This window comes from Gymnoscopelus braueri (assembly GCF_963280865.1).
Source record: "Gymnoscopelus braueri genome assembly, chromosome: 19".
Taxonomy (NCBI): Eukaryota; Metazoa; Chordata; class Actinopteri; order Myctophiformes; family Myctophidae; genus Gymnoscopelus; species Gymnoscopelus braueri.
In genome coordinates this window covers 36,604,554-36,676,642 of record NC_137621.1, presented here as the reverse complement: position 1 = coordinate 36,676,642, position 72,089 = coordinate 36,604,554, and the positions used below count along the sequence as shown (strand labels likewise).

Below are 72,089 nucleotides of genomic sequence, written 5' to 3'. Positions count from 1 at the left end.
CCGAATATGCCTCTCAGAAGCTCAAAACCCAACTTTTACTGCAATACTTGTGGGGCAATTGGTATAATTAACTTGAAATAGCATATCTTTACAGCCAGAGCACTGTAAAAAAAAAGACTGTCTTACCAATTTCAATACATTCCCCCCAACACGGAGCATAAAAATCAGTTTCCAAATCAGTTGCGAATGTGACGGTGAATACTGGTCCAGTGTGGATTCGTTTTCTATTCATGTCTTACTGTTGGAGTGTACACTGGCACACAGTATGGTAGTTCAGTGATATGTTATTATGGCTGTTGCGAAGCGTTTAGGGAGCCCAGGACGCGAACAAATAACATAGGAGAGGAGCAGGCCTGTTTTTCCTGACTTTGGCTGAGGTTGAGCGCCCCCAAATCCCCCCTCCACCAACACACACACACACACACACACACACACACACACACACACACACACACACACACACACACACACACACACACACACACACACACACACACACACACGTACATACAGTATACATATACACAGCCCCTTTATTCTACCAAAATACAGACACACGCGCACACACACACACGCACACACACATACTTGATCCCTTACCTGCCACTACAATGCACATACACACACCCCCATCAACACATACAGTACATGCATGGTAAAATCCTGGGTGTTAATTTACACTCTCAGAATGAGAATCACACAGGATTGAAGTGGTCTGTGAGAGGCAGGGGTGGTAGAGTTACTAAGATGTTTTTACTTAAATAAAAGTAGCAATAATATAAATATTTTACAATTGAAAGCCTGTATTCACAATTTTTGTTGATTAAAAGTACAAAGGTATTGGCATCAAAATATACTTAAGCAAGCTACGAGCTTGTAGATCAGCTGTTTTTGAATAGCCGAAGTATAAGTTGGTTAATAAATGCTTTGTAATAATAATCCTCAATCTGCAAAGTAACTAGTAGCTAAAGCCGTCAAATAATTGTAGTGGAGTAAAAAGTACAAGATTTGTCTCTGAGATGTAGTGGAGAAGAAGTATAAAGTATCGAAAAATGAAAATACTCAAAAGGTAAATGCCTCACAATTGTACTTAACCACTTAAACCCTATATAGTTAGTATACTACCGGAGTCTTTCATGGCTCTATAGTGTCTTTTCTGTTATTGTGGGAAAAGCTTTCGCTGAAAATAGCCGATCGACAAGCTCACAATGGGTCGCAACACCGCACGTTGTGAGCTTGTCGACCGGCTATTTTCAGCAAAAGTACAGTACTTGAGTAAATGTACTTAGTTACTTTCCACCACTGGGGAGAGGATGTAGAGAGAGTGAAGGAGAGAGAGAGAGAGAGAGAGAGAGAGAGAGAGAGAGAGAGAAAGAAACAGGCGACCGAAGGAGAGACAGGGGGGGGGGGGGAGACGGAGACGGAGAAGAGGGATGTAAAGGGATAAGAACCATGGTGCCAGACTCCTATTGAAAATAGCAGCTATGGAGGCTGGCCCTAGACTCACTGACACCACACACAGCCAAATGGAAGATATATTTATATGAATTGAGCCATACAATATATTCCAAAATAAAAGCACTGTTGGTACATTTCCCCGGTTAAACAAATCACACACGTATTTCTATGCCTCCACCTCCACCCCCTGCCACTGCAACAAAACCCAGATTTGTGAAAAACAATATAGTGTACTGTATGTGTGAGCGGTTGTGCTGTGCCCACCACCGTCCTACAGGGCAATTAGCCGCTTGAGCCACAGAGGGCGCCACTCATTTGATTTGAGAGGTTGGGAGGTACGGCAAAGCTTCTGCTGATTTAACTAGTGGAGTACAGTCAAAAGAGTGTTAACTTAAGTGAGTGTTGAAATGCACTCGTAAAGGGTCCATTCATTGTCACACTGTCCTTAATTTAACGCTTTTTTACACAGCGTATGTTAATTTATCATTTTGTAACTCTGAGTTAAATGGACACTCTGGTTTTAGGGAGTAGGTCCAGGCTATTGTGTGTGTGTGTGTGAGTGTGTATAATGGAGTGGACCTTCCTGGTAAAGGCAATTACTTTAATGGTGCTCTCAACCACAGTGAGCGTCCAGGCATGACTGCGTGTTACTGCTGTGGATGAGTGTCCAGACTGTGTATACCCACTTAAACCCTGTTGCAACTGTACTTGGTACGCTCTTTTATCACTCTACACCAAATCCCTTCGCCAAAAATAGCCGACCTAACAAGCATCGTGAGCTTGTACATCGGCCATTTTCCTGTTCTTTATTTCCTGCTTTTCTGTTACTCTTTTTCAGTTTCTGCTCCTTCATGTCTCCACAGACTTAGTTAGATTATGAATATATGCATACCCTCACAAACCCTGTGCACACGCACACATGCACACATGCGCGCACAAAAACCTGTGTAAGCATGGCAGCACCCACACATCTCTGTAAGTGCCCATGCACACATCCACCCACACGTGCATTCACACATGATACACTCTTGCACGCACAAACACATACAAACACACACATACGCGCACACACGCACTCATAGTATTTAAAACAGGCCAGGCTGACACAGGATCCCCTCTGATGCGCTTGCGTAAGGATCCTCAGAGATCTCAATCTAACCCAATTTCCTCTCCTCTCCTCCAGTAGGAGAAGAGGAGAGAGAGGAGGAGCAGATGGAAGAGGAGAAGGTACAGAAAGAGGAGGAGTAGCGGGAGGACAGAGGAAATGTCACGCTCATTCGTTGATAGAAATGATGGATCGCACGATGCCAGAGATAAGCGATATTGTGAAAGTGTCAATGTGTCCTGTCAGCATGTTGTGTACTAGTACATGACACCTCCCTTTCACACACTTCACCTTAAAAAGCACCGTGTGTTATTTTGTAATTGGAAGCCTACTGAGTAAGCCTACTTTTGTTCAGGTGTCCCTCATGCAGCCTGTACTGTGTTTATTATGTGCGCACCAATCTCCTCCTGTGAACGTCCCATTGTGAAGCGCTTTGGAACCACAGTCTGAAAAGGTGCTATACTAAGTAATGTGTGTTTGTATATACACTATATACTGGAGTTTGTACAGTACTATATGTGTGTGTGGCTGTGCAGGTGTGCACTATTTAATTCCGAAAGTATACAAATGGAACCAAAATGGACCCTTACAGGTCCATTTGCTTAACACTGTGTATTTTACCGTTTAATGGGGTGTAAATTAAGTTATGAAGGTGGCAATTCAACTGCATCGATTTTGAAGGATAGAATCGATTATAATAACAAAATTACTTCTTGAAATATTTTTTGCTGAGAACTCAACTATTTTCCAATACTGAGTAAATCAGTTCTCCTGCCTTATTTGCCTTATTCAGTGTATTACTAAACAAAACAATAATTTAAATGGAATAATTGTATCAAGAATAATTTAATTTAATTTAATCATTGTGATATTAGAGATTTCATGATGCATTGAATCGTTTCCCAAGGAATCATAATGGAATTGAATCATTCTGCGGTCAGAGATTTGCCAATTCAAGTTGGACAGATGCCCCCCCCATTATGTTGTAGTAATTGACAGAGCATGTAGTGCCAGCACATGACTGACTATTGACAAGTGGCATTACTTAAATGTCCCACTCCAGTCAATTTTTTCTACATTGACAAACAAAAAATTAGCTATTTGTGGATTATATTGTTGGAGAAGATGAAAGGACGTGTGGCCACTGGAATCTTAAATGTTAACATTTAAGTTATTTTCTTATAAAGCGTGTCATCCAGTGATAGAGCGGGTACAAACTACGCAGTAGTCTTCAGTGTTCGGCAAGCTGGGGGTTGAACCAGCTACTTTCCAATTCCCAGGCAGCCTCACTATTAAGCTATGGCTTAATAGTGACGCCAAGAGTCGGATTCGAACCCAGGGCCTCGCAACTGACGAGGAGCACCCCCTAGTTTCAGACACATTCCCTTCTAAAGGGGAGTACTGCCATTGCCATTTTAGGTCCAAAACCTTTCAAATGTTTTCCTCTTTTCGGTAAACAGGAAAGCTGAGTGGCCGTGACTGGAGGAAGGACATAGTGGGATGCGATCCCATGTCAGTGGGGATATGTGTGGTTCAGCAGGCTAGCATTGTAACCACTATGCCATCAAAGAGCTCCCGGGCTGGTTTGGAGCCTAAACCCCTGGCCGTCCAGCGCCATACGACCACAAAATGTGAGTTGAAACCAAGGGGCTATAGTATGTGGTATCAACCACAGAACAGTTAGGTTCTACTTAGCGCCATAGCGAGTGAGATCAGCAGTGATATTTCAAGGGCCTCAAGCTGGAATGGGGCCCCAAGGTCCTGTGGTCTCATCTTGTCAAGAGGCCCAGAATTCCGAGCTATGCCCCAAGTTCTGGTTTCTAAGAAAAGAACCGGGCACCAGTTTGGAGTGATTGCGCCACTGGATAAATCTAATCTGAGATGAAAAACAAAGTCACAAAATGTTAGTAAAAGAATAGTGGACCAGCAGAAAAAACGTTTCCATCAGCACAGATTTGTGATTGGTTTAAGGAACAGTGCACTTTCCAGTATTTTATTTAGTTGAATATTAGTAAAAGTCCTTAAACACTGGGAGCGTGAAAAATAAATAAATAAAATACATTAAGTAATTAAATTAAATAAATTATCCTAAAATGCGTCGCAAATATTTCACATCAAACCATTAATTTGGTGATGCCCCATTCGTACTGTGGAGATGCTTTTATTTGCTGTGAAAAATCAACCTTGTTCCGAAAACAAAGAGAGTTTTTGGGCATCTGTGTCTCTGTCTCAACGTCATGATCTGATAAGTTTGTAGGCAGTAGAATGTTTCTGTGGCCATAGGAAGGTTGACAGCTGAGTAAATGTGATCTGTATTTGAAGGAAGACACTGCCCTCTACTGTTGGACTTTAGTCAGTGCAAAAATAATGTTCAAGAGTATCTGTCTGACATGTCATAGACCCTGCAGTATTCCCTGACTCAACAAACACACTAATGTACCCTGACTCAACACACTAACTTACCCTGACTCAACACACTAACGTGCCCTGACTCGACACACTACTAACGTACCCTGACTCAACACACTAACATACCCTGACTCAACACACTACTAACGTGCCCTGACTCAACACACTAACGTACCCTGACTCAACACACTAACGTACCCTGACTCAACACACCACTAACGTGCCCTGACTCAACACACTAACGTACCCTGACTCAACACACTAATGTACCCTGACTCAACACACTACTAACGCGCCCTGACTCAACACACTAACTTACCCTGACTCAACACACTACTAACGTACCCTGACTCAACACACTAACGTACCCTGACTCAACACACTAACGTACCCTGACTCAACACACTAACGTACCCTGCCTCAACACACTAACGTACCCTGTCTCAACACACTAACGTACCCTGACTCAACACACTAACGTACCCTGTCTCAACGCACTCTGGCTCAATACACAAGCCCAGTGATTCTCTACTTGTGGGCCAGGGCCCACTGGTGGGCTGTGAGGATATTGCAAGTGGCCCCCAAATAATTGGCAAAAAAACCCCCAAGATTTTAATGATACCATGACACGTCCAACCAGGGAAACTCTCCCCTGTCAGGTGACAAGAAGGTCAGTTGGCTCTCATGCATTGAAGGAGGCATGGGCTCGGCCCTGGCCTCCCTAGGTTGGCAGAGGGAAGGTAGTGCCCAGGATTACATAGACAATTGGCACTGGGTGTAAAAAATAGGGTTACAAAATCGTGGGATAAAAATTTAAATAAAAAAAAAAAAAAAATGATACCATGACAACTTTTTGTTGTCATGGTATTTTTTCTTTAAAACATTGAACAATGAGTTTTCATTGTGATAACTATAAATAGGAACTTAGTGTTAGTTCCATTGATCTAAGCTGGAACACAAACAAACTCTGAAAATGCATGCGATGTGGCCCACCCATCTGACAACTGGTCAGATGGGTGGGCCGCGAACGCTTTCAAGATTTTCAAGTGTGCCCTGATCCAGATAAGGTTGACAATCACTGCAATAACCTACCCCTGGCTCAACACACTAACCTATTGTTTTCACAATGCGTTTACAGAACCTCGTAACTCTCTGGAGTGAACTTGCTAGAATTACTACACAAATCCTATAAAAACTCCTACTATAGGTGAAATTACCTGCCATAGTCACAGAAATTGTTCCGGCTAATTGAGAAACCTGTGAACATTCCCTCGTCAAAAGATCACACTTCTTGCGAAAGCTTGGCCTTTCTTTCTTCCTGTGATGTCTGCTCCTGTTCAGCCGTCTCTGGTGATGGCAGATCAGCTTTATTAATAATAAATCTAGTGGTGACCGGTGATCTGTCTCGTCGCCATCCTTTTGTGTGTGTGTGCGCGTGCGTGCGTGCGTGCGTGCGTGCGTGCGTGCGTGCGTGCGTGCGTGCGTGCGTGCGTGCGTGCGTGCGTGTGTGTGTGTGTGTGAGATTTTGCTGGGAGTGTTTTGAGGCCTCAAACTAATCTTGCTTAGGGCCACCAAACTCCTAGGGCTGGCCCTGGACACACTACACACACATTATAAAAGGAGGACATATGAATACAATATAGGGGGAGGGGGGGGGGCACAAGCCCCCAGAACCACGGTAGAACAGTGAAGCTGCCGTCGCCTGCTGGTCAAATCTGGGAGATTTGCAAGACATCCGCATTTAAAACCCTACTGCGCATGCTTCTATCGTCTGAAACGCTAGTGCACATGCTCTATTGGCTCCAACGTTGGAGCCGATCCAAGAAGTAGAGGTACTTCCGGGTGCTTGTGAGCAACTTTCATCGAAATGAATAGGGCCGTCCGCCCTTTAGTCTAGATATATTATAACTCTATGGGGGGCAGGAGCAGATTTATCTGGTAATATTCACCCCGACTTGTAGGTCAGCAGAAGTAAGGGAACCTTTTAACCATTTTCAACCTGCTTTTGGTCATGTAATTATACTGTAGGTGGAAATGTTAGAAAAAAAGAAACAAATAGTGATGACTCTACATCACTGGCACAGATACAAATAGACCCCTTAACAGACGACGTCACACTGATAAGAACCAGTTTGCGGGCAAACCAGTATGCGTGCAATGAAACCCATTCTGTCAGGTCTCGCTAGGACGCGCCTCACTAGCCAACACACAAGAGGGGGTTGGGGTGTGCTGAAACTAGCGCACCCCGAAACAACAGGTTGAGAATTGATTGCGTGAAACAATCACCTGTGCGTCCAGTCTCAATGTTAGTAAACAAATAATTGGTCTATATACACACACATACAAACACACAGACGAACACACATGCATAGAAGCTTATGCATGTAGGCTTGCACGCGCAATCACACACAGGCATCCGCTGACTGTATACACAGTAAAAAATGTGAAGTTTGTTTTAGTGAAGATTGCAGAACTTAACTGAGGACACATAAATGAGTTTTTCTTTCTCACAATCTGAAGGCTTAAAATAGTTTTATTTCATCTGCAACATTATTAAAAAAGGTTTGAATAAAAGAAAGAAAGAGATGAAGATAAAACTACTGAGCTAATGTTATTTGATCTGAACTGTTCTGTCATAATTATACTTTCCTTACACAATTCCAGAGGTGATATTTGCACACATTCGTGTGTGAAATGAACTGTTGCGGGCTGACATCTTCTGTTTTCCAATAAGTCACAACCTGCTGTGTTCCTACTAGACACGGTGGCAGCAGTGAGTCATTGCAATAGTCAAGAAGACTAAATCGGTTGTATTTTCATGCCAAGTTTCCAATGTATGTATTTGTTTACATAATATTTCTATAGCCCAAAACAGATTTTGCAGGCCAATCTAGCAACATGTAGGACCATTTGACTTTGGAGAAGTTAAATACATAACCTTTAAATCCACATAAGTAGACTGACATTATTAATTGTAAAATGGTTAATAATTTGGACACAAAAAAAGGAAGATGGACAGCATTAAAACGCAGGGATGCCCCCGATCCCCCCGCCCACACACACAATCACTTGACTACAGCTCACCCTGGCAGACAGACATTAACATTCCTATATCAATATGATTCTCAAGTGCGGCCCAGCTCTTGTGGATGCCAGGTGAAAATACAGTACAGTATATGAACTGTGCACTGGTTCCAGATAGCTAAGAGAGCAGGTCTTCTAGAAATTAGTCTTGACCTACAGCTGAATCCAGTCAGAGAGAGTGAGATATCATCCATATGTTTTATATAGAGGATCCCATCTTTTTAAGTGTATTCATCTATTGATGAATTAGGTCCACCAAGATGATGGAAATCTCATTTTGTTCACTGTTCACATGTTGTGCCTAGTCCTGAACTGAAAATGTAAAAAAAGGAATCTAAAACCAGTAATGCATCGTTGATGTTTTTGTTTTTATCTGAAAAAAAAAAGAGTTTTCGCCAATAACAGTGACTAACTGCCTGACAATTTTTCTCTGTCCTTAAATAAGTTATTAAACTGCATTCAACTTGTATCCTGGGTCTGAATGAGCTCCCTGTCTGATTAAACTAGAGGACTAGAATAAAAACCAGCAGTACTCCAGGTTCTACAGTACAGGACTGGTTGACAATCAGTGCTCTATGTACTTTAATTCTTCCAATAGATGGCGCCATTTAGCCTCTTCCAATTCACTGGACTCTGTAAATGTTGATTTCAGAGGATGTAGTTGTAGTGTAGTGATGCACTTAAAACAGTGAATCAAATGAAGTAGTTCTAGTAAATAAATGGTAAATGGTGCATTACAATGTGCATTACATTCACCCATTCACCCACACTACGATGGTGGAGGAAACCGTGCAAGGCACTCACCTGCTCATCAGGAGCAGTTAGGGGTTCAGTGTCTTGCTCAAGGACACTTCGACAGTAACACAGGGAGCCCGGGATTGAACCGGGAACCTTCCAATTCCCAAGTGGCCACTTTACCTCCTGAGCCACTGCCACCCCCAGTATTATTACACAGATCTATTAGTGAAAGGGCACAGAGCATAATGGTAGATTTGCTGATTGATGTGTGTTGATAAATATTCCTCCTCTAGCTCTGATGAAAAGATTTTGTAACGCCTGAAGGAAATTCATTATCAAGTATCTTTTTGTTGATCCTGAATGAAATGAATAAGTTCACACCGGAATAACTTTCAGTAAGCTAATAATACCACAATAATCAAGTCACATCTTTTGGTAATTACAAATATTCCTACCCAGTGAAGGTGGGTTTCTGCCAGAATGATATGATGATGATAATGATGATATACACCTGTACAGTATGTGAGTATCGCCGGATATTGTAATAAGAAAGGGGACAGATATCATGTGGCTCATTCCCGCTCTGAGCAGACGAGAGACAGGGACTTATTTTTTTCCTGATTGAATGCCCTCTTCCATTGTGTCATCGACAATTCCTTGATTTCATTTCAATTTCATTTCTGGTGATTTTCCCTTTTTTCAATTTTTTTTCTCTCCGGCGAGAGAGAACACAGACTAGCTGAGATAGAGATGGCCTCTCTTGGAATATACTTTTACTATCGCCTAACTCATATTAACCTCCTCCCGCTCTATTGTCAGTGGTACTGCCATCCCAACAGAGAAAAGGGTCAAAGCTGAATAGTGTCTCGAGAGAGAGAGAGAGAGAGAGAGAGAGAGAGAGAGAGAGAGAGAGAGAGAGAGAGAGAGAGAGAGAGAGAGAGAGAGAGAGAGAGAGAGAGAGAGAGAGAGAGAGAGAGAGAGAGAGAGAGAGAGAGAGAGAGAGAGAGAGAGAGAGAGAGAGAGAGAGAGACGCATTAAAGTATCTGTCAGTTCAGATTCAAGAGAGAAAGACGGGGACTGCTAATAACAAGGCTGACAGAACTCGACAGAGAGGGGAAAGTAGACAGATAGACAAATACTAGGCAGGAATAATAAAGGCAGGAAGGACAGACAAAGTAGGGAGAGCGAGGGACGGGAGGAGAAATTGCACCTAACAAGTCTGACAGGCATCCAGGGAGAGACCAGTGGGGGGAGAGAGACACAGGAGAGGATAGTGCACAGATCTTTAATGACACAGTTGGACTCTTCAAATGTACCCTGTTTATAGTCTCCGTTCAGACAGACGGATGTGTAGGCGGACAGGAAACAGAGACATGCAGGTAACCCGGCAAACATACAGCGCATATCGCAGGCCCGCAGACTGGTTAGAGGGAGAGACACTAGAGAATGAGCTGTAAAAATTAAACTCCATTTTTGCTGTTGATCCACCACTAAAGCTGGAGTCAAATGAAAGTCAGGCCTAATACATCTCCTTGGAACAAAAGTCAGTTTTGCCGGCATGAATATTCAGTCCCTTTCCTCTGCCTACCATCTCCCATAAAGCCCTCAGGATTTTAAGAGAGCATTTATTAAAAGTGAGCAAACATTCCTCTCAGGTTACAGCCCTGTGGTGTAATAAAACCTGTGTTTACTGTATCAGTCCCTGAATTAATGAGTCTAAATGGATGGTTGGGGCTCATCTCTAGAGATAGAGAGCCAATAAGCTCCCTTCAGCTTCCACTCCTCAAGCTTAAGCTCTGAGACTTGAGAGAAGTGTAGCAGGGAAAAGTTTTGGAGTGGCTTGTGCGTTCGTGCGGGCCGGGATTGCATGCGTGCGTTTCAACTTGTGTGCATTCGTGCACGTGTCCACCTGTACACATGGACTTTACCCCCAAAACGCATCTGTGATTTTGTGTATATGGACTTTGGGGTGTAGTCTGTTTACGTGTGTGTGTGCATGTCCTGTAGGCATGTACTAAGAATAAGAATGTATGTAAGAGAGAGCAATGGAGACGGAGTGCTTTACAGTTAACCTCCTTCAACCTGACGTATTTTGGGCATTGGCTAAAACTTTCTATGTATTTATGTTGAAAATAGACGATACTGTGCAAGCTCACAACACGTTGCATCACGACAGACTGTCTGTATTTGTATGTGTCAATGAAAGGGTAATACATTCTCCACGTTAACTGCTGGTGCTGTAAGTACAGTAAGTCTTTTACAAGTGGTCTGCTACTCACAGACCATTAAAAGAACAGGTTACCATGATTCAGCTGTTACAAATCTCTCGGTACAGATAGCAGACCTCTGAGGGACTATAAAGAACCACTACACTCAAAGAGAAACTTGGGCTTAATTGCCTGTACCTGTATGTGTGCAAAGCAGGGTGGTGCAAAAACCATACATGCAAATTAGTACGCCACATTACGACTAGAGCTAGACTGATATATCGACATGGCCGATATATCAGCCATTATTTGACTTGTGACGACATCAGTATTGGCAATTATGCAGCCGATGTGTCCCGATTATTACCAGCTTTCAACCTGGAGTTCCTATTTTGGGCATGTCTTTTATAGGTAAGGATTTTCAAAAGTAAAAAAAAATAACCACTCTACAAGCTCACAATGCCTCAAAACGAGCGATGTTTTGAGCTTATGTATATCGTCTATTTTAGAATTTTCTATTTATCTATTTCTGAAAAAAATTAATCAAATCTATGTTTTTCAAATTGATTAGATTAGATTTAAAAAAAAATCACACCCAGTGTGAAGTGGGCGGTGTGGTCATCACAGTGGTCATCATAGTGATGGAAGCTCACTTCCAAAAAAAAAGATATTTTTGGAAGTGCATAATCCTATTTATAGGTTATTAATGTCATCATGTGTCTCGCTAGCCAATCACAGTGCTGAATAGAGTCAGTCAATAGAGTCAGCCAATCACAGTACAGCTAGGGGTGTACTAATGAGCCAATCACAATACAGCTAATGAGGTGTCCCAACCCCACTTATAGGGGCGGCTACACCGCCCAACAACCCCACTTATAGGGGCGGCTACACCGCCCAACAAGGGAACCAGGGGACCTGGTACTGCCAGACCCCTAATGGCCGGCAGAGCACTACGTCACACTAAGCTTGGCCAATCAAAAAGAGGGACATGTAAGCACCATATATGCACCATATATGGACGAAAACGTTGAACCGTTTTCGTCCATATATGGACGAAGGAGGGACCGACAAAGCCTCATGTAGGCCTGACCCCCTGGGTCTGGCAAAAATGTCATTCAGAATATCAGTAATCGGTGGGCAAGTACTTTCTCAAATCGGGATCGGCATCGGACCCAAAAATCAGTATTAGGTATTAGGATTCCTGGGATTACACATCTATGACATGATACCAATGTTTCAGGGCGATCAAAGTTAAATATACTTCTGTGGCCGACTGGCAGTTTGCATACAAAGTGCACACACACACACACACACACACACACACACACACACACACACACACACACACACACACACACACACACACACACACACACACACACACACACTTGTTTCCATTGTGGTCCTATGTATTCAATTAATCAACATAGCATAAAAATAAGTAACACAAAAATACATATCATTAACAAATATAAAACACTATATGTACAAAGGAGAAAAAGGGAGAGATTTTCGGCAGTGAATGTCACCTCATTTATATAGGAAAAATGTGTTTACCTCCCCTTGTTGTCTCCTGATAGATGGATTTTCAGGCCTGTCAGAAGCCAGTGATCCACATTTTTTAAGGGATGGTGTCAGGGCATTCCATATTTTGGTGTCAGAGTAGTAGAATGAGAATTCAATGCCCTCAATACCTTTTTGGTGGTGTTGAGGGCATTGAGCTTAAAAAACAATCCCATTTTTAATTGCTTAACCCTGTCTCCTACCCTGAGCCTGAACTGACTAGCAAAATGTGTTGGAATTAGGTGGGTCATGGGCTTTAGGCCGAGAAGTAGTGTAATCAGTTTGTTTTGGGAGGTCTGAAGCTTATTTTGTAGTGACATTGAAATGTTGGAGAACCAAGAGGTGCAAGCATAGTCAAAGTGGCATTGAATGGGGCTCCGGCAAGAGTGTTGAGAACATTTTTGTTGACAAAAGAGGAAATTCTGCCAAAAAATCCTAGGGAAAATGCTTTAAAATGTTGTCAAAATACATATTGTACAAAGGTACAATATGTATTTTGACAACATTTTAAAGCATTTTCTAAAATAAGTTTAAATATTTCAATTTATTTTTAAATGTTTATACAAATAGACATACTGTACACGTGCGGGTCCAGCCGCCGTGTACACAAAGAAAACAATATTACGTGTGTGTGTGTGGGGGGGGGGGACACGACGACGACGTAATAACAATAATGCTAATCTATTGGCTCGCCACCATTACACATGATGTCACAGAGTAAACAAGCTAATGAAATCAGCTAACCTCGCCTTAAGGTGGACTGACTTAAGGTAGACCAGTAATTCTTTTTTTAAATTTCTATTACATTTTTATCCCACGATTTTGTAACCCTATTTTTTACACCCAGTGCCAATTGTCTATGTAATCCTGGGCACTACCTTCCCTCTGCCAACCTAGGGAGGCCAGGGCCGAGCTCATGCCTCCTTCAATGCATGAGAGACAATTGACCTTCTTGTCACCTGACAGGGGGGAGTTTCCCTGGTTGGACGTAGTGCGTGGAAGGAACACGTTATTCCAACCAGTTCCTTTCCCCTCAATCAGGCGCCCCGGCTGGCCAGGGGGAGGCAGTATAGTGACCAGGATGACTGCATATTTTTGTGAGGGTATTAACTACCCTAGGAGACACGGGGAGAACATGCAAACTCCACACAGAAAGGCCCTTTCGCCAATCCCACCTAGGGTATGGGCACTGATGACGCGGAGGAGAGAACACGCCCCCAGCGCCCACAGCGTCCCCTGCGGGAATCGAACCCAGGACCTTCTAGCTGTGAGGCGACAGCGCTACCGACTGCGCCACCGTGCCCCCGTAGACCAGTAATTCTACACAGAGCCCCATTCTACACAGAACCCCTGTCTCATGCATATAGACCCCTTAACAGACGACGTCACACTGATAAGAACCAGTATGCGCGCAACCAGTATGCGCGCAATGAAACCCATTCTGTCAGGTCTCACTAGGACGCGCCTCACTAGCCAACACACAAGAGGGGGTTGGGGTGTGCTGAAACCAGCGCACCCCAAAACAACAGGTTGGGAATTGATTGCGTGAAACAATCACCTGTGCGTCCAGTCTCAATGTTAGTAAACAAATAATTGGTCTATACACAAATCCACGGAGCGCTGCCCTGTAGGTGGCGCAACCATTGCTGCGGTGTCAGACTCGGTCAGCTGCTGCTGCGCGGTGTCAGTCAGCTGCTGTCACTGCTGTTACTAACTTTTACTAACACTAACTTTACAAAGATGTGCAGAAAATCGGGACGAACTTGTGTAGTTAATGGCTGCTCCAACAGCCAAGCAGGTCAAGAGTAACGTCAACAGACGGACAGAACCGCAGCAGCTGACTGAGTCTGACACTGCAGCAATGGTGGCGCCAGCTACAGGGTGCACTCCGTGGATTTGTGTATAGGCTACTGTCTGTATAACCCAAGTTTGCAAATACTTTTGCCTGCCCACTTCACCGGGTATGGTCTGGACTAGTATTATGAATTCCCAATAGATAAGCTTGCCAGACAAACAATTATTCAGGCCATTATACTGTGTGTGTGAGTGTGTGTGTGTGTGTGTGTGTGTGTGTGTGTGTGTGTGTGTGTGTACGCACGCGTGCGCGCGTTTTCACCTTTTCACCCAGTTTCCATTAGGACTGGCTTTTTTTTTGTTGTTGTTGAAATCAGCTGGTATGTTCCTCTTTAGACAGATAGCAACACTTTTGGCGAGGCGGTTTTGGACCGTAGTAGAGTGGGTTTTATATTGTGAGCGAGCCTCGGCAGTGATGGTAGGGAGGCAGGCCGACGAGACTTTAAAGGTTAAGAAATGGTGAGGTCCAATTTAGGGCGCTAACAAACGCCATATATCATGAACACAAATTGGAATCGTGTGTTGTGGGGCCTCAATACAACACCTTCAAAAGCGCTTTCACTTTTGCACATAGGGGGTGGTACAAATGCAAACAGTTGCACTGTCTGTTGAACAAACTCTGTTTCTCTCGCAGCTTCCTCGTGTCCTGACAGCTGCACCAAACGACTGACTGACACAGCCCTGGGTAGGCAACCAAGCCTGGTCGACTTTATTCGTTGTTTTGGAATTGCTTGCAATTATTAAAAGCGTGGCGTTATAATAGAGGATTGTGGATTCTGATTACAAATAAACTTTGAAATAGTCCTATTTTACTTTGGATAGAAAAGATGTCAGGAGATCGTAATCTTTAATGGCACACTAGCCGTTAGCGGGTGTTAGTGAGTTTTTTGTCCAGTGGGGCTTAAAGACACCACTCATGGTTAGTCAGGGCATGGTTTGGTACGCTGCCAGATGTCTGGGTACAACCTCAGAACACTGCAAATGTGCTGTTATCTGATAGTAAGAGGATAGAACAGAATGGAATAAAGTACAAGGTTTCTTTTGAATTAAAGAGGGAGGGGGGGTCAAGGGCAGTACACTGCATCTTTCCAATACTGGGAGTATCATCACATTTACAAGAGAAAGAGGAAGTGTTTGGCAGCTACAAGTCTATGAAAAAACAAACAAAAAAAACCCATCTCTAATACATGAGTTTTATTTATTTTCCTCAGGTGAAGGTATTGTAACAGACAATGATTAAACAGGAAATTAAAGATTAGGTATCAGCCAGCAAGCAGTTTCAAGTGGGCACTAAGTGGTTGGTGTGTGTGTGTGTGTGTGTGTGTGTGTGTGTGTGTGTGTGTGTGTGTGTGTGTGTGTGTGTGTGTGTGTGTGTGTGTGTGTGTGTGTGTGTGTGTGTGTGTGTGTGAGAAATAGTGCATGCCTTTGTGTGTGTGGGTGCGTACATTTTGCAGGAATAGTGTGGGTGGGAGAAAAGAGGTGAGTGCCATGGCAACCACCTTGTATTATGCAGAAGGTACAGTGTCTGAGTGTGTGTGTGCGCCTGTGCATGTCCTTATGTGTACAGATGTGTTTTGTGTGTGTGGGTGTTCATGCACTTACGCAGTATGAGTCATTGTTGAAGCACTTTCAACTAATAACTGTACTAACCCATCTGTTCGCTTTAATTAATACAACTTAATGTACAGTATTTTTGGAGATTTGCAGCAGTTACCTACTTTAGCCCTACTGTGTCCATATCAGAAGCTTCAGAAAGTAGTTTTGTAATGTCTTCTGATGGACAACTTATCAGACACTGAATCTTGAATTGTCCTCAGTCATGTTGTAAACTCCACCCGTCTGCTACCCAGCTGCAGTGTAAAACAAACAACAAATGCATATTCACAACTTCTATTCTTTTTTCTTTTTTGTTTTAACAAGGTATTTTTTGAACATTTGTATACAACACATTTAAAGCTATCACTCATTGAGATTGTAAAACACAGACGTCTTTAAAGATTTGTTCATTATGCTTTTTTTATGCCCATCTGAAAAAAGGCCAAGCAGAAACTTTTGGTTCCAACTCTAAATGGATCCACAAAATCTTCTGTATCTCCCTCCTAATCTCCCTCTAGAATTCCTCCACTCTTGGACATGAGCACACACAATGGAACAGTGTGCCTTTACTCCTCACCGCATCTGGTGCATAAGTCTGGAATATTATCATTAAATTGATTAGGTTTTTCGGGTGTAATATACAGTACACACTCATTAGCCCTCTTCTCTTCTCTTCTCTTCTCTTCTCTTCTCTTCCAAAACCAAACTTGTGTTAAACATGTTGTAACTATTCTATTATGTCCCACCCAAAACCCCAAACTTGTAATAAAACATTTTGTACGTAACTCTTTCCGCCTCAAAATCTGGATTGTTTCTAAATGTGCTATTTTACCTTCTATTACTTAAAGGGATTGTAGGCAAGTTGTGTGTGTGTGTGTGTGTGTGTGTGTGTGTGTGTGTGTGTGTGTGTGTGTGTGTGTGTGTGTGTGTGTGTGTGTGTGTGTGTGTGGGGCTTATGGTACAAACGTGGTGGAATCTTCCCCATGAGAAATGGCATTTGGTCTTCACCTCCCTCTGGTCAAGGACAGCAGAGCCATCCAAGTTCTGCCAGGGAATTTGGAAAGACTCTTAAATTACCCAGACAGGAGAAGGACTTCCAGGAGGCTGGAGTTCAAGGTCACCTCTGCAGCCTCTCCTCTCCCACGCTCCACCGCTCTCTCTTGGTTGTGGGCTCAGATCAGATCGCATGTCTGAAGCTGGTGGGGAACTTGGTTGTGAAAATTGACAAAGTAAACTGTAATTAACAAAGTTAACTATTGCCGTTATTAGTTAGCATTTATTACGTCTCTGGAAATGGGGTACGTTTGTGTGTAAGGCTGTGTTTGTGTAAAGGTGTCTGGGTGTGTATTTAATTTAGGGTGTATGTCTGTGTGTACAGTATATGTTTTCGAGCATTGTGAAGACCACAATGACCTCACAAAGACATAAAATGTAGGAAACTTGTTGGAAAGTGAGGACATTTTGACAAAAAGCATTGGACCGGTTGTCGGTAAGGTTCGGGTCTAGCTTTGGTTTAGGATTACACTCATCACTCTGTGCAGCTATCTTGGCTAAATGGCTTTGGCTTTGGCTTTCCTTGCTGGCCGGCTGGGAAGCATTGGGGTCTGGATTCTCTAATTGCCTCAAGTGTACTGTGCAACGTGTTAAGCCAGAACAACACCTCTCTCATCCGACCAGGTCATTGAATACAATTACTTGGCTAGCTGGCTATATAGAGTCTATACAATTAACTCTGTCCTTTTCACACCAAATCAGCAGCTTACCGTCTAATGTCACGTCTAAAAGTTACTTTCACTTTCACCCCCTCTACCAAAACAAATATGTTCAAATCTATCCCATGTTAGAATATGGTGACGTTATATACAGTATAGGTCGGTATGGTACATTATATGGGTATATACTGCATGTTGGGCAGTAAAGTGTTACTACTGCAGTGATGCGTTACTAGTAAACTACTACTACTAATGGTTACTGATAACCAGTAGTATAACTAATTACTATAACATTTCAGTAAAGTATTACCACTACCCTTCCCCATAAAGTAGCTCATGGTTCACTCACGTAACATGAAACAGCGCAGTCACTTTCCCTCAAAGGAATAAGGAGTTACAGTGGCTGTCACCTTGTGAAAGTCCACAAAAGGAATGGGTCTGTTTGATCTCCACGCCGCCAACATTATATGGGTAAATATGTGTCTCCCTCTGATCCCTTTGCATGCCACAGCAGCTTTCTCATGCTGCAAACTGGACTTGTTCGTCCAATGAACTGTCATCCCCAGAAAGCTTTTATGGTTAACAGTCCAGATGTAGTAGGCAGTTGCAGAGAGAGTCTTCTTTCTAAATGCTTTCTTCAGCTCAGCTCAGAATTTTCCCAATTGTGTGGGGTGCAAACCCAACGACCTGGTTTGCAGGGGTGCACTCTGGAAGCTTGATGTTCTCTATACAGTATATTTACTCTGCTATCCGGTTTGCTACAAATGCCCATTTCACACCACACTGCACTCTATATTCTGTCAACTGGCCGTCCTTATCTGTCGTAATGTTTAACGTAATGTAAAGCACTTTGAAACTCCTGTTTTACAAAGTGCTACAGTATACGAATAAAGTTAATATTATTATTGGTTCATGCTTTGCTGTAAATCCTCCTTGGTATGTCCCTGTCATTGCCATATTCTGTTGAAAGTTCCAAAACAAATACAATATTCAGTCTGTCGTTATTACAGTCAGCCAAAGATTGGCACAATCTGCACAAAACACTAAAACTGGACAATTTGAACCCCAAATCAGTTTTCATTATGAACGTTCTCACTGATAAATGCAGCTGTTTCCCGACCCAATCCCTAACCCTTGTCTGTCGGCTGATTGATGTGCCATGCATATTTTTGCTCTCTGCCAGCTGCTGCTTTGCTATGCCTGATTGTCATACTTGCTTGTGTATGCTACTCATCTGCTACTACTCCTAAGACTTAGTCCAAAACGTACACAAATTAGTACACATTATTTATGTGTTCACGTGATCAAGATGTATCCGTCCGAGTTTTCAGATTCCATTCCGATTGGCTGCGATTCCCTTTCAAAATTTGCGGGAGGGGCCTGTTTCGCACAAAATGCCACAAATCATGAATGCTATGTCTGATTGCTGTGAAACTTTGCACGCACACTCCCAGTAGGCTAAAGAAGAACACGTTTTTCACATTAGCCTCATGGTGACGCCAAAACAGCCTGCTTCATGTTTTATAACTATTTCTGAACCGTGTGACGGAATTCCAAAGTTTGCCGAGTAGACATTTCTAGTAGTTGTATGTCCTGATGCTGCTGTCTGCTAGCTACCTTCTACCTCCTCCTTCTTCTTTTGACTATTTCCCATCGGGATTCGCCACAGTGGATCATCTTCTTCCATTATGTTACTGTTTTCTGCATCTTCCTCTGTCACTCCAGCCACTCCTCTCACTGCATCCATAAACTTTCTCTTTGGCTTTCCTCTTCTCCTCTTGCCTGGCAGTTCCATCAGCATCCTTCTCCCAATGTCATCCCTCATCCCTCCTCCACACATGTACAAACCATCTCAACCTTGCCTCTCTTCCTTTATCATATCAAACCATCTAACCAGGGCTGACCCTCTAATGTACTGTAGTCATTGACATGCTAGACTGCATGTCAATTTACCTTTATTTAACCAGTAAGCATGTATTTGCATGTACTGTAAGTGGTGATAGGCAATCTTTGGATGCGTGCTGTTGTCTTTTACATTTACTTTTCTTTCTTGTTCTGAATGACTTGCCTGGATAAATAAAGATTAAAATATTTTAAAAAAAGTTAAACAAGTCACTCTCGATAATGGCATCAGCAGAAATACCCAGGATGTAACGTAAATATGACCATGTATGTCATCAGTACTGCAAACAAACACATCCCTCAGGACAAAATCATACTCCTTCCTTTTGTCGACGCCTTTGGCCTTGCTCAGATTGTCCCTGGTCCCAGAGGATAGATTCATATCAGTGCTAATAATCCATCGGAGGCCCTCATGACCTCACCCCCCATGCTGTGAGTGGAGGAGACATACAGGTGGAATATGTGGTCTATTACCAAGGTAATAGCCAGGAGGCGGATGAAAGCCTCTGGAATCTGCTCCCCTTCTCCCTGTCTGTCATTACTACAAATGCAGCTGGAGCACAGAGAAGCAATAGAAGTGGTTCACAAATGATTACGAGAAGAATTGCTGCGCTGGCTGAATTAACCTACATGGCCAGTTGGAACCGCTGAGCAAAGAATTTGGATGTTCGAGAGAGAGACGGAGAGTGAGAAAGCGGCAAAGAGGGAGAGAGAGATAGATGGGCTGAGAGACACAGATAGATGGAGAGAGAGATAGATATAAGTGAAGTGACAGACAGAGATAGGGGGAAGTGAGATAAAGAATGTCAGGTAAAGGGAGAGAGAGAGATGAAGTACATTTACTTGAGTATTTTACTTAAGTCCATTTTTTTTGTATCTGTATTTTACTTTACGTTTCTTTTTTTTACTTTACGTTTCTTTTTTTTACTTTACATTTCTAGGAATGGACGCCTGGCTGGGACCCAAACGTACTAAAATATTTTATGAATATGAAATAGACAATCTAGCTCTCAACATCGCAACGCGTTGGTAGCTTATAGATCTGCTATTATTTTTGAAAACGTTTGAATGTTTTTTGAAATGTGGGGGAAAGTTTCAAAATCTCTATACAGCAATAAAATCATATTTGTAAGTTGTACTTTTTAAATGTGTGTTCTTTTGAGTACTTTGTCCCCAATTGGAGATAAATCAGAGATGCGTTGACAGCCCAATGTACAAACGCCATGTGTTGCTGCACGCGTGAAAACTCAAGCCCATGTCAAAACACCAAGCTCCCTTGCGCACACACGCTTGTGCGCGCGCACACACACATTTCACTTATTTGCTCTGCTGTCCAAGTTTCAGAAAAGGGAGTGTGTGTTTCTTGGAGGTCTGTGCGTATTTGGAGCAAAGGCTAACGGCGTAGAGAGGACACAAGAGAGAACACGTAGTACCAATGAATTCCAATTTCCTTTTTTTGCCCCCAATCTGCACTTTTTGATATGAAAAAGCTCACTAGTGGTCCTTTACAGTGGTGAAAGGATATTTCAAGGAGGGAGGGAGGGTAGATGACATGCAATCATACGTCTTGTTGTATGACTAGGACTAATAGGTTGAATCAGAGGATGCTGGGGGGAGAAAGGGAGAGAAATGAAGTGAGAAACAGAGACAAGCAGACAGATGAGAAGACTAAATCTGTGTGAGAGAGAGAGAGAGAGAGAGAGAGAGAGAGAGAGAGAGAGAGAGAGAGAGAGAGAGAGAGAGAGAGAGGGAGAGAGAGAGAGACAGGGAGAGACAGGGAGAGATAGAGACATGCACTGAGAGAGAAGATGACATACAGGGACAGACAAATTGTTAATTTAATTTAGTGTAAAGATAGAAACTTTAAAAAAAATGTCTGAGTTAAATTAACACTTTACACTTCTACTATGAAAGAGTGAGGGACAATCAGTGAGACAGACAGGTACTGTATGTGAATGAGAGCGGAGCTCCTGTATATTGTATCATATTACCACAGACAGACAGACTGACACATACGCACGCACGCGCACACACACACACACACACACACACACACACACACACACACACACACACACACACACACACGCCTCCCTTGCTCTCTGCCTCATTTACATGTATACAGACATTGACAAACACACAGGCATGGCATGCATGGATGGACTGATGGACATAATTTATTCTAAACACGTTTTAAAGTCTTCTTTATTTTATTTATTGTGAAACCGGATGTATTTCAAGGCTTCCTTTTATTGAGCAAGTGATGACAGTTTGTGGGTGTTTTTTATTCTTTGATCTGTACTGGTACACTCCACCAAAGCACCTGACATAAAGATATTATTCAAGTGTGCAAGAGACTTTCACCTACCATGGCTAATGGTACAAAAGAAATACCAACTGAGTATGAAAGCCTTAATCTTTGAATCGTACATTTATTATATTGAGTCTCATAGCTTTTCTTTAAAATGTCTTTCAGCCTCCTTGGGGCTGGCATACTCGTGGTGGTTTTTACGATTCAGCCTCTGTGCCTTGTGTCATGTCCCGGCTGACGTCCCGGCTGTTCAGCCAGTCCATGCACAATACAATATATACTGTAGGCCTGCATCATGTTAATTTGCTCTAATTGAATGTCTCTGCTAAATGTAATGACATTTAAACAGTGGTGGAAAAAGTACTCAAATGTTTTATTAAAAGTATCAATACTGCAATGTAGAAATATTGGTATACAAATGTACTTAAAGTACCAAAAGTGGAAAGTACTCATTATGCAGAATGTCCCATTTCACAAGTTTTCAAATGTATAAAATGGATACAAATCTTTAGAAAATAGCCAATCTACAAGCTCACAATGCGTTGCGATGCGACGCAATGTGAGCTTGTAGATCTGCTATTTTCAATTGACCGAAATATGGGGCTGAAGTGGTTAATGTATGTTGTGTAACAATAGTCCAAATCTACAAAGTAACTAGTAACTAAAGTTGTCAAATAATTATAGTGGAGTAAAAGTACACTATTTGCCTCTGAGATGTAGTGGAGTAGAAGTAAAAGTACTGAAAATTGGAAATACTCCAGTAATGAAAAGAATACCTCAAAATTGTACATAAGCCGAATAGACAGGTGAGTTACAAACACAGGCCAGGGGCCCTATCTTGCGCTCCTAAAATGTATTGGACTTTGGATTTTGGAATTTGGACTATTTTGAAAAACATTTTAAAATAGTGAAAATAGCTACATCGACACGTGAGCTTGTAGATTGGCTATTTTAACTATTTTAAAATAGCCAATTAAAAAATGTTTAGGCATACGTAAGGGGTAAGGTGGTGCGCAAGATACTGTAGGGCTCCAGGACTTGGTACTGTGTGTCTCTGGAGATAATGGTCATATCCACTGTACGGTTTTGGGACACCAACCTGCACTTGTGTATTACCATAATTACAAACAATTAGAGACATCTTGGAATCCCAATCAATGTGTGATGAATCTCATTGATAGCAGGCATTGGCGCATTGCTGAGTGTTTTCTCCCACAGAGTTGCATATTGCGTGCGCGTCTACTCGGTGTACACTGTACACGCACCTGTGTCTGAAGAAGAGCATGGGCTCAAAACGTCACTCTCTTTAATGATTTAATAGTTTGGCAAAAAGGGCTTCAGTGAGCGGCTCTACTTTTATTCTTTGATCTTAGTTCACTTCGGTGCCAGCACCTAGCTACCGTCAAGGGGTTGGATGTGTGCTACTACTCTTTGATCCTGTAGTGTACACATGCGCTCGCACACACACACACACACACAGTATTTTAGGCATCCCATCCCAGTAAAACTATTGTAGAATGTGTCTCATTGACTGTGGCATTTTGTAGCATGTTACCATAATTATGATTTGCATAAATCAGAGTTGTTCTATGGGTTCAGTGTTTTGACAACAATGTCAACCATGTGTTGCAAACATGAACACCTTCCCTGCTGTTTTCAGTTGCTTTTTAAGAGTGATGGTTAAGGAAGCTTAAATTACAATGCCATGATGCTATGGCTGATTTGGTAACATTGAGTTTGCAGGTACTTTGGCAAGCACTTTGGCTAGTGCTGGTGGTACATTAGCCTACCTACACTGTAGGCCAAGAAGTACAGCATGTAAATAAGCCTGTTGTGTGTCCTGTAAGTCTACTGGAAATGATTTATCATCATCTTTATTTGAATTTGTGTTGTTGTCCATTTAAGCATGTTGGCATTTTAATGTCTTTGTTGTTAAGCAATGTAAAGTCAAGCTCTAATGGTTTATTTAGCACCATAACACATGTTGGTGATATTGATGTCCCTTCCAGAAAATTCTCTTGAGGAAATTACTTACTTGTGGTCCCCCCTAAGTTGTAATGAGATCTGTGCCCCCGACCGTGACATGCATAAGCCTAAACACCATTGTGTGATCAGGGTTATAAGGGTTAAATTCCCTTTGTAGCTCTGTGTCAGTGTGACACTGCTTATATTGCAAAATAATCTGTACAATGTGCATTTGGCAGTTTTTCATGGTTTTGCTGGCTGGTCTTTGTCATGATCTGTTAACTCGGGCATATATACTGATTAGCATATGATACGGTAATGAGTCCTGATCAAAATATCAGAAGCTATTAGCCAGAAAAAAAGAGAGATAACAACACTACTTTCGATGTATACAAGAACACTTGCCCGGGTCAAATCCTGCGACCTCGGAACGCTCGCGTCGGACCCACAAATCCGGTGACTGATTGGACCCACCAGGTATTTGTGGCCACCAGAACTAACTCCACGATGATTTACGACTCTGTCCCTATTGGGACGCAACTCGAACGCCCCGAGTCGGCTGAAGTGGACTTCACAACATTCGGCAAGGCGACTGAGCTCGCTCATCGGTGCCTCTCGTGGTTCAAGCCTGCTTCAGACAGCGCGCCTTCGTCGTTGTTTTTTGCCTATACTTACTAACTTAATATTAGGGGCTGCAGTCTGTTCTCACCAAGCAGGCAGAGTGGTCCGCCTCGCTGAGGTCGAGCGTTCTGCACCAAGCGAGACGAGTGGTCCGCCGCTGGGGGCGAGTGTATTTTGGGGCGAGTGTTCCAGTTCGCTAGCAGAGTAGCAGTAGAAGCTGATTTTTGAACGTGAATCAAATTGCCATGTTCAAAGTTGGCCAATAAAAGAAATGAGTTTTCAGTGAAAATTGGCAGTTCAAAGAAGAATGGATTGAAAAATATGCATTAATCCTCCATTCATCTTCAAACGAGCACCAGACCGTACAAGCACAAGAGACAGTATAGTTGAAGAGTGGCAATTTGAAATGCCACTATGATACAAAACACAGCTATTTTGAAGCAACCTTTACTCAAAATTCAGATTGTTACAAATAACGTACGACTAAAGTGATTGAGACCATGTTTGAAGGAAAACAGAAAGAGGAAATGACAGGTAAAATCAAGAAAATCCCCCCTTCAGACGCCACAGCAACCAGAAGAACTGAAATAATGGCTGGTGATTTGATCAAACAGCTTTGTGATAGAATTCAAAATTCAAAATTTCCCTCGTTGTGAGTCATTTTGAGATGGCATGGTTTGAAAGTGGCATTTTAGGTTTAATTTGGAGAAACCACTTGTGTTTAAATGTTCTTTTTTGATTTGTTTATTGCAGCTGACAGTTTGTGAATTTGCCAATTAACCTAATTTCCAGTCTGTAGTTAACTTTTGAGTGCAGTTATAGCCTACATTGTAGATCTTATGTGGCTTAATAATTATGACTGACCTTACGTACAGACCCTCCTTGTCTTATTGAAAATGTTCTTTATAGACTTATTCGAGGCTACTCCTGATCTAAGGCTTTGCAATCATTGTTGGTAGAAGTGAGATATATAGTCCACTAGCTGGTTCCAGGGGTCCTTCAAATTAAAAGGGTTGACAATTACTGAACTATAATCTTTATAGCTTTACTGTGCGCACTTTTTTGGGCTTTCCAAGTGGATGTGGCACTGGTCGGTGGAATACCAAAACGCTCGTCCCAATACACAGTCACCCCGGGGCAAATCCGGCGACCTCGGAACGGTCGCCACCTGGTATTCCTAAACATAACCTCAGTAAACTATGCCTGAACCTAACCTTATTCCTTTACGTAACCTCAGTAAACTATGCCTAAACCCAACCTTATTCCTAAACTTAGCCTAAACCTAACCTTATTCCTAAACGTAAACTCAGTAAACCTATGCCTAAACCTAAACTTATTTCTAACCTTCTCCTCAGTAAAACAAATACAAGAATACAAGATCCGCTGCATGGGGGGGCGAGCGGTCCGCGAAAGAAAATGGTGGCGAGCGTGTTTTGGGGCGAGCTTTCCGGTTTACCAGTCGGTGACGTCCCCAGGCACGGGTCTAACCAAACCTGGCGTGTTGTTTAGAGAAGATACGACATCAAATAAAAAGAAAACATTTAACACACGTGGAATGAACGTATGACCGCAATGATCCGAGGGGGGGAAGGTACCTGTGAATGATACTCACTGGCAAAGCTTTTTACGCGTCACACTTTTCTTTTTTTCCTTTTTTTTATACTTGTACCGTTCCTGATCCATTTGACAGAGACACTATACCTGCCTAGGACTACAGACACAGAGACAGATCACGGCCAGGCGCAGGCGACACCCATGACAGTCTGTCCACTATGTCCAGATCACCTTCTGACAGGTTTGTGGCACAACAACGTTTTGCTTCGACGTTAGAGTAACTTTTAAGACCGTCTTCTTTTTAAGAGAAAAGTTTGAATGTGGCGATCACTCGACATTTCGTGTCGGAAAAATATTGCCGTTATTGCAGTTTGAATGTCAAAGCTGGTGGGTGTTTAGTAAAGCTCGTTTGCAAATGTACTGGAATAATGTAACTTTTGATTGATTCTCTGAATTGCCGTTGCGAGTCAACTTTACTGTATATGCTACAGATGGTCAAATGAATGGCAGCAATGGCTTGTGTTTATCAACATATCATATGAATGTCCGCTATTAGCCTATTAACTGTTTTATTGCAAAACTTTTAGACGGATACATCAAAATCCACATAACGCAAAGAGGCATAATGCTATTTCATATCAACAGCCATATGGCTCTTCCTGGAGCACTTGTCAGTTTCTATTTCTAATTATGCCATCATCTAATAATAATTAACCGCTCATGCACTTTAAAAAAAAAGAAGCAATTTAGTCTACTTGCAACAGCCGACAGAAGAACCAGATAACGTAACCTGCAGGGATGAAAAGTCACGGATCATTTGGGAGCAGGGGTCATCGCCAATGTCGCCATGCTGGCTTGTGGTGGACATTTTTGATAAAATTCTATTTTTGCCATGGACATGCAAATGAGCCTTAAAGGAGTCGTTCACCCCAAAAATTGCTTATTTGCTATTTATTACATACCCCATAAAGCCTTGAATTCATGAAAAATCTCTATGAATTCAAGGCTTTATGGGGTGTGTAATTGATAGAACATAAGTCCTTTTTTAGGTGGACTATTCCTTTAAACTACATTTAAATCACCAGGTCTGTAACTATGAGAGTGCACAAATGGAACCATTTGTTTCCATTTGTGCTTGAGTTATGGGGTTCCTTGAAAATAAAACGTTTTTGAACCACTGTCCTAGTGGACTCCTATTGTGCCATAGTGTCATAGTAAATCAGTGTAATTATGTGCCATAGTGTCATAGTAAATCAGTGTCATACATATTCTGAGGATAACCACTGACACTCAGTAATTGGGTCTTATGATCAAAATAAGAACATTATAATGTAATCTAAAAGTTGCCACGGACAAGGCCAAGTCTTGCCACAGACACATTTTGTCTGTGTACGGACACATTGATGATGACCCCTGTTTGGGAGACCCGGCAGTCGTATAAACCTGGAGTCACAAAATGAAGCGTTGTGTGGAGAACTGAGAGACTGGACTGGTGTCTGTCCCAGTCAGATAAGACCTCCTCCACTCTCCTTACTAGGCTATTATGACTGCGCTCAAATCTTCAAATTCTAAGAAAGAGAAGACTATTTTATTTTGATTCCCCACATGCGATATTTCTAAAAGCGCTCAAACTAAATTATCTACTGATGCCATTTATAGCTATAGAAAGTAATGAGGCTGTGTGCTCTTCCCCCTTGACACATAATCTTCCTGATAGCCTTGAAACTGCCCACAGTGTACTATAGCCTACTCTTAATACTGTTACGGTACATGATGCCAAATTCCTTTTCCACTCGCAAATAACTCGGCTGCGGAGGAGTTGCCCATGTGTCTGTGTGGATGAACGGGGGGAGAGGGGATGTCTGAGTGGATGTCCTGTACGGACCAAAAAAGCAACTCAGCTCCAACTTAAAGACGTGCATCCCTTTCCGTTCTCCTCCTGCCGGCTCCGCTGACTTTAACAAAAGCAACAACGAGATCCCAAAAATGCTCTCAAGGTCACTCTCGTCAAGAGTTCTTGCAGTAGTCTGTCTATTGCTCAGGAACCCTACTGTAGGTTCTCTTTAACTAAAACATGGCCATAGCAAAACTAAAAGCAGTGCCCTCACCTCACACGTGTACACATACACACCACACGACTAGACCACCAAATGCAGTTAATGTCCAGGTAGGATGTGAATTGTGGTTCTCAAACGTTTTTAATTTTAAAGACCCCAATAACTTTGAGAGTGTACAAATGGAACCACATGGACCAGTAAGGGTCCATTTGGTTCTATTTGTACTCTTACAGACCTGTTAGGGTGCATTTGGAACCCCTTTAAGGAACCCTGAGGGTCCCTGGACCCCACTTTGAGAACCACTGGGACAGAAAACAAATAGTGGCAGCCAGGTGGATGCTGCTTCATCATGTCCTGTAACTACAGTTCTAGTGGATAGAGACACTGTTCTGTAGCCAGACTCAAACGTCTGATCCATGTACTCAAACAGTTTGCTTTCATTATTTGAATTGATCTTTTTTATATTTAAGTTCCCAAATTTATTGGGAGACAAAATAAAAGCACCGTCGGTTTAACTTGGGAGAACATACACGTCTTTATGGACTGTTGCACGGTAGGTAAATGTTTCCATTAACAATAAGGATTTTGCTGATAATTTCCCATCCCTAAAATATCCACACAAAAATAGTGCATCATTTGTGACTTGTTGTTTGGTGGTATAAATGTTTGCTGTGTGTCAGGCAATTCCATTCAATTCTATCCTGTCCTCTGCTCTCCTATTTATTTTCTTTAGTATCTACTCTATTCTGTTGTTCTCTCTCCTCTCTCATTCTGTAATCAGTGCTGTAATCAGTAACGATTTGTGCAGTGTCTGTCAGCTATTACACTCAATGCAACTATTCAGCACTTCGATGACAAATCCTTCAACCTGTAACTATGAAAGCGTGTCTCTCTTTGTGTGTGTGTGTGTGTGTGAGCGCGCGCGCGCAGCATGCACATCTGTATTTTTTTTCATGAGCTTTCAGGCTTGTGTACTTACTGTATCCCCTCCTCAAGCTTTCTACCTTTCCTTCCTTGTTATACCCAATCATGAGCATACAAGCACACTCCTATCTGCGCAGAGCCTGGCCAATGCCGGATTTTTTAGTCTGATGCCGATTACTGATGTTTTGTAAAAAGTGCTAAATCAATTAAAGTAAAAAAAAAATAGACAATTCAAAAATAGCCAATCTACAAGTTCACAACGCATCGGAATGCAACACGTTGAGAGCTTGTTGATCTGCTATTTTTGAAATATTTGGAAAGCATCTGGAAATTTCATGGGGACAAAAAAGGGAGGGACGCCAGCAAAAATCAGGACACATCGGCTGCATAATAGCTGATACGATGTAAAAAAAATAAGGTCAAATAATGGTAGAAGTTTATGTAGTATAAGTATATGGGTCTAATATTGAGCGTATGTGTGAGTGATGTTTAAGCGGTGAAAGCTGTGTTGGAGGCGGAGCAGATTAGTCCATGAGCACCCCTCCTTCCATAGAAGTCTGTTCTTTCAAGTCTGCCAGGTAAGACATTGTAGCAGCCCTGACAGGTGACAGGCAAAATTACCCCAACCACCCTACGCCATAATCAGCCTGTCTTAAAACTCTACTCGACTTGAGTTCTTGTTGCACCGCTCAGCTCTAAAACTCTTGGAGAGGTTTTTAAGTGTTTTTTTTGGGGGGGGGGGTTTTGTAAAATTATTTTGGCCAAATCCCGAGCCCCTACTTCTCCTCCTCCTCCTGCTCCTCCTCCCATATAATCTGCTTACAAGCCCCTCTCTGTCTCTCTCCCCCCTCTCTCCTTCAGTCTGAGTTTTTTTTTCTCGTCAGCATTGGAGAGGAAGCGAATAGAGGGGTTTGGTAATGGTTTTCATGGGGTCTTTGTGCCATTGTATGTGGTCGCTGGCTAGGGGCAGTGGCCCGACCTGTGGGAGAGGAATCAGGAGAAATGGGGAACACATTGATTTTATTATTATTTGTATTTTATTATATTTCAGATTATTTGGCAAATCAAGCATTTTTAAGAGCTAAATGTAATTTATTTGTATCAAACGTTGGTATCAAACACAAACAGTCCCTTTTTTAAACATAGTTTGAAAACTATGTTTAGGGCTGTGCTAAAAACATAGTTTTAAAAAAGGGAAATGGTATTTTTCTTTATTAGTCAAAGATGTAAACAGCATGGAAATACAGTAACACTTGGGCTAAAAGTTTGTTAATTAAATACATATATTAAGACGTTATATTCTTTGAGTATTTAAAAGACACAGTAGAGAAGACTATGGAAGGATTCAGTTGTATTAAATTAAAACTCAGTATTTTACTGTGTACAGTTGTTCCAGACATGTCTTAACCACTGACAGTCACAGTTGAGTTGATTTTTGTGAAGTTTGGTTTGTGGAACAGTTGCAGTAATCCATGATATTATGGGAAAGGTTTTTAAGCACACACTGACACTTATACTGTATGAGTATGGAATAAAAATCGTCCCTCACTCATAATTTACAAGACTCTTGCAACAACAAAAGTTCAACATGTAAATGTTTACACACAGTTAGGAACTCACTCCACCTTTTATTTATCTTAACAAACAGGTTGATACACTGAGCTAAAGGCATTGAGAATCGTTGCTGAGAATATCTTTTGGCTGCTGGCCAGGTCTGACACTCTAATGCAACGACAAACAATTCAATATGCACAAAGTAAGCTCCTGAGTGTTACAGTAATTTAACTGCAAGTGTACAAATGTAACCAAATGGTTAACATTTGGTTACATGTGTACACTCGCAGAGTTACAAATGGATAAATAAATGTAGTGTAGCCTACCCTCCAATGCACTGGACTTAGTGGGGTACCTTAGCAAAATGAACGATACGAAGCTGATAATAGCGCCAAATTTTGCATGAGGCTTCTTTAGGACCTACTGATGGATTCTAGCCTTGGGTACCAAACTTTATTTTGAATATTTTCCATACAATTAGGCTTATCAATATTCATTAAAAAAAACAGGCTGATTCACTTTTTGGCCTATAACTCTTGAACCATAGGTCATAGCACCAAAAATCTTTTTTCCCTGGACTCCTTGGATCATGGCACAACTTCCCATATAGGTCCCGCTCCTTTTCCAATTTCAAGATTCTCCGCCATTTTGCGTTATCTTCAAAACACATACTTTGCTACTACTCCTACAATTTTTTTATCCAAACTCACACAAATCGGCACACACTCTGTCTTTGGTCATGTGATCAAGATATATCAGTCCGATTTTTCATATTCCCTTCGGATTGGCTACGATTGGCCTCTGAAATTTGTGGGAGGGTCCGTTTGGAAAAAAATTGCACAAATCATAAACACAGCGTCCTATCTGTCCCAAATTCATATCATTGAGGGGCCAATAATAAACAGAGAGCCAATGCGATTTCACTTCCACCCATAGGGGGCGCAACACATTCTACAAATGCCACTGTTTTTGCACCAAATTAAGTACAAATGGTCATATGAGTCAAACATTTGCAATTGCAAAGTGGAGAACAGTCCAAAGTTGATTTGCCACATTTGCAGGTGTAACAGTCCCCTTTACAAGAGCATTTGATCAGCTCTCTGCATGCTCTGGAGACTTCTGGAGTTGACATCCAAACTGGCACCCATGCCTCAGATTCCTTGGTCCATCCATACTCATGTGGGGAAGGAATAACTTGTTCTGTTTGTAGGCTGGTCGCCCAGATGCCTGCTTGATACACTGCCCGCTTAACATGCTTAAGTAGTGCATCTTGGGTGGGTGGCAGTTTCTCCATTGACCTATTCCCATGACAGAAGAGTTATTTTCTAGTCTGGTTGATGGAGCTCAAAGGACTGGATTTGTCATACAGGATAACCGTCAGTCTCTCAAGCTTCTGGAACTGCTGACTGTCAACATTCAGCAGCTGGAAGGGATGTTTGGCCAGACTGACAAGTATCTCTGTGACATCATGCCAAGCTGACTTCTTACTCTTACTGTGGAAAGTAGATGTCATAACCTGACAATGCATGGAACATAGGCAGAGCACGAGATTGTGGCTCCCCCAGAGATTTACACATGTTGTTGATGTGGTAAAATATGTATTTTGCCCATGCCAAAAGCCACCCAGATGTCAGGAATCGTAACTAAATCATGGAACAAGCCTGCAAGGATCAAAATGACATCAGTGTCCACAGTACGCACTAGGATAGTTTTTGCTCCTTGCTCCAGTGCATGCCGTACATGAACCAGAATCCTGGTGTCTGCCTCCTCATGATTGCAACAGGTCATGGTACTACTGGAACCAAAAAACAACATACACAGCTTTGGATGGTGGCCAGTTGAACTTTTCAGTCCTTGAAGTCAAAAAGGCAAACAGCTCCCTCCTATTTGTTGGGTCACAAAGAAAATCCATCCAATTGCCTGGTAGCTTTGTCTGACCTGCACTTTCCTGCAAGGTACTGGACTAACTATTTTGCGGACATTAAAAGGCTGGGTATTGCCTACAACTTCACGATACGATACGTATCATGATACATGTGAGCATGACCTACAGAATTTACTACGAGAGCTCTTCTTTATTATTCTGCAGCAAAGGCAGAGCCAATTTATTGCATAAATTAAAACTATATAATAAAATTTGAGGTCCACAGTGATCTTTAAAGCTATACTAGGTAACTTAAAAAAAAAAAAAAATACGTTAAATTGTATATCTTTTGTGAGTGGCAAATGTTTCACAACACCCACTCCATGAATTTCACCCCCGAAAGCCTTTTATAAACATATAACGAAACAAAAAGGAATCTCACACTGTTTTTATGGTATTATAGGATTTGAAGATGGAAAAAAAGCAGCAAAAGAAAGCACAGCTCACGGTAACTAAAGCTCCACTGGCTAAGAGAAACGATCCGTAGATAGTATAAAACAATTAAAAGAACGCTTTTTGAAACGCTTCCGCCTTCCGGTGAAAACAAATGGAATTCTGGGTAATGCAGGACTCAGCAATAGACCCGCAATGACGGTAGTGACCAGCAGAGGCTGCAATTGTTTGTTTTTTTACCTGCCTCGTACTGCTTTAAAGTAAAGTAAAATATGTTTCTATTATCCCAGAGTTCCTATTAATGAAAGCAATTAAAATATTATTTCTTTAACTTAAAAGTGGCCTTTTCTGCTGTCCCTTGTATTTTTAGTCTTTTGTTGCAAACAATAATGTTCCAACAAGCTCATGTCTGAGCGTGAAACCCAACATTTCCAGCCGTATTGATACGAGTATCGGGAAGCATGACGATATGATATATCCTTATCGATTATTTTTTTTGCACAGCCCTAACATTTACACAGCCAATACACTAGATGTGCCACTGTCAAGTCAGGTTTTTCAGATAACTGAGTTACACCTACCGGTAGTTACCTTTAACCCATTGCTGCCTAGAGGGTGGTTTACCATGGATGTCTGCCAGGGCTGCCAGTTGACAGACTAGAACGCATGCCTGTCGCGAGTGTCGCCTGTCCAAAGCTCAAACTTCACCACAAAATAGCCTGTCACCCTATCAATAGGTAATAACCCTTGCACCCAACGCCACACTGCATGGAAAAGTAAGTATAATTACTCTATATTTTAACTCACTATTACAGTATGTCGGTGTTTTGGTGAATTCAGATGAGTCTTGCATAGTACAGGTATGTGTGCGTTAAGGTATTATGTAAGTTTGTTAGTTTTTTTTAGAACATTTTATACTTTTTTTCAGGCAAAGCGCTCATCTTGCGTGGAGAGAGACTGCTTATAATCAAATAATCCTTGACAAGTGAAGGTTGAATTCCCACAGGGTTTTTAATGAGGCTTCCAGAGTTCAGGTTTTTAAATGTCAGACAGAGCACCATGTAGGAGGAAATTATTGAGAGCCAGGTTGAATTCGTCTTTTTGAAATTGACTATAGTTTAGAGGAGAATGAAGCCAGTTTTAAACGGGGGGTCAAAATAATAGTCACCCATCGTGCTAAATGTGAGTCTTTACTCATTTTGTAAACGTTGGCCTGGTTGGCATTTCATGTTCATGTTTTAATGGACATTTTTGTCATTTTAGCTGAAGAGATTTCCTTTCGAGTGCTGTGGTTTTGTCACGATGCAAGGCCAGGTGGCTGTTGATTGGTTGGTTGCATCTCTTCACAGACCCAACCCAAGGTCTATGTCTACGACAAATCACTCTTAACCCTGATCTATTTAAATTCATTCCTAGCTGCCTCATTTCACTGAGCATAGGTTTTCAATTATTCAGTTTGACCAGGAAATTCTATTAGTGACCATAAGTCTGACCAATCCCCATTGTCTTTGACGTTTGTGAATTTCAGTAAAAACAAATAGGGGTAATGGCATTACATGCTGCTGTAGTGGAGAAAGTTATTACAATTATGTCTGGTTTCTGATCTGTGGTTCACTAACAAATGCTGTGGACTGGTCTTGGACTGAAGCCACTGGTTGCTTTTTGTTGATTCTGGCACTGATTAACTGGCTGCAGGTCTGTTTGGCACAGCCATACTAAGTCTTTTTTGCAAGGCCCTAAAGGGTAATAGAATTCATAGTCTTCGTTTATATTATGTTTGTTGAATATTGTTATTGCTTTCATAATTATCTTTTAATGCAGTGTTCCACCTCATCACATGCTCACCTTTTCTGTAATTTCTTCCTGATTTGGGAAAAAGTGTGTGTGTGTGTGTGTGTGTGTGTGTGTGTGTGTGTGTGTGTGTGTGTGTGTGTGTGTGTGTGTGTGTGAGAAAGGGGAGAATCATGTAAAGAATGAGTGTGTGCATAGTGTGCTTGTATGTGATATTGAGAAAGAGAATATCAGAATAAAGTTTTCACACTCCACATTCTCTTTTTAAATGCTTGTTATTTTTTGGCCCTCTGCGTTCACATCTCAGTCAGCAGAGAAAACAATTGACTTTCTCTTGTGGTTTACTTGTGTCCTCATGATCCACAAATCAAAGGCTAAAATTAAACAGTCTGTGAGAGCATCATAATCTTGTCATCTATGGATTAACCTTCTTTTCCTTACTATAATACAGTTTAAGCATTTAGAAGATGCTCAGGGTGACTTACAAAGCGCAAGATTAGAGAAAGTGTCCCATGATTGGTAAATGGTCATAAGTAGAATGCAAATGTAAGCTGTACAAAGTGACGAGGATACCAGATAAACATCAGACCTAGCATCTATCTAAACTAGGGCTGCAGCTATCGGATATTTTCTTAGCGATTATTCTATTGATACATTTATCAATTAATAGATTTTGTATAATGTGTGAAAATAGCAGATTTACAAGATCAATGTGCGCTTTTAGATTGCCTATTTTCGGTATTTAAAAAGTTTAACAAATGTCCCCCCAGAATCGATTAGTTTGATTAACTCTTGCACCCCTAGTCTAAACAACATGCTATCTAAAAATATACTTAAAGTTAGCGAACAAGCAAACCATATGACTATCTAAATAACATATCTAGCATCTATCAAAATAGGCAACAAGGAATAGTGGGAGTTCTAGGGGGTGAGGTAGAGTCTGAAGAGGTGAGTTTTCAGACTGCGGCAGAAAATGAAGAATGATTATGCTGTCCTTCATTTGTTTTGCCCTGATGCTGTTGATTTTGTAATGATGATGTCCCAATTCTTTCTGAATAGTGGAAACAGAGCGGCTGTCACACACCAGTCACACAGAATTAGTTGGAAGACTAGATTTTAAGATTTTTTTCATTTGCAGGCAAACAGGATGAATGTTAAGGAGTGGTCTTTACGAGGAAGTAGAGCAGTGGTTCCCAACCTGTCTTATTTGAATCCCCCACTTCTTACAGCTGACGTAATGTGTACAAACGCACGCTCACAAAGAAGTTAACCATAAGCCCTATATACTTATTGTACGATGAATAGTGAAAATATCTGATCTAGTGAGCTTGTAGATTGTCTATTTTCACTATTTTTGGAACTTTTGTCTTTTTCTCAAAATGAATAACAAAATGTACACAATCGATGTTAAAAGGTAAATAGTGTAACAAAAAGGAAGACAGCAAAAGGGGGAAAAGACGCAAGAAATTGCAAAACAATCAAAATAAATGGACATGGCCTACCGAAGTCTGCTGGTTGGAGGAGCTGTGCTCAAATGTTTTTTCAGTTACGTGTAGAAATTGGTCTATTCATCAGCAAGAAAGGGAAGTCAGTGGCAGAGTTGGCAAAGTATCACGGCTGAAAAGTGATTTTCAGAATAGTTTCCAAATCTTCACTCGGCTCGAGAAGGAATTCTTGCCCTTTTGGTTGCCGTTTACTATCAACGCAGCATCAGATGTACTGGAGGAGCTCCAAATGGAGCAAATTAAAGTTCAATATAACTTTGAGACTGGGGGTCTGGATTAATATTATCAAGGACTGATGTACCCCAAGATGACAGACTTTACCTCAAAGACATTGCACATTCAGGACAACATATCTCTGAGTACTGCAGGCTTTCTCCATAATGAACAATAACAAATCCAAGCTGAACTCGCAACTGATGCAGAGATATCTAAATGACATGAAAATCACAGTTATCCAGAATTTTGGGGGGTCTGGAAAGCAAGTGAAAACAAATTAGACATTGTTCAATGCGCTGTGACATGTAAGCGAAATGCTTAATGAATATTGAATGTCATAATATTGTGATTCATGGGGATTTTCTGACTATTATATTTTAAGTTTTGCTCTTGTACACAAGATGTACACAAGATGTAACAATAAAGTACAACCTTGAATCTTGCCGGTAGACTCCCTTTGTTCTTGAATCTTGAACCTTACAAGCTGTCAATATTTATTAGGGCCCGAGCACTGCAGCAGTGCAAAGCCCTATTGAAATGCAAGGAATTATTATTCTTTGCAAAAATGAATCATGTTTTTGAGGGCCTAAACATACTCAGAAAGTTTCACAACTTTGCACACAAGTGCCGGAAAATTACGTATATCGGTCTAAAAAAGGGCTGTGGCCTAATGGCTTAATAGCGCCCCCAACAAAATTTCAAAGTTGAAGCCCCACAATACAGTTTCACTGACAAGTATAAAAATTGGTACTCATGTGTATCATGTCCTGACTTTCAAAAAAAGTCTCTTGGAGCCATGACCTAAACCCAACAAGAAGCCATTTAGAATTTATTGTGGCGTTATAGTGCATTTTATGTCATTTTCACGGGTGGTACTTTAACAAACTCCTTATCCTTAATGATGAAAAGTTATCAAAAGCGTGAGTTTTTGGAAAATGGCGTGACCGTGACAAAGCGTCAAACTTGAAGTGAAAATACCCGCTCTACAGGGTCAAGGTTTTCCTTTTTTCTATGTAACTTTTGAGCTGATTTTCATACAGATTTGTGGGTGATGTCATTGGACTCCGTTTAGAGTCCTTGTTCTTCATTGCTGTTGGTAAGCACCGCCCCCTGTTGTGATTGGTCAATATTTGATGGTCTTCTTTTGCCATAACTTTTGAACAGTTTGACATTACAGAGTCATGAGTCGCCTCACTTGATTCGGTTGAGAGTCCTTGTCCTTCTTTGTAGTTACTTAGCTCTTACCTCTTTTCTGATTGCTCGAAATGTAAGAAAAATCTCTAGACATCGTTTTTAAAAATAAAACCCGGCATGGTTTTTCGAAATTAAACATCCCCACACATTCTTTTAAAAGCCTCTCTCGTTTTTTTCCAAACAAAAGCCCCAACAAAGTTTTTAATTTCAAGCCATAGACACAGTTACAAAAATATTTACACTGAAAAATGCTTAGCCTGCTACAACAATATCTGAAAGGTGACAAACAACGTTTACAATGTACTCCTGTGCTAACTGCACAGTGGTGGCTGTCCCTCCCAACGTGGACAGAGGTGCGAGGGTCCAGTCATCGCTGCTTGCAGCTTCAATTTGTAGTAGGGCCTATATTTTCTGAGCAAAAATCTGAATACTCTTAATAAACAAATTAGGCAACAAATCAAGCTTTGTAGCTTGATTTGTTATGTACGCCGCGTCCAGAAAATTAGTAAATTGCATCTTGTGCGCCAGTTATATTGCCCCAACAATTTGCTGCACTGGCATGTTACAGTATGTGTGTTAAAACAAGAAATCCCAGCTTGTGATCGTTGCATAGTAGTTGTTTTGTACTTTATAGATTATAAAGCTATAATTATAATTGTTAATTCTAATTAGTTGGCATTAGTGTATGTATTAGTTTACATTTGGAATGAAGATGAAGTCTTTAACACAACTATTGTATCTATTGTCCTTCTCCCAGATACAGGGCTTGTCCACAGTAAGGGATGCAGTAGAACTGGCTTCATAACCATCATCACCACCATTCAGTAGACGATCTCCACCCCAGGCATGGCCTCCTCCCCTGGGCTCCACACTGACCCCCCCCAACTGCTTCAGCTCCAGGAAGTGGACTCCAGTAGGCCCTTGGAGAGGCCAAGCTCCCCGGGGCTTCTGCCCGCCATCTGCCCACCCATGGCCATGGACAGCCACACGGTCTGCATCCCTGCTCCATACACAGACAGTAGCCATGAGTACAGCCATGGCCCAGGGCCCCTGACCTTCTACAGCCCTTCGGTGCTTAGCTACAGCAGGACACCCATCACTGATGGTCCGTCGTCATCGTTGTGCCCCCCTCTGAGCCCCTCGCTATTCTGGCCCTCCCATGGACACCACAGCATGACCCTGCACTGCCCCCAGTCTTTAGTATACAGTGACCCCAACCCACATACACCCTGGGTGGAGCCCAAACCCCATGGTATCAGCACTAACAGGTAGGATTTTTGGTTTTCTGACACATGGGTCTCAGTAGAGTTCTTAACGTGCATGAACATTTAAACCCAAACTTAACCGACCCGAGTGAGATGACGCCTGTACCCAATCCAAGCCTGATCATTACATCAAATCATGAGCTGGTTATTGCCTGAAAAGGCTGCACAATTTACAATTTACAATTTATAGATCGACACATTTGGAGGCGTACCGTGAACCCTATTTCACAGGTTCTAGATTTCTTAATTCTTTCCATACTCTACGGCTCACAGGACATAATTTGGGCCCTGCACTTTAAGGTGAGGTATTTTTTGTCACTGCTGTTGTATCCTATTGACTCACCTGCCAGTGAGGAGCCCCCACCAGGAGGACTTAGGGCCTTCGTCCTACTCCTACCGCCCAACACTCCCTGCTGACAGTTGCTGCCCCAGCCTGTAGGAATACATGCAGTGACAAATATCAAATATCACCCTCCCACACACACAACCTTGGTGCTTCCAACAAAGCCGGATGCACCAAGGTTGATTAGAACCCACAACTTCCGTGGCGGTTGGCAGGGACTTTACCACTGCGCCACCCTAGCACTTAAAGGTTAGGTAGTTCTAACCTTGAAGTTCTAAGGTATACTTTCAAAATGTTTCTAAAATAGCTAAAATAGCAGATCTACAAGCTCACAATGTGTGACAAAAACATTTTTTACATACCTTTCCCTTCAGGGGTGTTCCTGATTTATAATGGAAACGTAAATGAAAAACCATCACAAAACTTAAAGGGATAGTCGTGTTTTTGTCGTGTTCCTAAGCCAATAATTTGATGACCGGCAGCGGTTCCGGTAGGAGACACAAAGAGTCTCCTTTGTCTCTCATACCGGAACCGCTGCCTACCGGCCCGCTGGTCATCAAATTATTGGCTTAGGAATGTGACAAAAACAAAAAAATATCCAAATGTTTTGGGTGAACTATCCCTTTAACTGGTCCTGGAAAGTTTTCTGGCAGAGCCACAACAGTGCTAATAAACTGTTGAGTTGGGGATGGGGTAGTTGGAGGTTCATTTAGCAGACATACCAATGCTGAAATCGTCACGTGACATGAGACAAACATCTGTTGACAGAAAGAGTAATGACAAGACTAATGATTCTGAATGTTGAGCCGTCCCTTTAACGTCTGAGTTTCTCTTCTCGTAGCTCCATCATCAGCTCCAACAAGCTGCTGGGGAAGAGGCTGGACACGTGCTCCACCACCTCCTCTGTGGTGAAGTCTGACATGCACTTCTGTGCTGTGTGCCATGACTATGCCTCGGGCTACCACTACGGAGTCTGGTCCTGTGAGGGATGCAAGGCCTTCTTTAAGAGGAGCATCCAAGGTATGGACATCCTCTGATTCCACCTGACTGTAGGGGTGCAACAGTTAATCCAACTAATCAATCAATATTCGATAATATAATAAAATCAATGAATAATTGATCCCAATTTTGGCCATGTCATTATAGGCAGAACGTTTCCAAAAATAAAAATAATGTCAAAATTAGTAGTCGATCTACCTTTTTAAATGTGCATGTTTGAAATAAAATGTATTAATAATTTCAATGCCCACTCAAAAGTCCCACTATCTCTTTCCAAGTTGTTTGCCTTCCATACTGTTGCTTTTACCAACTGTGAACTCATTCAAAAGTTTAGTTATTGCCAACACAATTCACCCCACCTTGCCCCTTCCTCCTATCTGTCCAGCCATACATTGGTTCATCAGTCAGCTTTTCCTTAATTCAATTCCATCTGCTTAGGTTCTCTGTCCTTGATCCCTTCATTGTGTCAGTGTTTCTATCTGTCATCCATTCATTAATCATTCCTTATGAAACAAACATAAAATGTCTTCTCTTGCACTGTGTTCCGCTCCACTCAGGACACAACGACTACATCTGCCCTGCAACTAACCAATGCACTATCGACAAGAACCGGCGCAAAAGCTGCCAGGCCTGCCGTCTACGCAAATGCTATGAAGTGGGCATGATGAAGTGCGGTAGGTCCTCTTCTTCCTCACAGCTTTCTCAACCTTGTTGCACTTAATTGATTTCTCTGACCATTCACCCTAAAGCTTTTTAGCTGTCACTTACCGTTATTCAGATATTGCATTTAGTAAGTTACTCTGGATAAGAATGTCTACTACTGAAAATGCCTAAATAGTAAATCGAAGCATTCAAATAATTTATGGACGCTATAGCAACTTGAAAGCAAAAACCCCGGAGCAATAGCTTATTCAAAGAACGATGCAACTTTAAATGTATGACTATCATCACAGGCTTTGTTTAGCCTACTGCTATGGGGTTTGTTTTAAATTAGTACAGACTGACTGTATTCATTGGTTAAGAGACTGGACCCACATGAAAACGTAGCACAGTTCTTTTACATCAGTTGTGCGTAAAGTGTCATGTACTGAAAATGGCCCATGTGCTATTTTCCTGTAGTATATCAAGACCCACCTTAACTGTCGTTATTTCACTTTGAGTTGTTTCCCACACTACGCCTATTTCAAAAAAGTTCTTAAATTTGATCTTGAGAACCGACAGACCAATCAACTTCAAACTTGACGTGCTTATCGCAGACGACCCAAGGTAGTGCAGTGTGGTAAAGTTGGTCAGATCGGTGGATGTCCAGAACCAGAACCGCCGATCCGACTGTTATGCATAACTGGGTGGGGCATGCATCATGCAACAGACTTGTATTTAAAAAAAATCCCATGAACCACCTGTAATTATGTCGTGGACCACTATTAGTCTGTGGAGCATTGTTTGAGAAACAGTGACACTTAATGTCTTCATTAATGTTTTCTTAAACACCTCAGGGGTGAGACGTGACAGGTGCAGCTACCGTGGAGGAGTGCGGCACCGGCGTGGAGGATCCCAGGCACGGGATGCCTCTGGAGGGGGACGCTTGGTCATGGGTTCCCAGAGGTCCCAGAGGCACCTGCATCTGGAAGGGCCCTACCCCTTCCAGCCGCATCACACGGTCATGAGCCCCGAGCAGTTCGTCTCCCGCATCATGGAGGCCGAGCCCCCGGAGATCTACCTCATGGAGGAAATGAAGAAGCCTTTCACAGAGGCCAGCATGATGATGTCTCTCACCAACCTGGCTGACAAGGAGCTAGTTCTGATGATCAGTTGGGCCAAGAAGATCCCCGGTGAGGGAGGGAGTTTGTGTGTGTGTCTTGGAAGGTTTTAAAGCAGAGCTCACACTCTGCCTCCTTGTTGAACAAAGATCATGTTCTCTTCCCTTTCAGACAAATAGAGGTGAAAATGAGTGTTCATTGTCTAGTCATAGAGCTAGGGAGTCATGAGACAGGTGATGTATACAGGTGATGTACACTGTAAAATCCTGAGTTTATTTAACTCTGAGTGTACAAATTGAACCAAATGGACCCATTTCTACACTTAATGAGTCATAAATGGGTCCTATTTGGTTCCACCTGTGTACACACGCGCTGTTAAAAAAAAACACTTAGGACTTTGCTGTACACTCTCATGATGTCTTTGTTTTTTTTGTATTTCTGCAGTGAAGAGTAAAGATAAAGAGATAGACTTGTGTACACTCAGATGCTGGTTTTATTGTTTATGTGGTGTCCTAGTGTCTTTGAGGCACTACATGTTTCTCTCTGTGCTCTACTTATGTGACTATTTACTTGGTGACTTAGACTAGTTGCAATGCCTTGTGAGCTTGTAGATCGTCTATTTTCACCAAATGTTAGGCACGTAATTGGGATGCCTGGGTTCAATTGGTTAAGATGCTGATTTATCATATAGTGTGTGTGTGCAGGCTTTATGGAGCTCAGTCTAGCAGATCAGATCCACTTGTTAAAGTGCTGCTGGCTGGAGGTGCTGATGCTGGGCCTGATGTGGAGGTCTGTGGACCATCCTGGAAAACTCATCTTCTCACCAGACTTCAAACTCAATAGGTCAGTATGGATAAATATTTGTATAGTTTGCTTTCTCTTTATTTTTCTTTCTTATTGTCTGCATTGTAGTTTTTCTTTCTTTCTTTCTTTCTTTTTTTCTTTCTTTCATTCTTTTGTAATTAATTTCCTGCTTTGCAGTGTCCGGGTAGCTCAGTCGGTACAGCACTCGCTTTTCGACCACAAGGTCATGGGTTCGATCTCGGGCACCGCCAACTCGGCGTATGAGTAGCACGGCTTGTGTGTGATAAGTCATGCGGTAAGTACTGGGAGCTGATGGTAGGTATTGTGCTCCACCTCAGCAATCCATCTCCCAGGGTTCTAGCGTGCTGTGAAGCGGGGATAGACTCCTGCGCTCTGCCTTATACCGACAATAAGCCTCTCCGACCTAGTTACTTACTTCTTACTTCTTTTATTCATCCTTTCTTAAAATATCTTAACTTTGTTTTTTTTGTTTTGTTTTCTTATTGCTGTCTTAATTTAATGTCTTGACTTCAACCAGATGTGTTTTTTCCACTCAGATGTCTATATGTAAAAGGTTCTGACAGTTTCAATGTATGTTGTATTTCCTGTCTCTCTGCTACTCTGTCCTATCATCTATAAATAATCTGCATGTTGACTTTGATGTGCTTTGCAGCGAGCTGCTGTTGTGTTGATCTGACACGGATCATTCTTTCTTTCTTTTTTCTTTCTTTATTGTAGTTACTATTTATTTTGTTCTTTCAGTCCCTTTAGAGATAAAAAAAAGAAGAAAGTAGTAAATCAAATGGTAGTCATTTGCTCTGTGTTTTCTAGATAAGTGCATTTTATTGTATTCACACACAGTAAACCACCAAATAACAAGCAATGACCTCAGACCTCTTGGTAATGAGAAACACACACTATCAGTAAGAGGTGAGCAATTGTTGTTAACCGAAGCCCAATAATTGTGTGTGTGTGTGTGTGTGTGTGTGTGTGTGTGTGTGTGTGTGTGTGTGTGTGTGTGTGTGTGTGTGTGTGTGTGTGTGTGTGTGTGTGTGTGTGTGTGTGTGTGTGTGTGTGTGTGTGTGTGTGTGTGTGTGTGTGTGTGTGTGTACGTACCCATTGTGTATGTCTGTGCCTGTGTGTCTGTGCATGTGGGTGGGCGCTGATAAGAACGCTGCTGGTTACATTGTGTTCTTCCAAAACCTCCCCTCACATACAGTACTGATGAGACGCTGACCACACACAACCCACTGATATCACCATTCAAAATACGCAAATATGTAGTAGAGTCCGACCCACATGTCAGCCTGCCTGATATATCGGCCATTATTTGATCGGTTATCAGTGGGCTAAGACTCTCCAAAAATCAGGGTCGGTAATGAACCCAAAAATCTGGCATCGGTCAGGCTCTAGAGGTAGTGGTACATCTAGGAAAAAAAACTGTTATACATGAACCTACTGCCCGTGGGTGTTTTGGTACCAAGGCACCAAAACACTGTGGCTACTAACTGGATGCGCCGGCAACCACTCCCTTCTTCAGGCGCCTGTTGAATTGTCTTTGCCAAAAGTTCTTTATCTGTGCCTGTTCTCTCCCACTCTGACCTTCAACTTTGTCCAGATTGTGTTTTACTGTTGCTTACACCGCAGATCATCTTTTGTATTCATAGCAAACAGTAATTAGGCTCGCTATGTTTCCTGCTCAACCCGAATATGCCCGATTACGGGAATTGGCCCTCATAGGGGTCCATCATCGGGCCAATGTTAGCCAATATGTGTTTTCCGAAACATTATTTTGTACACATTTCTTTCCGCTTTATTTCACAGTATTGCTGAGGAAAGCAGATTAGAAAACCTACTGTATGATAAGTATCATGTGATTCAGATTTCACCACTTTGAACCTGGCATTTCATTATAGATTATCGTTAAAAATATATATTTGCATCGCACCGCATTGTGAGCTTGTAGAACTTGTATATAGGCTTAAGTGGTTACGCCATATATACTCAAGCAATCAAGACTGTGAAAAAAAGTAAACGCATGTGGTTGGAGTATGATGAACATACTTGGTTACATTCTGTAGGCACACAGCTTTAGCTGGAGCTGCACATTGTTTTAGTTTTTAAGAGATTTGGTCTTTTTTGCCTTTATTGATAGTAGTACAGTGGAGAGAGACAGGAAACGGGGAGAGAGTCGGGGAGTGACATGCAGCAAATCTACCACCAGGCTTGGGGATCGAACCCGGCACTTGGCCATCGGTGCCCCCAGAGCACACTGTTAGAAAACAAAAGTGTCTTTTTGTCTCCGCCAGGCCTCAAAATGCCTCAAATCATGAACACAGCATGCAATTTCCTTGAAATTTTGCACGCATATTTCCACTATGCCGGGGAAGAAATGGCTCTTGAAAATGTTCAAATCAGCCTCATGGTGGCGCTATAACAGGCCGATTCGTGTTTTTACCTATAACTGCACCGATCTGTGTAAAACTTTGTAAGCGCAATTCCTAGAGGTCAAGGAAAAACCTTTGCCCTGCATTTTTCACATCTGCCTTTTATAGCGCCACCAGGAGGCTGACTTATGTAAAACACATTTTTTGCTATTAAGCCTAAATATTTTATGCAAATTTCACACAAATCGGTATACATGATCTCTATAGTCATGTGATCAAGACGGATGTGATTGATTTTTCATATTCCATCCTGATTGCCTAAGATTGACATCTAGAGTTTGCAATAGTGCCTTGTTTTGAACAAAATGCCGCAAATCATGAACGCAGTATCCGATTGCGGTCAAACTTTGCACGCACAATCACACTATGTTGAGGAGCAAATGCCACCCTTTTAACATTGCCTGTTATAGCGCTGCAGCAGGTATAATTTAGCAAAACACATTTTTTGAACAAAATGCCTCAAATCATGAATGCAGTGTCCGATTGCCGTGCAAGGCCTAAGAAGAAATGGCACCCTTTTCACATTGGCCTATTATAGCGCCACCAGGAGGCCACAATAACCTACCTGACCTGGCGGAGACCTGTGCTCCGAGGAGCACTTTTTCTAGTTTGTTTTTACTTTCGACCAGTATTTTTTGCTATTTTCGAAAGATCAAATTGGAGGTATTTCTGATCATAATAGAGTAAAGTGTAATGGGATCATGACATCATGGCTGCTTTTGTGTCAGATGGGGTGAGATAACAGCTTTTTCTTTCATCTCAGCAAAGGTTGTCTCATACATGTTGTTGAATTATGCTCTAACAAGTCAAGCCAAACTCAAGGTCACAAAGTCATCATCCTTTTACAAAAAAGAATGAAAGACAAAAATATAATATTGGATCAAAACCCAGTATATGACTGGACCTTCTATGGGTAATGTATGAAATTGAGGGATAGTCAGTTTGTGTGTGCAGGAATGTGCATTCCTAGATATGAAATGTTCATTTGCTATTTTCTGTAGTGCAGTAATATTGTCTGTACAACTGTACTGAAGTAGCATATATCATGCCATTTTTAAGAAAACAAAAAAAGTTCCAAGAGCAATACTTTCCAGTCATAAATTTGGAGGTTTCATTTGAAAAAGAAGTTAACTAACAACGACTTCTTGTAACTGTTGTAATTATCTGTTGACTCCCCCTACTCATTCATTTGTGTTATTTGAGGTGCTTTAAGTGTGCGCTCTCCCTCATGGCATGACTCACAGCAGAGTTCTCTTTAGGGAAGGCATAACATACATTAAATTAACCATTTGATCCCTAGTGTCCCGGAAAACATTTGGCGAAAATAGTTTGTGTGAGAAAAACGCCCAAAACATATTATTTTCAAAATATTCATTCAGCAATTCTAGATGTATGTGATTTCAAGACGGTGCTGTATTATATTTGTTTGGTGCAAGCTTCGTCAGCATTCTAAACTACGTATTTACTTGTTTTTCTATGACCTCTTTCTATGAAGACGCGTTGTGAGGTCGGCTATTTTCAAATAGCCAATGTATTTAGGTCATGTGGCCTACAGTCGCTTGTTTTGGGCTTGTGAACATCTGGCAACACTGCTCTCCACGCATTGCTGTTTTAATTTCACTTTCATATGCTGCGCAAACAGATTTGATCTACAAGCATGCAACGTGTCACGCAGTGACTGTTTTTTGCTCAGAGATCTGATATTTTTGGCAGCAGTAGCAGCATTGAGCAAATGTGTGAAACATACCGATGTGTGTCCACTTCGTTCGTTCGTTCGTGTAGGGCTACACAGGCAATTGGGACATCAGCCAAGAAGTGGTATCATCATCCAGTTCAATGAGGCCGCTGACTCCATGTGGTGATTTGAAGATTGGGCATTCATCGATAATATGTTCAACAGTCTGTGGTTTTCCGCATTCACAGAGATCAGTGACAGACACTCCAATCATATGCAGGTAGATTTGGGTCTTTGCTACTCCAGACCGAAGTCTGTTGAGGTTGACCCAGGCATTCCGTGGTAGGTCACACCCAGGTGGGTTGGTTGAAGGAGAGTTGATGAACTTCCTCAACGTGGATGTTGACTTGGACCATTGCTTGTTCCAGCAGTCAAGGATCCATCCAGGGTGTGGAGGGCTCGTGGTAAGGAGTCTCCTAGCTTCGGTGGAGAAGTGTTTGCGTTTGAGTCTCTGGTGGCCATATTCAGCAGGCGGGGGAATCAGGCTTGTTGGCTCATCTGCACACTTGCAGGCCAGCTTCAAGGTCAGGAAGTTTCGACGGAGCTCTGGAGGTGGAATGCCAGACAGTATGGGGAGTAACTCGACAGGGGTTGATGGTAAGGCACCACTAATTAGCCTCATGGCGGTGTTCAGCACAACATCAATAGAGGCTGTATGGCTGCTGTGACTCCATGCAGGGGCGGCATACTCAGCCGTAGAGTATGCCAGGGCAAGGGTAGAGGTGTGTCCACTTGTTGCGCTGAGATAGATAGAAGGGGGAGATGCTTTGATAATAGGCAACTGAAAATGTGAATATTTGTTGGTTTGTCAAGAGATATCAATGGATTTTGGACATGAGACCGTCACATAATTAGACAGAGGCTACAGTGGTTATGACGGCCATGCCTGCACTTGGACATCTCTCCTTTCAATGTGAGGTTTCTTTTTCTTTTGGTCTCACCGCTTAATGCACGGAAAATAGCACTGCATCTTGCGCTGATCTTAAAGGGAATGGCAGTTTGATTGGATTGATTAAAGTAACACCCAAACACACCCATAATAGCAAAATGGCATTGGCCACGCCTCCACGTCTTAAGTTAAGGAATAAGACTGTAGTTAAGACCCGCATAATGGTGCCCTCAGAGTGCTATAGTTAAAACATATAATCAATCATAGAAGGTTAAAAGCAGGGTTTAAAAATGTCAAGCACAAAAGAATATTGCTGACAGTAGTTACACAACAATTTAATATGAAAAGGCCTTCCTAAATAAAGATGTTTTTTAGGCCAATGGTGTAACTTGCATCACTTCTGCTAGCTAATGTTATAACTTTGTCACTTGAGCTGTCGAATGGTGTAATTTTCACTTCACCTGGCTAATGGTGTAACTTAATCCCTTTTTATGTCAATTATCTAATTTATGTGCACCCGTTTAGGAGTTTCTACTGCGTTGTTTATATCCTATTCTGCTCTGTTTAACTACTACTCTGCGCGCCCCCCTATAAAAAACCTCTAAAAGAGCACTTAAAGGTGGCTGCAATTTGGAACTGGCCCCTGTAAAAAGTTCAAGCTTATAACCAGAAATGCTGATTTTTTTGTATTACTACTCGTTTATATGATGTTTTTGCATAGTACAGTATATTTGTCTGTAACTACATGTTTCGATGAATTGAATACACAAGACCCCAATGGAAACAAGCCACAGTGCTTTATTGGGTTTAATCCTATTTACCATCCCTTTGTATAGAACTGTACTTTTCTGTGCTTTTTTTGCAAACTGCTAAATAAAGTATTCAATCAATCAATCAATACTGTATATTATAGTATGTGTAGTATATTCAGTATTGATTCATGAATGAGAATGAGAGAATTCCTTAATAAGTCAACACTAGGCATTACGGTAATTAAATTATGTCTCATATGCTCTCATTTGAACAAAACAAAACGAAACAAAAAACAACCTTTCACAACTGGAACTAACATGATTGGTACAGTATGTGTTGCAGTGACTCTGGTCTGGGTTAGGGTGACTGTGTGTGTGTGTGCATGCGTGTGCGTGCATGCAAGTAATGAATGGGGCAAAGTGCGATGGCCTGGAGTGACGGATTCACCGGCCTTGATATGAATACTAAAACATACAGTCAAAGTTGTTACGGATTGGACGTGCTGCTCTGTGCACAATCTGTTATTGTTTTGTTATCTAATGTTGTGTGTCTGTGTATGTTGTCAGTTTGTGCACCAGCATACCTCCATTCTTTTTAAATGTGTGTGGTTTTTGCATGTATGCACATGTGTTGCATGTGCATGTATTTGCATGCAAAATAACTATAGAATGAGTGAGAGAAGAGTGTGTGTGTGTTGTGTGTGTGTGTTTGTATTCTTGTGAAGAAGCTATCGCTGTAGGATTACAGTACACTAACCTTGGTGTGTTTTCATAACATGGACTTATTTTTCTGTGTCCAGTGATTGCGAACGCGGAAGGAGGCGCGGCGAAGCCGCGCCTCCGACCAAAGTGGAGCTTACTATGTAACCGTGCTCGGGTTGTGTGTGTGCTCGGGTTGTGTGTGTGCTCGCGTTGTGTGTGTGCAGCCGCGCTCTCATTGGCTCACGCCCCCATGTGACTCACGTGCGTGCACTGCCTGTATGCAGCCGCCAGAGTGCGCCAGAGTCCAGGAATTTAGACAATGCTCTGATTAAAATGCTCAACAGCCTACAAAACACACACACACACACACACACATGTTCTCTCCCCATCACGGTGAAATAACACGGATTACAAGTCCGTAAATACACAATATTTTCGAGCTGCGTTCGCTTCCAGCGTTCGCGCGTCTTACTTGTTGTTAGTAGTTGTTCACTGTCTCTTTGGATGGTCCCCCCCAAAAAAAACTCCTGGGCAACAACAATCCTTCTTCTTCTTGCTAAAAAGGATGACATTAAAAAGTTACTAATACATGAATAAATTGTAATGCATTAGATGTTGCATATCTGTAGATGTGTCCGTTTAGGACTGTGGGTGTTGATAAAGAATATCATGTAATGTATTCTCTCATTCGACCTCTCCTGTCCTGTCCTGTAGGGAGGAGGGTCATTGTGTAGAAGGGATAATGGAGATCTTTGACATGCTGCTGGCGGCCACTTCTCGTTTCCGGGAGTTAAAGCTACAGCGTGAGGAGTACGTGTGTCTCAAAGCCATGATCCTCCTCAACTCTAGTGAGTACCTTTACTGATGCACACACACACACACACACACACACACACACACACACACACACACCTTGTAGGGACGTCAAAATAAATTTTTCAGTTTTTCAGTTTTACCCTAACCCTAGCTGCAGAGAGCTGCTGTTCCATTTCCAGGACCCATGGTTGCTTGATATCCTTCATTGTCTTTTGTGTGTTGTGTTTTCATTACATTTTGTCTCCTTAGATTTAGTTGAGGATATGTATTTTGTCATTTTCAGTTGAAAACTCATCCTGCCTTATATGTCTTTATCACTTTATTTTACTATAAGCACTTATAGATGTGTCCATGTTTGTGCATGCGTGTGTATGTGTTACTATTTATGTTGATTGTAGTTTTTTGTTTTTGTTCATATCTCATATAATTCGTTTGATGAATGATATGGTTATATGCTGGTTTGAATAGGACATGTAATCCGTCATAATGACTTCGTTGTGGGGGTCGTGCATGTGGAGCAGTGTACTTAGGCTATGTATATACGCACGCACTCACATATACATTACATTACAGTCATTTAGCAGACGCTTTTATCCAAAGCGACTTACAATAAGTGCATTCAACATAGGTAGGGAACGAAACTACTAATCACCAGAAGTCCCAAGTGCATTTTCTGCTAAAACAAGCAACCAAGAGTATACCTAGTGCTAAGGTAAAAGTGCAATATATAAGCTACCTACTTTCTTAAACAGGTGAGACAAATAGCAAAATCAAATGAGCAAGAGCTAAAACAAATAAGTGTATCGACTAAACAAGATCCAATAAAACAATACAACACAACAAGTAGGCAAGGCGATGAGGAAGGGTAGTGTTTCTTGAAGAGGTGGGTTTTCAGCCTGTGGCGAAAGATGGGCAGTGACTCTGCTGTCCTGACATCAGTGGGGAGTTCATTCCACCACTGTGGGGCCAGAACAGAAAAAAGTTGTGACCGCGTAGATCGGCCAGAAGGACCCTTATACACACACACACACACACACTCACACACTCACACACACACACACACACACACTCTCTTTCTCTCTCTCTCTCTCTCTCTCTCTCTCTCTCTCTCTCTCTCTCTCTCTCTCTCTCTCTCTCTCTCTCTCTCTCTCTCTCTCTCTCTCTCTCTCTCTCTCTCTCTCTCTCTCTCTCTCTCTCTCTTGAAATGGCTTTAGGCCTAATAGCAAGACATATGACCCAAAATCAAGTAATGATTATATAATGAGGTGACTGACGAGGTCACATTGGCCTGACTCAGACTGTTTGGTGGCACATTAGGGTGAGATTGTAAGAGAGCATCTAACAATTCAACATATTTTTTATGGCATGATTGCATTTAGTATTAGTGTAGTTTTGTAGCACGTTAGCTTAATTTAAGAAGTTCAGCTCACCAAATGAGAGCTTGGGAAAATGAGAAAGGAAAGCCTAAAACCACACAAAATAATAATATGTGACTGGGTACAATGCTTTGGACCGCAAGGGGGCCATGGTCAGGTATCATGGTACCAGGCTACAACACTGATGATACGTCCCAGGTGCATCCATTTGATGTTTTTTCGTTATAGTTATTCTATTTATAGTGGCTCATAGGAATTTATAGACTACGTGACAACCAGGAATAGATTGGTGACCACCGGTGAGACGGGTGACAGCCGGAATGTAGACGGCATCCGGGAGCAGTTTGGGTTGGCGCCCCAGTCTGTGTCTTCCGTGAGGAAGAAGCCCAACAAATCCACGGTGAGGCCTTTAGGAGGGCCATTCAAGCAAGCCGCAAGGGGAGCCTGCAGTACCACCACGGCCAAGACACCATCACACCAGAATGAAATGTTTGGAGCCGTGGAGTCTGGTGCAACGCTCAGGTCCTAGACCTGGTGAGACGGAGGAGGAGCCCGGCCAGGAGGCCATCCACAGAGCCTAGTCCCTCTACGTGCCAGAGTATCTCCTCTCCCCCAGTCCCGGCAGAGTAGTTCCGGACAAGCGGATTGAGTGGCCCTGTCTTTCCCTATTTAGGACTGACCGTGGGTCAGTCCTAAATAGTGGCTAGCGTTCTTACTAGAATCAGAAAATATGACCATATAACCCCTGTTCTAGCCTCACTGCACTGGCTACCTGTGGCATTAAGAACTGATTTTAAAATATTATTGTTTGCTTTTAAATCACGGAACGGCATTGCGCCTATATTTCTGACCTTCTGTCCCCTTACATCCCCCCCTGCAACCTTAGATCGGCAGACCAGACTCACGGTCCCCATGTCAAGGTTTGTAACAGAAGGGGATAGATCATTTGCTGTGAGGGCTCCACATTTGTGGAATAAACTTCTCTGGAAGTTAGACAGGCTACGTTACTGGCCACTTTAAACTCTTCTTAAGACTCACTTCTATGAGGCCTTTAAAACCACTAGTTTTCTTTAAGGAGGGCCTTTCAGGCATGCCGCAAGGGGAGCCTGCAGTACCACCACGGCCCAAGACACCATCACGTCGGAGTGAAATGTTTGGAGTAGGGGAGTCTGGTGCAACGCTCAGGTCCTGGACCTGATGAGACGAAGGAGGGGCCCGGACAGGAGGCCATCCACAGAGCCTAGTCCCTCCACGTGCCAGAGCCTCCCCCGGCAGAGTAGTTACGGAGAAGGGAACTGAGGGGCCCTGTCTTTCCCTAAGAGGACTGACTACTGGCTAGCTACTGGGATGTAAGACTGGGTCACCTGGGCGAGGGTGTATGTTGCGAGACCCGAAACACCCGTCGACTCCAGGCTACAACACTGATGATACGTCCCAGGTGCATCCACGTGATGTGTTTTATCTATAGAATGGCTTTTAACACATTGACTGCCAGAATTATTTCAGATTTTTTGCAGTTTATTGCCAGAGATTTTTCATTGAAAAAAAAAAGTACTCAGGAGCCGAGATACAGACTTTTAAAGTTTTAAGTTAACAAGGAAGTGGATGGGAGTCTAGATCTTCGAAAAATCATATCTCCTTGGTCTTTGGGTCAAATTAAAAAAAATCTAAAAACGAGTTAACTCGTTCTTGGCAATCAAGTGATGGATTCTAATCACTAGTAAAAAACGAGGTAACTCGATCTAGGCAATGATTAACTAGAGCATTGGACAATGGACTCTGTGTTCAAATTTTGAGGACTCTGTTTGCCTCTATGTTTGTCTCCGCCAGGCCAAAGGCGTGGCCGAGACAATGTTTTGCACCGTGTCCGTCCGTGTGTGTGTGTGTGTGTGTGTGTGTGTGTGTGTGTGTGTGTCCGTCCACGGACAGCCGATCTCCGGCACCATTGGCCCGATCACGCGACTCTCCTAGAAGGAATCAACGCATGTGACGTCATCCCAAAAAACGTCACTTCCGTCCGCTCCAATGATAGGATTTGGAGAAAAACACTTCTAGCTCTGATTCTTTTTTTTGGGGGTGAAAACCAGCCATTTTCAATGGGCTATCGCTCTAAAATGGCCGATCGCGGTAAAAGTGGATATTATTCCAGTGGATAAACGGGTCCCTCCCCCACCCCCAGGACACTTTTATTTTACATGCGGGTGCACGTTGTGGCTTCTGCGGCTGTCCAAAGATCGCCAAAACACAGTAAAAAACGCTGTCACTGATGATTTGGATGCATAGTAGGGATACTATGCATCCCTAGCATCCCTTAGGAATGATCCCTTAGTTGAGTTAGAGCGCCCTCTTGTGGAATTTTCAAACACTTTCTTTTAAAAGGACGTATGTTTACATCCTTGGCAGGCAAGTGTTCTATTTAAAAGGCAGGCAATGTGTTAACAGTTGTTAAAATGAGTAAAAATACTTAAAGGTTGTTAGAATGAATACTTACAAGTAATCAAAGGGAGTTAAAACACTTAGCGAGCGGCAGGCACACTTAAAATTTCTTCGAATTTTTGTTTCTAGTTGACCTACTACAGTTAAACATTGTTCTCCTAGAGGTCACGGTGCCCTCTACCCTCAATCCTCCTGTCACAAATCACCAGGTTTGGTTCAGGTGACTGACCTGTCTGTATGCGTGTCCTGACAAAGTTCACTACTCCTAATCACACACACTAACACATACTGTACAATGTATTTTAGTCACCTCTATAGAGGTCCTGTTTTATGGGAGGAAATATATTTTGAGGTTCCATAAATCAAATTGAAAATGTATTTCCAGGATCCAAAATATAATTTCAAATACTTTTGTGGGACATTTTTGTATCCTTTGAAAAAGATAATTCCACATTATTGCAGTACAACACACATACACATACACACACAGTTACACACAGTTACACACACACACACACACACACACACACACACACACACACACACACACACACACACACACACACACACACACACACACACACACACAACTCCTGACAGACTCCATGTTGACTCGGCTCCGTTGCAGCTGCAGGGAACAAAAAACTAAAAGTACAAATTGTGCAAGAAGTGAAATGGAGTCTAAAGAGCCAGGAGAACAGGGAGTGGATTGCAGATTTATGAATTTGGACAGATGGAAAGTATGGCTCAACTCCTCGGTCCTTCTGTCCTTGCCATGGGAGAATGGATAGGCTTGATAAAGGATCTCTGCTCTACTGCCCTCTGCTGTGTCACATAGAAGAATAGATTTGATATATGCCTAAGTGATAATGGGTATTTTAATTGGGTTAAAGCCCTGCCCTAGTGGCGTGACTTTAACCCTGGCGTCTCTATGTTGGGCCTGTCCGTTCAGGTGACATTTATTTATTTTAAGTCACGATACAAGGCACTGTGAGCTTGTAGATCCAAATTCTTTCTTTCGTTTTCTTTAAGAATCCCCCCTAAAAAAAACGGGTTTAAATGGTTATGGATAATGATGTTGGTCGTATGTCCATCTGTCCACCACTTGGTCACAAGCAACGTTACCTAATGGCTAGTATACCATGAAATTTGTTGTGTACCGTCGCAAGTAAAAGACGGCGAAGTTTCAAAGCCCACACGCATAGTTGTAGAGTTTGGAGACTGTCTGTTGAGCCGAGGTAACTGAGAGCCAAGAGGATCTTTTAAACTTAGTCTTATAAGGGAAAGCATGCACATAGAGATATTTGTACAGTGTTCATGTGCACCCCAGTAAGGAAGACATTGCATTAATGTTTCATCCGCACTAAACGGTTCAAGCCTATGTACAAAACGGCTCATGGTTGGGCTTTAGGGTCAGCAGCCTTACTCCTCCACCCCATTTCAGTTGTCAATTGTTTGACTCCGCTACATTATTTACTCCAAAATGGCTAGTCACTAAATTAGAGAGTTTGGCGGAATGTGAATCCAAAGTCATTTGTGGTCCTTGTTTGGATTACAAAAGTAGGACAATTTAGAAGCTCTGTATACGAGTCAAGATGAGTATCACCTAAACGGATGTATCTCTAACAATGGTAGAAATGTGCAAAGGTTTGTGGCAATGCTGTGTTTGCACGGTGTCATGTAAATATGTAAACATACACCAGCTGCACTTCTTTATATTGTGCCATGTTTATCTGAGAGAATAACAGAGACAACGTTGGTCTCTCTTTTCATTTAGAATCAACTTTATTGTCACATCATTAGTTTACAGATGTAAAGAAGTGGGTGAAATTAGTTTTTGCGTAAGCTCCATCATTTTGTTGTTTTCTAGAAAGGTAGAAGAAGAAAAAGGAGGTGTGGGGGCAGGTAATCTAACATACATACATCGTTACATACATATATATAAGCATAGCATAAGACCAGTATATACATGAGGTTAAGCCTAAGGTGCGAAAGTGGATACACATAGCAGCAGGTACTGTATGTGCATGATTAGAAATAAGGTGCAAAAAAAACACACAAACTGTCATCCGTATTTACTTAACTTTTCACATGCAACCATGACTCTATGCGTGTTATGAGATTTTTGTTTGTTATTTTATAAGCTGCCCGAGTAAGACTTTTCCTACGTTGGCAAACACATTGTTTTGTTTGTGTTTACTCCACAAGTTCATATTCCGGTCAACCAATTTACACGTTTCGTTTACAGCCAGTTTTTTTGGCTTGGAACTTGGTCATCAATGCCAAGCGAGCGGACTGCCATGAAATTTACGGAGTGCACTCATGGTCCCCATAGGATAATCCCTACTGGTATTGGTGGCCAATTGCCTTTGCTATAGCGCCACCGTTAGGCCACTTTGTTATCGCAAAATCTAATGGTCATATTGCCATGGAATGTGTAGAGTGCATTCATGCTTCCTGAAGGATGCTTGGCTGCTAGTAGGCAGCCTGCAGGATGTGACTGTTAACCGTATGGCCGTTCCTCTAGCGCCACCCTTTGGCCAACATTTGCATTTGGGTGTAATGAGCAGCAGGGCAGGGCTGCTTAGACCCATAGTATTGTGTGAGACAGACAGTCTTTCTTAGACGCAACAGTGGAGGAAATTCCTTGCTGCCTGCTTATTCATCCTCTAGACTCAGAGTCTAGACAGTAACATCTGCCTTAAAGTGCCAGTTCAATGTCGATGCCAAGGTCAATGTAATTGTTGATTGGTTCACGATATAAATCGTCCTCTTTGATCGTTTTTTTTCTCTAAACCACATGAAAATAAACTTGGACCACCAAATGCACCAGTAATTCTCAAAGTGGGGTCCATGGACCCTCGGGGTTACTTGAGGGGTTTCCAAGTGGACCCTTACAGGTCTTTAACTCTGAGAGTGTACAAATGGACCCTTATGGGTCCATTTGGTTTCATTTGTACACCCTGAGCTATTTTTATAATTAATTTAATCTGTAGGCTATATTTAAATGTTCTATTTTTTTGTGTGGTTGTTTTTGAGGGACTGTTATGTCCAGTTATTTGAGTGTTGAATGTTTAACGGACCACAATGGGAACAAGCCTCTGGCTTTTTGTGTCATCCATTTGGCATGTTTTTAACTACTGCCTTGTACCTTTAATCCATTAAGACCGGGAACGCATCTGTGTCATTTCAAGATTTCTTTGGCCATTTCAAATTAGCAGATATACAAGCTCATAGCGCAGCACCGAGTGCCGCGCGATGAGCTTGTAGATCTGCTATTTTTTGAAAAATCGAGAAAATGTGTGCAAATCTTTGAATATATATATATATTTTTAAAGCAAACATTTTTAACTCCAATATTGGCTTCTGGAACAACATATTTTGAGATGTGTTCCCGGATTGAATGGGTTAAAGATATCTCTCTCTCTCTCTCTCTCCCTCTCTTGCAGACACGTGCAATAGTCCTCCGGAGACGACAGAGGAGTTGGAGAGTAGGAACAAGCTGCTACGGCTGCTGGATTCAGTGATCGATGCCCTGGTCTGGGCCATCTCCAAGCTGGGCCTGTCCTCCCAGCAGCAGACTCTACGACTCACACACCTCACTATGCTGCTGTCACACATCAGACATGTCAGGTACCCATAACCAGGGTTGGGAGGGTTACTTTTTAAAAGGAATCCCCTACAGTTACAAATTACGTGCTAAACATTGTAGTCAGTAACGTAATCCGAGTACCCCAATTAAAAAAGTAACTTCTAGTTACTTTCAGTTACTTTTGGATTACTTTTGCACGATGGTGGATGGTCCTGGCTAACGCCTGGAACAGTAACATCTCTCACGCGAGTCACCACGGTGGAGTGATCTCGGATCGAAAAATGTTAACTGTAAAAAGTTAAGGAAATATGGCGTTTTTTTGCAAGGAGATAGAATGGGAGCGGACGGGAGCATTTCTTTTTGGCACGGTGATCCATCTGTCCCTTCCTTCTCAGAGTCACCGTGGGTGATTCCAGAGCTGCGCTAGCCCCCCCCCCTTGTGGAAAAAAAAAAAAATATTGTAGATTTACGGTTTTGGCACTCATCGTCACTTTTTGCAAAACCGTAGATTTATGGTTTTGGCACCCATGGTGTTAAGCAAAACTCTATTTAATTAAATAAAACAAGTTTTACCATTGATAGACAAGAATGTTGAGCATATGAAATTAAGATAAGGACAACAGAAATATGGTTAAGGTCATTTAATTGTTCAAAATTTGACCTCTCTGAACAGTGAACAGTTACATTACTGTAGTGTCACTGCGTCAACCAATAACACATCATAACAAAATGCATCGTGACCTACAGTACCAATCACCGTGCCAGATGCCATTACCTTTAAGAGAAGACTGCGCTAGCCAATATCCCCAATCCAATATACGCTCTCCTATCTCCCTGTCTGCAGTGTTGCCTGGTCTGATTATTATAAGCCACATTGGGCTTGTTTTTCTGAAGTTGCTTGTAAATAATGGTAGAACGGTTGTGAGCTTGTAGATAGTCTATTTTCAAATAGCCAACATATATAAATATGCACATTGTTTAATGGACGACATATATAGGTTTGAAGTGCTCGTATGGCCTATTATAGTTGCTTCTTTTGGGCTTGTTTTCATAGACCTGGTTGCTTATTTTAAGGTTCTGTATCTTCGCCCAGATGGCATGAGTTATAAGTAGCGATACAGGGGATGATCAGTGTCATTTGTGCTAAGCGTGTGATGGCCTTATTTATCATATCAGAAAGTGTGGATGTGGGAAGTCCGATAATCTTGGAAGCAATCTTCCTGAAAAGTTTGTTTCTGTTAGGCATGGAAAGTAAAGTGTAAAAACATGCGGAACAATACAACAGAACAGGTTGAATAATGCTTTTGTACATGTCAGGTGACTGATGATCGATCTCCTCTCTCCTGCGTCTCCTCAGTAACAAAGGCATGGACCACTTGTCCACCATGAAGAGGAAGAATGTGGTCCTCGTCTACGACCTCCTCCTTGAGATGCTGGATGCCAACACCTCCAGTAGCAGCCACATGCCCTCCTCTCCCCCTCCTGCTCCTCCTACCGGCTCCAACCACTGCCCGGAGCCACAGTCCCAGTCTGGGGCCCAGCAGGCTGCCTCAGAATCACTGGGCCCAGGCCAGGCCACGGTTCTTCCCTATCCCCCCACTGAGACACCCATCCTGGGCACGCATCTCCATCGTCCTCTACAACCACCCAGCTCCCAGGTGGATCACGTGACGTTGGAGAGCAATGAGTGAGTTGTGGCTTACATCCACTGAGGTTATGGTTATTAGAAGAAAAGGAAAAAAAAATCCAGTAGTTTTCAGTGTTTTTCTGCCGTTTCCCTAAGCCAGCCTGCAGTGTTCTGACTGGCTGGCTAGATGGTTGTCAATTCTAGACTCACAACTAACATTGTGGATTTGCAGACAAGAGTAATGGTGCACATTAAAACTAGGCTCTGAGACGTCCCTGCGCTGGCTTTCACTTTCGCTTTGCTATGCCTTCCTGAGATTCAACCTGCTAGTCCATCTGGTTGCCACAACCACTGTACCATTTGATTGGAAAAACAGGAGGTAAAATTGTCTGGAATGATGTATGTGTGGATGCACAAATGTGTACTACATACTGTAAATAGTGTTTCCACTATCCCAATGTTGATTGTTGTTTGTAATCCAAAATAATTAAGTAAAGACTCACTCACCCAACAAACAGACCAGCTAATCTGACAGTCCATCCACCCATCCATCTATCAGTAAATCCATGCATGCGTTCATTCGTATCGTAGATCATCACTCAATCATCAGTCATCATCTAGCCAGCCATTAGCCAACCAAGTGGTTTCCAAACTTTTTAGCTCGAGACCCAAAAGACAAATTTGATGTCTCCCCGATTCGCCACATATGGTCAGTTTGCACTCTTCAGAAATTCTCCACATATTCTTCACAGACGTTTACCACTGCACAAGGGCCTTCCAGAACCACCGATCCCCCTGATATGCCCATATATACTGATAACATCAGGGATCTCCATATATGGGCAATGGCATAAAAGGGACACGGACAGACGGTTACAACGGTTCCTCTGACAACGGGTATAATGGGTATTGCATAACATCGTGGGGGCATGCATTCCCTATTTGCATCGTTCCCTACTGGCACTGAGTATGTCTAGTATATAAAAAATAGGGGGATATTTGGGTCCTGAACCACTGTATGGGAAACGGTGACCTAGCCAGCCAGTCCACCAGCCATTAGCTAACCAACTGCTCCTGTCTTCCAGTTACCTGCAACCAGCTCAGTGGGCAGGGGAGACCGGTCACCTGCCCCCCTCTGTGGAAGACACCAACGGCTACATCATCACAGAGCATGTTCACATTAGGACTGTCAGTTTTCCTATGTAATCCCATTCGAATTTCAATGCTTTACTATTTTTAATATTCGAATATTTTATATAATATAAAATTATATAATATAATTTATAGTTGTACAATAATAAACACCCACATGCTCACATACAAATGCTATAATAACAGGCTAAACAAAATAGTGAAAGCAACTATATTATTAGTTATCTTCATTTAATTTATCTTCATTTTCTGTTTTTTTTATAAGAGGATAGTAATATTAGGATTCAACTTCCTCGGACCACGCGTCCGAGGAAACGACGCACCTCGTCGAGTAAAACATTCCATTGACCAGATCTATAGGGGGCACAGTGGAGTAACTAAAACATTTTTCCCTCCGGTGTAATATTTTCTTTTCTGGCCAAAAAGTATATTTTAGACGGGTGGGAGGCTCAAAGTGTTCCCACTAAGGAAAGTAGGCTTTCAACATCTTAAAACCGTCTTTGTTTTGGTGAGTAGCGAAAGAGTTTTTTTTTTTTTACTACAGTCGAGAGACTGCGCTAACGGGGGTAATGCCCGAAAAGTCACATAGCGTTAAGGAGAACTCTTTCTAACGCTATGGACCAGAGCTACTGTTCTATCATAGCAAGATCCATCCGTTCCGGCCGCAGCCTACGTTTCCTAACGAGAACACCATCCACCGTCCCAAGCGCTGATAGCCACAAGTCCACGTTGTAGCGACGTTGTTTTCATGTTAAATGCTGTGTATCGCTTGCGGCTCTCTCGTCGTCTGTGACCCATTGCAGTGCTTCGAAATCACCGCTTTATGTCTGTGCGTTCCTGCCTAGTGCCTGTTTTTGCTTCGGTGTACAACGGTGTTGCATCAGCGACGCGTTGTGTGCTTGTAGATCAGCTGAGGCGGAGCTACAGCTCAACTGCATGTTGAGGGGAAGCTGTGCGTGTGCGACAGAGAGAAGCAGAGAAGAGCTCCTCTACATTACAGACGGACAATGTTACATAAAAACTTTCGCTGTTGTCATAATTATTAAAGTTTTGTAACTTCCAAGTGAAGTTCATGAGGGGAAACTTTGAAGGAGGGAGGAGTCTTGCCTGCTTCTGCGCTGAACCGACGTGTGTCTCAGCGTAGACCAGACACACAGGCGCACGGCCGAGCGTGCACAACACGTTGGGTGGTATGGCAGCGACGACGTTCTTAACTTTCTGTGTGCAGTGCATGCACTCAAACCTTATTGTTGATCATGCCTGACGTGATGAAAGCATTTGTTTTCGCATTGGTAGGTCAGGAAAAAAAAAGAAGAAAAAACATATATATATATTTTTTAAAACATTCAAATGGCAATTTTAGCATTCGAATGTAATTAAAAAAAATCACATTTGAAAAAAACTACTGTGCATTGTAACCATCTGAGCTTGTACCACCCTACAGGGGTGTTTGGACTTAAAGGAGAGGCTAGAACATGCTCTCTGGACCAGGGGCCAAATCTCAGAAAAACTGACGGACAAGAAAGAGGGAAAGGTGGGGGAGGGGGGGTAAATATTCTGCTTTTGCGGCTCATAAGATGTCTTTGAATTTACGGCAACAAAAGGCAAAAGAGAAAAAAGTATTTGAATTCAAGTGGGGACTTTTTAATTGTATATTTTGTGTGTAATTCTTTCCCTTGTGAATGTGCACTTGGTGGTCACGAGTACATCTTTGCCAATCAAAATTGTGCTCTCTTTTGATATACAGTATTTGCATCTTTTTCATGTGTAACTTTTGAGAACACACCATGTTCTCAAAATAATCTTCAATAATATACTTATCCACTGGTGTATGTTGTCAACACACCTGATTTATGCTTAACCTGTAGTTGTGTGCCGGTGTCGCATTGTGAGATTATAGATTTTGCTATTTTGGTATGCCACACCGGTGTGCAGCTAAGTATGACTCAGGCTTTAACATCCACATCCGTACAGTCACATATTGCAATGCTTCAAAGCTATAAACTGTGCTGTCTATGTATCAGATTGTGAAAACTACTGCCACTACTTAAACTGTACTATGCTTAGGTTTACATTCACTATCTGTGGCTCATGCATGCAAGCTCACAGTCACAAAAATACAGAACATGAACACGCAGTCATGGCATCATCTTGGTTACTGTCAAATTGTCAGAGGCTTGTTGTAATTTGGGGCTTTCCATTTGGAATTTGTTTTTTCCTACTCTTCTTTGTAAAGACGCATGTCTTTCAAGCTGCAACATTAGTGGCCTTTTATTGATATGACTGTTAACACTTTGCTCTGCTCCCTTTATCAGGGTAAATACAAGGCTGCATTTACACAGGCATCAAAATACCACCTGTGGCAAGCTGTAAATGGAATTGATATGGCTTGAATTATTACCTGAGTTCTCACCACTCAGTATTTCTCACAGAGGTTGTAAAAGTCTTGGCATTGTTTTTACGTTTGTTTGTTTTTGTTTTTAGTGTTATCAATTTTGTACTAGCAAGTGATTCTTTGTTGAAACAAAGAAAAGGGAATATGATTTTCATATTCATTGGGTAGGGTCCCTACCTAATTCATATTGATAAACTATTGGCTATGATCAGAGGATTGGAAATCAATCCTTGTTTTTGTAAATATGGACTAAGCTCCCAAGTATGTGTTCATACTTGTGGTTTGTGCATGCACGTACATGAAGACACGCAAATCTCTGAACCTGGAAAGATATCCCTCTGTGACTTTTGCATGTATATTACACACAGTCATCTTGGAGCCTTGATACACATGCAGAAAAAAAATCTGTTTCTCACTGCGTTGTCTGCACACAAACAAACACTTTCATTTAGGTTATTTGTCAAATGTCAGAGGCTTGTGTTTCTCTGCTTGGAGAACTGTTTTTTCTGTGTTACTGTACACTGTACACAGAACAACAATCACGACAAAGAATGTCAATCAAGAATGGTCAGCTAATTCATCCATTGAATAAGCATTAAACAAATTGAACTGTTCACACTGGTGTCTTTTGTCTTGTGCGTTGTCTAAGTTAAAGTGTGGCTGTTAGGACCTTCCTTACTCAAACCATCAACACAGTGCAGGTTGCCTCTGTCATGGTCAGTATCATGTATCTAGATCTATCTAGGTTGTATATGGACGGATCCATGACAGGTTGAAACAGAGTAAAACACCAGATGCATGTGTGGTGTTTTACTCTGTTCACTGTTTTTCTGGTGTCTGATCCATGAGTGCTATGGTGCTAACTATGGTACTGACCTAACTATGGTTACTGACCATACTGATGAGCACCATGAATAACAGGTACGCAACATTATACTAAAAACTGCATTTTTGTCTGTTATTGATAGCATAGCGCCCAAGAAGGTGGTGAGAGTCAGAGCCCGTACACAACCCTGGATGAATGGAGACATCCTAAATGCCATCAAACTCGGAAACAAAATGTACTCTTGAGTTCAGGAAAAGCTAAAATGTGCAACTACTTGAAAAATGCAGGAAACAACGAAATGTAGTAAACAAAATGGTCAAAACTGCCAAAAAGAATTTCTTAAATGAAAACATTGAGGCAAACAAAAGCCACCCACAAAAGCTGTGGGAAGCGCTACAGAAATTAGGCTGCAACAACAAAATTCAAACCAAAACTACAAACATCTGCATTATTTCAAGTGGCGTGCTCATTACCGTCAAGCAAGCGGTAGCGAACTGTTTTAACAGCTTTTTTACCACTATTGCAACCCATTTGGTAAGCAAACTTCCTCAGCATTCAGGGGCCTGTTCCTCAAAAGGTGAATTAGAGCTAAAGCCTGGCTTTACCACCTATCCTGGCTTAATTTAGCCAGGATTAGAGCTGAGTCGGTTCCTCAAAAGGTGAATTATCTTGAAGATTAGTTTAGCCAGTTCGCAGGGGTGAAAGTGGGCCGGCACGGACCGGAACGGCGTTCCGGTAAAAGATTAGGTGCCGGAACGCCGTTCCGTTAAGAAAATTTCGAAGGTAGTTGAGAAAATCCCATATTAAATAACCTGCCACAGACCCATGGCCATGTTCAAGAAGGAAACATAATCTACTAACGTCAGATTAACATACACAATTATTACATTTTCTAATAAAGTGCTTTTCAATTGTTACACTGTGTGTTTGTGTCAGCTTAATCCGTGCTATTTTTACGGTGTTTATTTATTTTACGGAGCCGAGAAGCGTCTCGTCCTCTCCAGCGAAACGAAACTTGGACTGGGATCAATTCACTTTGCAGCTTGAAGATCCGGTATAAAACGGATACGGAAACGGCCTTTATCCGTGCCTATGTGTGTGTGTGCAAATTACCGGATAAAGAAGGCGGGCTTTACGACGAATTAAATCCCACCAACGTTCAAAACATGTTTCTGGTTGGCTGACAGACTAGCATAGTTAGTTCTGATTGGTTCAACACGTCTTTTCTGGAGAAAAAAAAGAAAAGAAAAGAAACGCGAGGGGAAATAAACACTGTTTTGATGAAGAATGCAATTTAAAAAATAAATGAAGCACAATGCAACGAAAACTAACTGAGATGTTTAAGAGAAAAGAAGACAGAGTTGAAGAAGCTGACAATGTGGTTAAAAACAAAGTTTGTAGAACAACAACGCCCAGGTACAGTGGTGGGAAAAGTACTCAATTACTTAAGTAAAAGTATCAATACTGCAATGTATGTATGTAAAGCACTCTGTTAAAAGTTTGGAATTGAAAATGTACTTGAGTGAAAGTACAAAAGTATTGGTATCAAAATGTACTTAAAGTACCAAAAGTAAAACTACTAAAATGTTTGAAAATAGCAAATCTACAAGCTTGTGGAGCTTGTAGATCGGCTATTTTCAAATAGCCTAGGTATAAAATAGGGCTAAAGGGATTCATTCATGATTTATAATGTAATAATGTATATCTGCAAAGTAACTAAAGTTTTCAAATTATTGTAGTGGAGTAAAAGTACAATATTTGCCTCTGAGATGTAGTGGAGTAAAGTAAAAGTATAGACAATTGGAAATACTCCAGTAAAGTAAAAGTACCTAAACATTTTACTAAAGTACAGTACTTGAGTAAATGGTATTAGTACCAGGCATTAAGAAATTGATCTTCAGGGATGCATGAATGAGGAAAAAAGCCTGTGGTTATACCTATAACTTATAGGTATAACTGTGGCAAAATCTATGCATTTTACGAGTTTTGGGCCCCCCAAAACATTTTGGGCCCCCCAAATTTTTTTTCGCAAATGCATTTAAATATATATATATACATATATTTAAATATATATATACATTATTAGTTACGGGTTTAAAGGAGCCTCTTTGTAAGTCAATAAGGAGCATATTTTAAATTTCTAGTCAATGGAGAAATTATTTTTTATTTCTTGTCCACCTTTGGAGTTACATCATGATGGCAAGGTAACTACACAACCCAAATTTCTACCAAAGTGGTCTTGCAAATGTGGGGTTATTGCGTGTCTCGTCCCGTCCCCCGCTCATCCCGTCGCGGTCAACCCCCCCGTCCCCCCCCGTCCCGTCCGTCAGGTATCCTACAAATACCTGATCTACATCTTGAAGAATCTTGAAATGTTTTAATACTTTTGAAAGTTTTAAACACTTATAGGAAGGGGGAAAACAATGCATTATGAATTACGAATTCCACTTAAGCCCTATTTCAAATAGAAGTAGAAAAAGTGCTCCTCTGAGCACAGGTAGGTCTCCGCCAGGTCAGAAATCGGCCTCATGGTGGCGCGCTATAACAGGCCCATGTGAAAATTTGGGCCAGAGGTTCGGAATTGGCATCCAGGGAGTGTGTGTGTAATGTTTCGTTGCGATCAGGCCAACGGTGCCGGAGATTAGCTGTTCACAGAAAGACGGACGGACAGGGGGTAAAACATACTCTCTCGCAATGCCTTCGGCCTGGCGGAGACAATGAACATAGTAGATCTAATAGTGAAAATAGCTTATCTACAAGCTCACAACACGTTAGACGTGCTGTGAGCTTGTAGATATATATTTTTTCTTTTTTCTGGCATTTCTTCATAGTACAGCGGATAAAAGCAATATTTTGGGAGAATCGTTCACTTGGTGATACAAGCGTGAAACTTGGTACAGATCATCTTTAGAGGTCATTTATCGATTTTTTTAATCGAGCCACTTGAAAATCAAAGATGGCGGCCATTTTTCAAGATGGCCGACATCTTAGTGGGCAGTTAAGTGATATGATGGTTTATTTGGTGATACAAGCATGAAAATTGGCATGAGCAGTCTCTGTGGGTCACTTGACAATAGGCCACCCACAGCTACTTGAAATTTCAAGATGGCGGCCATTTTTCAAGATGGCCAACACTTTAGTGGAGCAATTAAGTTATATAATGGTTTATCTGGTGATACAAGCATGAACATTGGCATGAGCAGTCTCTGTGGGTCACTTGACAATAGGCCACCCACAGCTACTTGAAATTTCAAGATGGCGGCCATTTTTCAAGATGGCCAACACTTTAGTGGAGCAATTAAGTTATATAATGGTTTATTTGGTGATACAAACATTAAATTTGGCATGAGCAGTCTCTAAGGGTTGCTTGACAAGAAAACACTCCCAGCCACTTTACATTTCTATTTTCAAGATGGCCGCCCCCTGGATCCTCAAAAGATACATTTTCTCATAGAAATGTATGTTTTTTTTTCATTAAGGACGATTATACGATTATTATTATTATGCTAAAGAACAACTTTTAACACATCACAATATAGTTGTGTTGATTTGTTGATCATAGATAGATTAGATAAGAGTGAATATCTGCACTACCAGGGCACACTGGTGATATATCACTGCTGTTAAACTCAGAGTGGGGTTCAATGTCAGCTAATTGAAAGTTGGTATCCCAAATGCTGTCTAATTTACCCCAAAACAGTTAGATAGCCGCACCTGAATTGACAGGTTGTGCCAGCACGGGAGAGCCGAGCCAAGGTTAATGGGGTTTTAGTTAACCGGATGGTGTACAGATCGCTCAGGATTTAAATGGCATTGGATGAACGATCGAACTAAGTGTAGGGTTAAGGCACGAACTTAGTTGTATCCCATACATCAAAGTGCTTGGTAAAAGGTGGTAAAAGGATAAACCCTCGGCCTCTGCCTATGCTGCAGACATGGCAGAAGCCATCATAACAGTTGTGAAAACTAACTGGGACAGATGTTTAATTTGTCAGCAGGTCACCAAGGAAAAACTCATTCAGCCGAGTTTATTCAACAGAGAGCACGATCGTACTGGTTATGATACCATTGCAAGAAATGTTCCATTATTTCATAAGATCAATGCTCTGCCTATCTTACTTAGTCCAACCCGACTAGATGAAGGTGATGGCATAGAAAGCACATCGACAAGAAACAGAGCAAAATATAATTCAAGCTGTAAACTTAGGTTTAACAACACAGAGCTGGAAAGGGCCCAAAAGAGAGCATCTACATCTGCTGAAGACACTGAAGATACCAAAGATATCCATGTCAAGAGGCCAAGAAGATCTAATGTATGACCGGTCCAGCGATGTCACAACCGTGAACGAGGCCAGGCTTGATCTCTTTGCCAGAAAGCAAAGACAATATGACTTGATCCCACCAACTCAAGCAGCACTCAAAGAGCATGCCAAACATGCTTCTTATGAGGCTGGATACGTGTGGGGACAGGCATTGAAGCGACATCCACAAATGCCGAGCCCATCTGACTGGGGATGGGTGGAACAGGACGAGAAGTGGAAAGTCTTCTGGACTCCACTTCCACCTATTGCGGAGAGTTGTTGGGAGTTGACCAAATGTGGGTGCTCCAAGGCATGTACTGGAAGGTGTAACTGCTTCAGATATGGACTCAGTTTCACATGCCTATGTAGTTGCCCCTGCTAGAACCTATTTGCATGTTTATTTTATTTTTATTATTCCCTGTTGTCCTCTGTGTTTTCAAGTGGAGGCCTATGGCTCGGCTTCCCCTCGTCACATCGACGCATCATGTTTTACTTTTTATCTAGTCTATTACTGTGTAATTTTCAGTTGTTACTTTGTAACATTGCTTCCACTGCCTTCCACTGCCATATCTAACAGTGAAGCACATTTTCAGTTTAGTTCCTTAGTATCGTTTGTCATGGTTCCGTGGCTATTGCCATTCAGTATTAGCCATTACTCATAATTTTGGAGCACTGTCCGTTCAGCACCACAACTGTGCTTATCAGCACCACAACTGTGCTAATTTATTCATCTTATTTTTTGTTTCCCCACCCCTTAGTATTTATTTGACACATGTAATGGCTGTTAGTTTAAAAAAACCAATATATATATATATATATATATATATATATATATATATATATATATATATATATATATATATATATATATATATATATATATATATATATATATATATCCTCCCTTGTGACTGTTACCTTGTCGTGGTAAGGGAGCTTGTTTAGGCCTACCTCAGTGAACCCTGAGAGCTATGCCGGTGGGAGGCAACTCCTGACAGGTCTTACCAAACTGGACAGGTCGTGGGCGAGGAGTCAGACAAAACACAGTCAAACAACCTCTCTTGACAGAGCTTTTTGAGGAACCCAATACATTTCTATGAGAAAAGGTATCATTTAAAGATTGACATCTTGAAATTTCAAGTGGCTGTGGGCGGTTTCTTGTCAAATGACCTTTTGAGACGGCTCATGGCAATTTTCATGCTTGTATCACCAACTAAATGATTTCTTAAGCTTAACTAGTCCACTAAGGTGGTGGCCATCTTGAAAAATGGCCGCCATCTTGACATTTCAAGTAGCTGTGGGTGGCTTATTGTCAAGTGACCCACAGAGACTGCTCATGCCAATTTTCATGCTTGTATCACCAAATAAACCATCATATCACTTAACTGCCCACTAAGGTATCGGCCATCTTGAAAAATGGCCGCCATCTTGGATTTTTGAGTGGCTCGATTAAAAAAGTCAAAGAGTTGACCTAAAGGAATGTTCATGCCAATTTTCACGCTTGTATCACAAAGTGAACGATTGTTCCTACTATCCGCTCTACTATCACTGATTTATATGAATCAATCACATTCCTACAGTAAGTGGTTTGAAATGAGATTCTAATCAGATCTCGTACACTGAAGCTTGATTCATACTTTGTCATACAACGGTGTCACTTGTTGAAAATGACAATATACATGATAGATGATTGGTTGATAGATATTTCAAACTATGCTTCAGACATAATTTCATGCAAAACACACACAAAAGACATATGTCATAATATTATGGCAAACAACGTTTATTGTCAGTCAAATATTTCAAGCTATACAAGCTATGCTTATAGGATTATAAGCATTCAGAAAATAAATTGAATTGTATACACAGTCACATTTTCCTCTGTTATGTTGGCTGTCTGAATGCAATACATGTGGCAGAGTTTGTATTCTTCGATTGACGCCTGATTCATACTAGAGCCCCTTCAGGGCTCTATACTGTGTATTTTCTGTTTTCGCTATACATTTTAGAAAATAGCATCTATTGTCTGCGAAAGTTTTCGGAGAATACGAATGATGTGGTTGAAGTAGTTGCGTGGCAGTGTCACACCAAAAACAGCAGATCTACAAGCACAACTTGTCGTGCTGTGAGCTTGTAGATTGGCTGTTTTTAGTGCAATATACGATGAGTTATATTTGGCGCGCAACCAAGTATAACTCAGGCTTAATGTACAAAATATTGGGGACATTTATCACTTTACCACTTAAGTAGAACCTGTGTTAGTCATTTCAGAGCATAAATATTCGGTAGCTCCTTCTGTACACAAACTGCATTTTGGGGGATTTGTTTATACCACAATATAGCTCTGTTGCATTTCTTCACTGACATGTACGTTATCCTATGAAGCCAGAGTTAGAATACATAGACAATCCTCTGTACACAAATAATGTTCTTTGACACGAATACAACTACATTCAATGCTCATTCAAAGGATCGCTTACATTCAGTTTCTGTACCCAAGTCTGACATAGCGGCATTACTGTACATTGACTTAGGTAATTTAACTGCATGGTAGAAACATGTTTCAGAGCAGTTTTAACGGTAGCGCCACACACACACACACACACACACACACACACACACACACACACACACACACACACACACACACACACACACACACACACACACACACACACACCTGTCTTTGTAGATATAGCTGTTAACCACTTGAATCCTAGCATCCCTCTTCAGGGGTCCACATTCAGTGAAAATAGCAGATCTACAAGCTTTTAGATCTGCTATTTTCAGTAGCCCTTGGGAATCCGATCAACTAAGGGTTTAAGTGGATCCAATTGCAGTGGAAAAGCACCAGATAGGGGTGGGGTTTACCACATTAAGAGCAGTTTGAAAATCGAATGATTTTTCATTCGTTCCATTCTAAATAGAAACAGAATTTTTATTGCGTTCTGGCCACATAATAAAGTTCCTCAACTGGTTAGGGGTAGGCTAAATATAACGATAAATAAATGTAATAAATGTTGTTTTTTTAAGTTAGCCCTATAATAACTGAGTCAGATAAAACTGACTTTCTTTTCATCTCTGAACTGTTCTAAGTGGGAAACTCCACCCTTTTAGCAATGGACACACAAAGACAAACGAAGTGAAATGACTCAAGTTTTAAAGTGAAAACCCACACTCTCACACACATTATCAATAATTGAACTACGACTTTTCAGTAGATTGCCATTATATACAAAACAATTTGATACAATCAAAACCAAAAGTTGCAAACGAAATATCTCTCTTTTCCAAACTCGCTGGCTACACAAAGCCTTGTCTGCAGAATCACTTATCAGCTATAAACAGACTCGGTACGGTGAACAGTTTGCTAGACCAAAGAAAACAACACTTTTTCAGTCAGTATGTAAAAAATGCTCTCCAGAAGTGGTTGTCCAAAAATAAAACAATACAACAGCAGTTACTGTATAATAGAAAATGTCTAGTGTACTTAAAGTCATTTCATGCTTTGGTTATTGACAGCAACTCTTAATGTTCTTCAGCTTTTAGTGATCATACAAAAAGAAAATTGAGATAACAAAATAAATCTTCAGGCTTTTCTGTGTACTGTGCAATCGTCGATGAAAACGTTTGTCTGGGACATTTACTGACAAATCTTGTCTACATATAAAAACCACGTTACTTTAAAATGAACCATTGATATGGCTTTGATGAAGAGCTTGACGCTCTACGAACAATAAATAGGTCTTTAAATAACACCATAAGAATTTAGACTTAACTTTTAAAATTTAGAAGAAAGAAAATAACAGGGACATAAATCAGTGCCCTCGCAGTCTCTTGTCTGTTAGTCAGAGGGTCTTTAGCGATAAAGAGCGGCACATTGGAGAGCTCACACTCACACACCACTCATGACAGGAGTCCATTTCCTACTAGGGTTGATGCTTCGCACAGGAAGCTAAGAAACAGTTCACCAGTCAGAACACGTCCCCCAAGGTTCAACCACAGTCAACCTGGCGTCCCTACATTTTCAAAGGTAGCAACTCAGCTCACGTGGGTGGAGGACCGTTGGTGTAGCGCAGCATTGGGTAGAAAGAGCGGGCAAAGTTGTTGGTCAGTGTACAGCTGAAGTCCTCCTCAGACATGGGCACCAGGCAGGCTAGAACCAGCAGGAGGAGGAAGAGGAGGTGGAGGGGGAAGGCAGCGCGCAGCACCCGGTGGAAGAAAGGGCGAGGTGG

The 72,089-nt window shown here is 41.8% G+C and overlaps 2 protein-coding genes across 3 annotated transcripts in view; one reads left to right on the top strand and one right to left on the bottom strand.

The window, feature by feature from the left end:
- The first annotated feature begins 26,187 nt into the window (after positions 1-26,187).
- On the top strand, positions 26,188-63,294 carry esr2b (estrogen receptor 2b). 2 transcript variants are annotated; one of them, XR_013932175.1, is made up of 11 exons: positions 26,188-26,320; positions 38,395-38,905; positions 40,087-40,265; positions 40,802-40,918; positions 41,741-42,076; positions 42,709-42,847; positions 50,048-50,181; positions 57,411-57,594; positions 58,911-59,240; positions 60,266-61,227; positions 61,300-63,294. XR_013932175.1 is itself a non-coding variant. In XM_080414889.1 (10 exons), the coding sequence occupies exons 2-10, from the start codon at positions 38,484-38,486 to the stop codon at positions 60,384-60,386; spliced, it is 1,962 nt and encodes a 653-aa protein (XP_080271015.1). In that variant the 5' UTR covers positions 26,188-26,320; positions 38,395-38,483; the 3' UTR covers positions 60,387-63,294. The 2 variants fall into 2 exon arrangements, 1 of the variants encoding a protein (XP_080271015.1); XM_080414889.1 differs by having other exon boundaries at positions 60,266-63,294.
- Positions 63,295-69,621: 6,327 nt separating this feature from the next.
- Positions 69,622-72,089, bottom strand: part of syne2b (spectrin repeat containing, nuclear envelope 2b) — a 188,590-nt gene continuing 186,122 nt past the window's right edge. Inside the window, exon 137 of the mRNA XM_080414797.1 lies at positions 69,622-72,089. This exon is cut by the window's right edge and continues 22 nt beyond it. Within this exon, the coding sequence (XP_080270923.1) occupies positions 71,901-72,089 (189 nt within the window). The 3' untranslated portion in view covers positions 69,622-71,900.

Bases quoted from the DNA above. Each gene is read 5' to 3' on its own strand.
- esr2b (XM_080414889.1), top strand. From the start codon at position 38,484: ATGGCCTCCTCCCCTGGGCTCCACACTGACCCCCCCCAACTGCTTCAG. The intron at 42,848-50,047 runs GTCAGTATGGAT...CCTGTCCTGTAG, and splicing joins CCAGACTTCAAACTCAATAG to GGAGGAGGGTCATTGTGTAG. The intron at 50,182-57,410 runs GTGAGTACCTTT...CCTCTCTTGCAG, and splicing joins CATGATCCTCCTCAACTCTA to ACACGTGCAATAGTCCTCCG.